The following is a 72089-nucleotide window of genomic DNA, read 5'->3' on the forward strand; positions in this document are numbered from 1 at the left end:
GAGTGCGCTAATGGGGCGAATTTAATCGTGCGCACAAACATATGGCCACGGATCGCGCTATGATGTATGGAGTGCCATTCTTTACGGCTCTGCGCACTGCCTACGATTATGTCCACATTTCGAGGGTGCTATGCTGTCAAGTTTATGGGTGCTTTTGTTGGTACCTGACTGTGTTATTTGATTGCTTGAACTTTCAAGCACATACTTCTATAAAAAATACGCATATTTTTGTCTAATGTTAAAGTACAGGAAATATATGCTAAATAAAAGTAGTTAATTGTTCATTTTTCACTAGTTACTATTGTCTTGGATCATAATAATTATATTTTGTCGATATACTACGTGTCGAGATTTCGTGAGTCGAAATCTTTCGAGAAAACATGCATCTAAATTACGTGTTTAGAAATTCAGTTACAAACTCATTATCAAGCATTTATTAGCTCATTACACGCTTAATACAATCAATAATAGTTCACGTTTATACGTCACTCACGTTAAAAGTAACTTTCGCAAAGGCTGGTCATAGGATGGGTGACCACAAAAAAAAAGTTTTTATCTCGAGCTCCTCCGTGCTTCGGAAGGCACGTTAAGCCATTGGTTCCGGCTGCATTAGCAGTCGTTAATAACCACCACCAATCCGCACTGGGCCCGCGTGGTGGTTTAAGGTCCGATCTCCCTATCCATCCATAGGGAAGGCCCGTGCCTGAGCAGTGGGGACGTTAATGGGCTGGTGATGATGATACTAATAATCAATTTTGTATTTACTGTCTTCCCTCTCTGTTGCCAGACGACTATCCTACCTGCTGACTGCTAAAATAGCTCTTTGATGTGATATCAATAACGGAGAATGTGCATTATACTTCCTTGTAATATTAATATAACGTTATTTCGAACGGTAAGTTACAAATAAAATGTGTGTTAAATTTAATAAAAAAAACGCTGGCACAAAGGCAACCATCTCGAAATCTGAACGAACGCGACAAACCATTATGTTTTATCTTTTAACGCCGTTTAAAACCAGCGTTGAAACCGTTACGCCAGTAAATTATATAGACAATTAGAGATTTGCGTGTAACGGAACGTTACGTAAGTAGGTTCACAGAAGAAACGCAAACGCCACGTACTTACCACAGCACAAAGGGTGAAAGAGTAAACTCGACAGCCTATACGCCGCAGCTGCGATTAGGCAATTTGGTGTTGTCAGCATGAAACCGAAACTGATTGCCTGCCACGTTCATATTATGAGTGTTTACTAACACCTACACGCAAAGAGGAAAGGAAAAATCCGGATCTAATCGGATTGCACTGGATAAGCTCGATAAGATTCTGTTTTTTTTTTCAATCTATAAACCAGCTATACATAGCTCGCGGATTAATGGATTCGAAGATTAATACGCTTTGAAAGATTAAATTCATGTTTTTTCAAGGTAAGCATAATGTAAATATTTTTATTTTTAGGTTTAAAATAATACCCAATTTATAGATAGTAAACGATTTTTAACTAGTCGATACGTCGTAATTGTGTGTTTTAGCTTATAACACTAAATTTATTTAAAGTGCGTGAATCTTTAAAAGTCACAACTATCCATTTTTCTCCTTTCCTGATGTTGCATGTGCTTGGTAACACAAACGTTTAACTGTCACCTAAACACTACTACTACTACTTACTGCTTACTACTTACTGCTTACTACTTACTGTAGTACTTTTACAACATTTTTTATTTTATTTTTTGCCATGACTTATTGTAGATTTGCCGCAGATGACATTAACTACTTGGCCCGAAATACGTTGAGCGCTAGAGCTCTCACGCGTTACAAAATTTAAGATTTACACTACTAAAAAAAACAGTAATACATAATATATTGTTTGAATTCCTTTTAAAGTCTTTTTCATTTTGTATGTGAAATTACCGGCAATTGTAACAGCAATGAAATATTTTATAAGCTGTTACAATTTTATTGTAATTTCAAGTTATTTGTCACCAAAAATGTAATGGGCCCTAATTGTCTGACGAGTATTTTAACACCCAGTTTATTGTCATAATCACACTTTCAAGAAACGAAGCTATTGATAATAATTGAATATTATATTTGTTCAACAGGGCTGTCAATTGCTAATATTAATCGACATTCAAATATTTGAAGTCGAATACCGATAACTCTATAGCTAGAGATATAGGTACATAAAAATATTGTAATACCTATAACTAATAACTAACAGCCTCCGTGGTCTAGTGGTTAGAGCGTTAGGCTCACGATCTGGAGGTCCGAGTCCGATTCCCGATGGGGACATTGTCGAAATCACTTTGTGAGACTGTCCTTTGTTTGGTAAGGACTTTTCAGGCTTGAATCACCTGATTGTCCGAAAAAGTAAGATGATTCCGTGCTTCGGAGGGCACGTTAAGCCGTTGGTCCCGGCTATTAGCCGTAAAAACACCTCCACCAACCCGCGTTGGAGCAGCGTGGTGGAGTATGCTCCGTACCCCCTCCGGTTGATTGAGAGGAGGCCTGTGCCCAGCAGTGGGACGTATATAGGCCGTTTATGTATGTTACCTATAACTAATGGCTTTTTTCTATTTCAACTACTTACATTCAAGATGCTGCAATTGGGTTTTTTGTAAACTGAACTTAGCTAAGAATATTAGAAAACAGAAAAAGGAATTAGCAGCCCTAAGTCCACAAATAAAGTATCAAATATTCACAGATATTTTTTTATATTCACTCACACTTGTTTAAAATTATTATTGTGTTATACATTCTAAAATTCAAGACATATTTTTCAGTTGATTCCTCAGCGCTTCAACGTTGGCCGTTTTTGTTTTTAACTCAACACCATTTTTTTCAGGAAAGTCAGGAAAAATGTATTTCCCTGAATTTGAAGACATTTTCAAACAAATAAAAAAGAATTTAAAAATGGCTGGGATTCCAGCCGATAATTCCATGCTCGGCTTAAAATTCTATATTCTGTTTGTTAATCTTATGCTTATGGCTGGAGAAGAGATTGCGTTTTTCACTTCAAAAATGTCTTCACAAGATAAGAGTTTTCTAGAGTTAACTGCTTTAGCGCCGTGTATTGGTATTGGAGTTTTGTCTTTAGTTAAAATTGTATGCATAGTTTTGAAGAGATGCCACATTACTGAGCTTATGAATCAGCTTGGGAAACTTTACCAGGAAATTGTGGACGATTCGAAACAGACCGAGTTACGGAAGACAATCAGTCGAAAGATTGTACATGTCAAGTCATTTACGACATATTATTTTGTCCTGAATTTGGTACTAATTTCAGTTTACAACTTTTCAACGTTGCTATTCATGTTGTATTCCTATATAAAAAAGGAGACAGTGAAACTTGTTCTGCCTTATGATGTAATTGTGCCCTTCTCTACCACTGTTTGGTACAACTGGCTTGTGGTTTACGTTCATTCAATTAGTTGCGGTAAGTGTGGAAAATTTTTAATAATAAATAGTTATGAGGAATCGGTGCAAGTAACGACAAACACAAAATAAGTTTCTTCCCAATTTTCTTTTTAGTCAGTAAAAAATTCAGAGTTTTATATTTTTGGTTTCAGGGTTTATCTGTGTGCTATATTATACGACAGTAGATGCTCTTTACTGCAATTTGACTTCTCTCATATGCAGTAACTATTCAGTTATAAGTAACGAAATAGAACAACTGACCCCAAATAATGCACACACTTTGAACAATATAGTCAAACGACATCAGTATATTTTGAAGTAAGAACAAACATTTTTTCCTAAGTTGAGCTTTAATTGACGTACAGTATATTGATTGAAATGGTACCTTTAATTTTTCAGACTATCGGATGTTCTAGAGGAAATCTTTGCCCTCCCAAACCTCTACAATGTACTTGTGGCATCGGTAGAAATATGCGTTCTTAGTTTCAATATCATGGTATGGACTTTTTTACCCGACTTGCGGCGAAACATAAAAGTTTAAAAACTCGACTACAGATAAATCACGCTCCAAAAAGTATGAAACAAGTAAATAGTTATATTTCTCTGAAATTATTAATGATCATATGCCAATCTGTCCTAAAAGTTTGCATACGACCACAATAATTATCTACTAAACATCATTCAGATACTTTTTAGAGCGTAATTTTTCCATAGTCGGGTTTTACTGTTTAAACTTTTATTTTTATTTAAATAGAAATAATGATGCAGTCATAACGTACTAACGGAAGCACTTTTTACGTGTAACATTCAAAGAACTTTAACAACCTAAAGTGTTTTGGATCTAGTTTTACTAAAATATTTATTTTGTAATTATACTAACTATAACTGAAAACGAGATTACAGCAACTTTAACTTTGTTAGCCCTATCTTTTTAATCTTCACACATATCTCAATGGGGTAGACAGAGGTGCATCCATCGTAAGATGAACTATGTATCCACACCTCACCGAGATATCTGTGAGCCGCCTGTGATAGTTGAGCCAACTGTGTTGGTGAAAATTGCACTGATTTTTACCTTCATTTTCATTAGTTGTTGTCATGGCTTAAATCTAATCTGTTTTTATTTCCAGACGGGTGACTGGACTAAAATTCCAGGCTTTATCCTCTTTCTCCTGTCACAAATCCTACAGATATTAGTAATGAGTGTTTTTGGCGAAAATCTAATTAGAGAGGTACACGTGACGAAGTTACGAATGTTATTAGCAGTGATCGGGATAAGTAGTGACATTTGCGAGATTTGTCTCAACATGGATATTCCTCCCAAATCTTGAATCTCGAAACGCAATATTCGAATTTTAATTAACATCTTCTTTAGATGCTATAGCATAAAGTGCATTTATTTTAGAAAAATATTTAAAAGTTAATATTCCATCTTCTTTATTTTGTGAATTATTTTAGTAATTTATATGTTACGTATTTGTATTGTTTTTCATAATTGTTATTTATTTATGTATTTTTATCATAACTGTTTGTCTAGATCAACAAACTTTCACATTTATAATATTAGTTGGACTGTACTTATGATATCTCAAACAGTTTACTTTTTAAATATTTTTTGTTTTTATAGGACTCACTCGTGCTTAAGGAAACTCACAAAAAGAAAATTTAAGTCGAAAAAATAATCTGACTCGGGCAGGACTTGAACCCGCAGCTCTTGTCAAACGGACCACCGTGTTAACCATTACACCACCGGGTCCTCCTCCGTCAGCAGAGGAGCTGCGAGTTCTAGTCTCGTCCGAGTTGGATTTTTTTATTACAATTTTCTCTCTATGAGTTTACTTTTGTTTAACACAAGAAGAAGAAAATATTATAACGTAACGTAATCACGCAATCTCAAAAATCCCGTGGTCATATCCACGTTAACCACAACATTCAAGGTTATTGACCCCAAAAGGCACTACCTATCCCAATCACTGGTTATTCATTGTTGTTAACATAGTATAATTAGTATTAGTAATGATTATCGCATTCTATCTTTTTATTTAGAATACTTTGGGAGGATCAAGTAAAGTACGTAATAATAACATTAGTCAAGTACATACCTACTTAAATATTTTACAGAGTAGCAGAGTCGGTGAAGCGGCATTTAAATGCGAATGGTACAATATGGAAGAAAAGTATAAAAAAATGATACTAACTATACTTATCAGGTATATCTTTTATTTAATTTTGACCAAGACAGTGATAAGGATAAGGGATTTTCTTTCAAAATCCAAACCCCATTATTTTTAACTCTTGTGTCTGGAAATCTTGGCTTTAGGAGGATAAACGTAAATACTTTCCTCGTTATTATGATAGCAAGTTTGTATACTGAGAAATCACCCTCCTGTTTACTGTACGGTTTAGAAAAGACGTGGTATATAAGAAAATCAATATTCTTGAGATCACGCACCGCTGCGGTTTTGATAGAGATTGGTATGAAACTAATTGTAGGTACAGATAGGGCACACCCTTTTATTTTGTTAATCAAATCTATACTTATAATAAATCTGTAGAGAGGTCAATTCTGTACATTAAATATTTTTTCAAAATAACTATCAGGGGGTGATAAGTGGTCGATACTGATGCTAAAAATGCAATCAGTAAAATTTTTGTCTGTCTGTCTGTCTGTCTGTCTGTCTGTCTGTCTGTATGTTCCTTATAGAAACAAAAACTACTGGACGGATTTTAATGAAACTTGGTACAATTATTCTTCACACTCCTGGACAGGTTATAGTATACTTTTCATCACGCTACAATCAATAGGAGCAGAGTAGTGAAGGGAAATCCTTTTGTATGAAAAATCTAAACCGCTCAAGTTAGACGTTTGAAATTTGGCATGCAGGTACCTTAGATACCGTAGAGGTGCACTAAGAAAGGAATTCCCGAAATTCCTACGGGAACGGGAATTAGCGGGAAAATCCTTTTGTATGAAAAATCTAAACCACTCAAGTTAGACGTTTGAAATTTGGCATGCAGGTACCTTAGATACCGTAGAGGTACACTAAGAAAGGAATTCCCGAAATTCCCACGGGAACGGGAATTAGCGGGAAAATCCTTTTGTATGAAAAATCTAAACCACTCAAGTTAGACGTTTGAAATTTGGCATGCAGATACCTTAGATACCGTAGAGGTGCACTAAGAAAGGAATTCCCGAAATTCCCACGAGAACGGGAATTAGCGGGAAAATCCTTTTGTATGAAAAATCTAAACCACTCAAGTTAGACGTTTGAAATTTGTCATGCAGGTACCTTAGATACCGTAGAGGTGTACTAAGAAAGGAATTCCCGAAATTCCCACGGGAACGGCAATTAGCGGGAAAATCCTTTTGTATGAAAAATCTAAACCACTCAAGTTAGACGTTTGAAATTTGGCATGCAGGTACCATAGGTACCGTAGAGGTGCACTAAGAAAGGAATTCCCAAAATTCTCACGGGAACGGGAATTAACGGGAAAATCCTTTTGTATGAAAAATCTAAACCATTCAAGTTAGATGTTTGAAATTTGGCTCGCAGGTACCTTAGATACCGTAAAGGTGCACTAAGAAAGGAATTCCCGAAATTCCCACGGGAACGGGAATTAGCGGGAAAATCCTTTTGTATGGAAAAATCTAAACCATTCAAGTTAGACGTTTGAAATTTGTCATGCAGGTACCTTAAATACCGAAGAGGTATAATACTAAGAAAGGAATTCCCGAAATTCCCACGGGAAGAGAATTAGCGGGAAAATCCTTTTGTATGAAAAATCTAAACCACTCAAGTTAGACGTTTGAAATTTGTCATGCAGGTACCTTAGATGCCGTAGAGGTGTACTAAGAAAGGAATTCCCGAAATTCCCACGGAAACGGGAATTAGCGGGAAAATCCTTTTGTATGAAAAATCTAAACCACTCAAGTTAGACGTTTGAAATTTGGCATGCAGGTACCATAGGTACCGTAGAGGTGCACTAAGAAAGGAATTCCCGAAATTCCCACGGGAACGGGAATTAGCGGGAAAATCCTTTTGTATGAAAAATCTAAACCACTCAAGTTAGACGTTTGAAATTTGTCATGCAGGTACCTTAGATGCCGTAGAGGTGTACTAAGAAAGGAATTCCCGAAATTCCCACGGAAACGGGAATTAGCGGGAAAATCCTTTTGTATGAAAAATCTAAACCACTCAAGTTAGACGTTTGAAATTTGGCATGCAGGTACCATAGGTACCGTAGAGGTGCACTAAGAAAGGAATTCCCGAAATTCCCACGGGAACGGGAATTAGCGGGAAAATCCTTTTGTATGAAAAATCTAAACCACTCAAGTTAGACGTTTGAAATTTGGCATGCAGGTACTTTAGTAAACTTAAAGCTTAGTTGCAACAAGATATTACAAAATTCCCACGGGAACGGTAGTTAGCGGGAAAAACATTTGTATGAAAAAATCAAATCTAAATAAAAGGAGAAACTGACTGACTCAGTGACTGACATATCAACGCATAGCCTGAACGGCTAAACGTAGGCATTTGAAATTTGGAAGGGACATAGCTTAGGTACCGTAGAGGTTTGCGGACGAATGCTCGCGCGCCCCCGCGTCCCGTCAAATGGTGCAGGCAGGAACACCGTTGGGTTTTAGTGGGTATACCGAGGTGGCAACACCCGGGGAGTCCCACATAACCACGTCGTCCCCCCGGGCGGCGTGGTATGCGTAACGCATTTCCCAACGTTAAAAAAAAAAAAAAAAAGGTACCGTAGAGGTGCACTAAGAAAGGAATTCCCGGAATTCCCACGGAAACGGAAATTTGCGGGAAAATCCTTTTGTATGAAAAATCTAAACCGCTTAAGTTAGACGCTTGAAATTTGGCATGCAGGTACCTTAGTTAACTTAAAGCTTAGTTGCAACAGGATATTGCAAAATTCCCACGGAAACGGGAGTAAGCGGGAAAAAAACATTTGTATGAAAAAATCGAAACCGCGTAAGATAGATGTTTTCAATTCAATTCAATTATTTATTGCATTCCATGTAGTACAATGGGGTGTTACATAGGCATAGGAACTAAAACATGGACCCTGTAGGGCACAGCAACGTTGAAGGGAAGAGAGGAAGTGTGTATTAAAATTAAAACTCAATGAACAATCAATTAAAAAAAAAATCAATTCAATCAATTGATTCAATCTAGCATGCATGCATACCTTAGTAAATATAAAGTTTATTTTTGGCTGTATTTTGAAAAATGGGAGTTATTGGGAAAAAAAAATTATGAAAAAATCTAAACTGCATAAGTATGCACTCCCACACACACAAAGATCTCTCTCTTATATAACACGCCACGCGGACGAAGTCGCGGGCAAAAGCTAGTAATTAATAAATTAAAAGTCATATTCATATAACCATTGACACAAAAATGACCGTTACCGTGCCCGGAATGACCGTGATAAAGATATTTTTTAATTTAAATTTCAGGTCACATAAGCCTAAGCAACTGACAGCTTACAACTTTTCTGTGATTTGTCATAGAAGTTTCACAAAAGTAAGTGAGAAAAATAGGCATATTTATATTTTGATTTAGTATTATAAAAAGGATATTCTGCGTAACAAGTTACAAAAATTATGCAAAATATCTTTAGTAAGGAAGTCTTTAATTTTGTAAGCGTTCCGTTGAGCTGCCAAATATAAAAAAAATGCATTTGAACTGCAAACCTAATGCAAAAATTTAAACTTGTATGTGATTTATGTGTGGTTAGCAATGTTGGCATGACTGATTCGGAATTGCAAACAGACTTTAATGCAACTGCAACCTAACCTAACCTTAAAGCTAGTGCTAATACCGCCGCCAACTGCAAGTCGATTGCGTGAATTGGTAGCGCACTCGACGGTTTGCAGTTTCCATGCAGTTGTGCCAACCTCAGAAAAACTCATCTAAATTGTAAGTTGTCAGCTGGCTTGCAGTTCAAATGCAGTCTGTTTCTAAACGTCATCAATTTAAGAGCCACGCAAAAAGTAGCATGGAGAGTATTTTTAAACTCTCTCTCTCTTTATTTGAGAGCTGCGCTCTTGTCGGTGGAGTGGTTTTTAAACAAGGAACTTTTATCCTCCTACGTACAAAAATGGTGTACTTACTTTAACAATAACTTTATTTCAGATCATAAGTACCGCGTGGTCATATTTTACTATATTAAAAACCGTTTATAATCCGGCAGAAGAACAGTAAAATCACCAAGAAAAATACATACTTATTGTAAAAGGACGTTTGGACGACTAACATTTACATATTATTATAATTACAATTACAATTGTAATACTTAGATGCATCATTAAAATAATTGACTTCAAAAAATTGTGTTCAATACCCTAATGACGAACTGAAATAATATTATAACATATTATTCATTGTTGTGTGGACCATGGATGAAATTAAAAGTTCGAATCAACCTGACTGTGGGTGTCCAGTGCGATTTGTTAAACTTGGCTACTACCGCACTCCAAAAGTTAATGCACCTTGTACCAAGTAAACCTTCTACATCGTTAGCGTGGAGTTCAGTTATCGCGAAAGCCTTATTACATTATGCAATTCATCGGGATTGACTCGCCGGGCTTTGGTATAAAACGTATGAAGAAAACGTGAAAATAGACTAAAATTTAAGTTCCATTTTAACGATGTATCTTTTTAATATGATTTAGTGAAAGGATTATAGTAAGTTAAACAGACATTCTCCGTTGTACAAGTAGGACTGCACGGCAATCCGCGCGCGGCGTGAATTATATCAAAGGTTTCGATAGACGCGCGAATGCTATCTACGTGCATACATGTCGTATGACAATTATTCAAACATAGATCTAGATAAAATTTGCGGCGTGGTTACAGTGCCGCGAGGGCAGGTATATACCTAACTTTGAGAGTATTCCCAAAGTAAAGTAATAATAGAAACACGTGCGTATCTTACAAATCCTTACAAAATACAGAAATAAAGCTAAAGTACTTATTGGTATTTTATTACAGTTTCAAGCAAAGTTTGTTCGAAAATTATTATTTTGCGGAAACAAATAACAATTAAACGATATTAGCCCCACCTGTTCGTGTTAAATATTACTTCAGTATAATAATAGCCTACGCAAATGTAATTTTATTCGTGTTTTTGGCCCGAATTATACTTCACTGACATACAAAAAGCTAGTAAATTCAAATCAAATCAAATCAAATATACTTTATTGCACAGAACTACATTAATAGTAATAATAATAAAAAAGAAAAATAAGAAAATAATAAGAAAAAGAATTAGAAGCAGCTGAACAATTTAAGGTTTACAGAGAAGTTTAAAAACTATTTACTGCAATTATTATTGACAACGAAACTGACTCGGGTGAGTTTTGAGTCGGCTAAGGGAATTTAGCGAATGCTATTAACGATCACTTATAGATTACACCAGAAGTTGTTTAAAAATTGACAAATAAAATACTTAAAATTATCGCTTGCGCTAAAAACTTAGCAGTAAGCTTTATGTATGAATTCCCTTTTACGTTATTTTTCATTTAGCATTTGAAATTGTCGGTATTAATCAATTGTAACAGCAAGATTTGAAGAGTTGTTTGTGAATACAAAAGGAATTTTAAATAGCCTGTAATTTGCGTGACGTGTATTTCAACACCCTGTAATTGTCACAATCACACTTTGAGGAAACTAAGCGATTTGATATTCTATTTGTATTCATTTTCCCCAACAGGGTTGTCGATTGCAAATACCGATAACTGATGATAGAAGTCGCTGGAATATAATTGTTCTTTTTTTCCATTTCAATTACACACAGTCACATTGACTTTCAAACATTGGAAAGTTTAATAGGTACTTAAGTATGTAAAAAAAGTGATTAAATAATAGAAAGCAGTCACAAGATTCAGCAGCCCTACGAATCCTCAAACTGAGAGTGACAGGTCTAATAAAATATACAAGAAGTAATAGTAATTTACTAAATAACGCTTATTTTCAATTTCTCCTCACTTTCTCAGTTGTTTCGCCACCGCTTCAACGTCGGTCATTTGTTAAGAAACCATCGCATTCCAGGAGAGTCAGGAAAAATGAATATTCCTAAATTTGACGACATTTTCAAACAAATAAAAATAAATTTAAATCTGGCTGGGGTTCCTGCCGACAACTCGAGGCTTGGTTTCAAATTTTATATCCAGTTTCTAACTCTTGCACTTATAGTTGCAGAAGAGATCGCATTTTTCATATCAAAAATGTCTTCGGACGATAAGAGTTTTCTAGAATTAACTGCTTTAGCCCCGTGTATTGGTATTGGAGTGTCGAGTTTAGTTAAAATTGCGTGCATAGTTTTGAAGAGGCGTAAAATTTTTGACCTTATAAAGCGTCTTGGGATGCTTTATCAAAAAATGTTGGACAGTCCAGAGCAGAACGAGTTTCAAGATTCTGTCAGTAGTGAGATCGTGCTTGTAAAGTCTTTGACGAAGTATTACTTTATCCTGAATTTGATATTAATTTCAGTTTACAGTTTTTCAACGTTGCTTTTGATGTTATATTCCTATTTAATAACAGGGAAGGTGAATCTTATTCTGCCTTATGATGTAATTGTGCCATTTGCGACTGATGTTTGGCACAATTGGCTTGTAGTTTATGTTCACTCAGTTATTTGCGGTAAGTGTCAGGTGTGTTTAAATAGCAAGTAGGTGATTTTTATTTTATTTTATGGTACTTTTTTTATTACTTTATTTTCAATAATACTTTTTGCATTGTATTTTATTAATATTATTTGAACAAGTATATGATTATTATTACACCCGAATGTTATTTTAGATACTACATACTGAATTAGAAGGTGAATTCCTTCAGTTTAACTGTAAGAAAACAAAAAGGACACTTAAAAATATTTTGTTCTAGACTCTGTAAATATAATAATAAGAGACAATATTTTTTTTTGTATTTGCGACGAAGACCCCAAAAAGAAATCTGATTGAAAATTGGTTCCAGGGTTCATTTGTGTGCTATATTACACGACAGTAGATGCTCTTTACTGCAATTTGACTTCTCTTGTGTGCAGTAATTTCTCAATTATATGTAACGAAATGCAGCAACTGACCCCTAATAGTGCATATACTTTGAGCAGTATAGTCATAAAACATCAATATATTTTGAAGTAAGTATTTTTACTGCAAATAATCGGTTCATTTATTTTAAATAAGCTTAAAGTTATAATTGGGATTGGTCCCGATATCTTTTTAGGTACTTGGTAATTTATGTTTCATTACTGCTTTAATTGTTCGTGAGACACCAAAATCATCCTAAATACCGGGAATTTTCAATTTATATCTAGCTTAATTTAGGTATACTGTAATTTGAATTGACTTCATAATATATGTTTTCAGATTATCAGATATTTTGGAAGATATATTTACGCTGCCCAACTTCTACAATGTATTAATTGCATCGGTAGAAATATGCGCCCTTTGTTTTAATATCATGGTATTTACATAATTATTTTTCATCATCATCTCTCTAACGTTAGATTTGGCAAGGTTTCTTTAAGGACAAGTTCTTTACCGAAGCGCCTGTCTGACCTTCCAACACGGTAACGAAAACCTTTAGGTTTTCTTTCTTTAAGTTAGGTTATTATGTGTGGGAGGTATGCCTTCGAAACGATGTTTTCGGGAATGTGGGTTTATTCGCCATGTTTGCCTTCTCTTCTGGCATTGTATTTTTAATCACTCATTAATTTCATGGCTTAATTCTAATCGTTTTTGTATTTCCAGACGGGTGATTGGTCTAAAATACCTGGCTTCATTCTCTTTCTCCTGTCACAAATCCTGCAGATATTAGTTATGAGCGTTCTTGGCGAAAATATAATTAGACAGGTTTATTTAATTTTTCTTAATTGTTCTGTTTGCATATTTAACTCTTATTAATAAAATACTATTGTTAACACTTACTTTCACTTACTTTTTACAGAGCACTAGAGTGGGCGATGCTGCATATTTATGCGATTGGTACAATATGGAACAAAAGTATAAAAATATTATACTAACTGTACTTATCAGGTAAAAAAACAAATTGTTTTAACATTATGCAATTGTTACTAACATTTATATTTCTCATGTAGAAACCATAAATACCTACCAATTTTCCGTTACCTTTACTATCTCTATTGGTTTAAAAGGACGAATTTTGTACAATTTTTAGTACAAAATAAAATAGCTAAGGTGTCACATTTTTACGATAAGAAGAAATCTCCATGTAACTGTACTTATCGCTCTAAGTAAAAGTAATATTAGTATTCAGTAAGATTGAGAAAGGAATGTAAAGTTGGTTTAGACACGTAGAGCGGATGAAGGATAATAGAATTGCAAAAGAGGTATATAAAGCGAAAGTTGATGGTAGGGCTGACAGAGGAAGACCGAGAAGGAAAAGGTTTAATACGATGTATTCTGAACCGGCGTGCAAGTATGCAGCGATTGATGAATATGGAGGAAGCAAGAGAAGTGTGTCAGGATTGAAGCAAATGGAATTCTACAGTTTCTGCTTACCACGGTGGGAAATAGGCGTGAGTTTATGTATGTATGTATATATGTAGTATTTAATATAGCAGATGGTGCCGGCGTCAGCTTAATGACGATATATCGAAAGATTTCGCTTAAACAGGAGTCGTCCGACCAGGTGGTGTAATGGTTGATATGCTCGTCCCGGCTTGACAAGAGCTAGAAGTCCCGTTCGAGTCAGAAATTTTGTTCGATTTAATTTTCCCTCCTAAAACTTATCATATTCATCGACAATGAGGAAAATTACAAATATTTTCAAAATTGCCTCGCCTGTCTGTGTCTTCGTTTACTTAATATAAACAGCGTATATAATTTTCTTACAGTGGGCACAGGCCTACCCTCCATCAACCGGAGACGGTATGGAGCATTACTCCATCACACTGCTCCACTACTTTTCATTAGGTATTCTTATAAACATTAAGATATACGTAATTACAAGTAGTTGACATTTTCCAGATCACACAAGCCTAAACAACTGACAGCATACAAGTTTTCTGTGATATCCTACGGAAGTTTTACTAAAGTAAGTAAATGAATGCATCTCTAGTTGTTTTTTATAGATATTTATTTCTATGGTGGATTTGTTGAAAACCTGTCAGATGTATACTGAATAGACTGTGGATCGTGAAGGTTCTACGACATAAGTTGCATTCATATACAATACAGTTACTCATTAATGCATATATAAGAAACACATTATACATAAACAATACACTACACTACTGTACAATACAGTACAGTACAGTACAATACAATAGAATACAGTAACCCATAATAAAGAGAAAGACATTACATAAACAATTACCATATAAAAAATTGGTACAAAAGAAGACCTTATCGCCAATGTAGCTATATTAGGCCAATTACCGACAGCTTTTGAACTGCAAGCCAACTGCCAAGTTTCAAACTAGAAGTTAACTGTTTTGAAACTGCAAACCAACTTTAATCCAACTGTTCTGCAAGCGGACTGGGCAGCTATTTGCAGTTGATGCTAGCTGGCAATTCAACTGCAATCCATCTGTATCTTTAAATATCGAAATAAAAAAAAATGATTCATCACTTTAGTAAACTTGTTAGTGCGAAAATGTCAAAATGCACTTTGTTGCAGATAATAAGTACGGCGTGGTCATATTTTACTATATTAAAAACCATTTATAAACCAGCTGAAGAATAATAAAATAATCAGGAAAGATACCTTAGTTTCGTATAATATACTCATTGTAACATGATAAAGTATCTACTAGTAAATCAGTTACGTAACGAGAGCACAGTCATCGTATTAGATGCAAATACGTTTTAGTGTTTAATCATTTTGCACTTTTAATAGATATTTTACTAATCATTATAGTAAGTACTTATTTCTTTTTAATTTCAATCGTCAACATACCTAACTATGCTAATAGATGTAATTCTAAATGGGCTAGTCAGATAGATGTACGTCCATCGCAATAAGAACTGGTGATGATGGTGAGGTTCATCGCCTTCTATGATGATCGAGACTACTATGTTAGTGGTAATGATATGATAAGAGTGATACAATCCATCGTCGACTAAAAGAAACACTTAGGCGTCGTGCAAAAAGTTTTATTTGTTGTAAATATTTTCGCAATGTTATGTAGATCAGTTGGACAAAGGCCTTTAGCATGCCTGTAGGAGTGTAGGTATTAGGTATACATAGAGTCTGATACATCATGACTATATGCTAGTGCATGTGGGTGCAAATCAAAGCTCATCTAACCATGAAGACAACCCATCCTGTACAAAAAAGTTTGGTGAAAATAAATAAAGCTTGCTTTTGAACAATTTTTTTCTTGAACCTATTTATCTTTTTTTTGTTGTAGTATTGCCTGGCTGTAACTTTTCATACCTTTTGTTATTCCGTTATTTTTTTTAAAACAAATTCTACATACATGTTAATTGCATAAGTTGTGCACGTCTGTAATTGGTTCAAACACAAGTACTAGCCTTAAGAAAGTTATATTAATTGTTGTGTGTTTGTACTGTTGATGTGCCTAATAAATAAATAAATAAACAATAACTCGAATTGATGTTAGACTTTTTTTGAAGTGACTTATTGTGGATTTGCCGCAGATGGCATTAATTATTATTACTTGGCCAGACATAAGTGGAGCACTATGGACTCTCATCCGGCACAAAATTTAAGAGGCCTGCGGGTGGCCAGTTAGGCGCGAATCTGGGCTCAGGGCATTGTCTGACAGGATTATATTTGAATAATTTAATTTACTCTAGCGAGTCGATAGCTGTAAGCGCTGAATGAGAGTTCTACTTGATCTTCCCTTCCTCTTTTTCTATGTAGCTTCCCTTCTATGCAATAATATTTTATTTAGCAATAAGGCCGCCTATTGTACTTATGTTTTTATTCGTATGTTTATGTCCTTTGTATATGTCGTTGTGCAATAAAGTATTATTGATTGATTGATTGATTGGTTCTATGATGTGACGTCATGTCTGTGTTATGGCAGTAATTGACCACACATAACAAATTATCTAAAATTTGATCACTTTTTGACGATCTCATGACACGTTGACTGGCTACGATGATTCTAATTTTGTCCTAAAATCGTCACTTGCTTTGATATTGCACGAAATGCACCGCGGCTTGAGGACGCGCGCTATGTTACGATCGCCTAAGAACTTTTCGAAAACAACAGTCTTTCCTTTCCTTTACACGTATAAAGTACCACATAATGAATGAAGTCGCGAGCAAAAGTCAATAATTAATTATTAATTATGTCGTTAAATCTATCCATTACCGTGAATTTTAATTATGTCGAATTATTTGTCTGATAATATTTAAGTATCGTAATAAGAGGGAATTATCAAATAATAATTTGCCAAAAAAATTCGTAGTAAACAGTGTGGTCATTTATATTCGATATCTTTAGGACTTCCTGAGATAATCGGCTCTAAGGGACCAAGATATGAGATGTAAATTACCATTCCTTATCACAAATGCAATTAAAACGTATCTTGATGAATTATTAGATAATCGAAACTTAATTTGTTATTTGCTTACGTGACTAACTTTCGCTCGCGACTTTACACATCTTCTGCATGCCCAAACGTTTTAGAAAAAACTGGAGAATTCTACAAGTTGGACAAAAATCGTTAGACCACAGACTTTATATTTCCCGATTTTAAATTTTCATAGGAGTCATGCATCAAGCCGATTTATGGTTCACCCTATTATGACATACACTTTTAAGCAGATTTTTTGGCACACACATGCCTGGCAAATGTAATTTTTAGCATAAACTCATTTGACTTAAGTACATCAATTCCGCATAATAATACCAGAAAAATCTTCTAATAAATAAGTGGCGAAATAGATGAAAAAAATAATTCTGCATTAAAAAATTGATGAAATATGATGAAAAACAATTTTATGCGAAAAGTACTTATGTTCGGGATTAAAAGAAGAGATTACATTACATTAGAAGGGATAACAGTAATATGCCAGGTGTGTTCCGGGCATTCCAAATTATGCCAATTAGAGGTAACCCATTACCTACCAATTAGTAATAAGCTTTGAAAGTAGGATCAATGCCGTAGAAATGAGGTCTTTGCGTAGCATCTGCGGTGTGAAGTTGAGTGATAGAGTGAGAAACAGTGTGATAAGACAGAGATGTGGTGTAAAAGACGATATAGTGACTAGGATTGAGAAGGGAATGTTAGGTTGGTTTGGACACGTAGAGCGGATGAAGGATAATAGGATTGCAAAAGCGGTATATAAAGCGAAAGTTGATGGTAGGGCTGGCAGAGGAAGACCGAGAAGGACTTATGATGACCAAATTGGAGATGTCCTTAGAAAAGGTTCAATACGATCTACTCTGAACCGGCGTGCGTGTATGAAGCGATTGATGAATGTGGAGGAAGCAAGAGAAGTGTGTCAGGATCGAAGCAAATGGAATTCTATAGTCTCTGCTTACCCCGACGTGAGTTTATGTATGTATGTATGTGTAGTAATAAGCTCGTACAAACATACAAATCACTAGTGTTTAATATGTAAGTACGTATTTGTTATCTCTACTAAGAATGTAATATAAGGAATCAGCGTTACTATTGACGAAAGTGATCGAGTTCGTTTGCAAAATGAAGTTGACTGTCCTACTACTCTTTGTTGCTTCAGGTATGAATCCACCTGTTACCTAATCACCAATACCAACCACTTACGAGTACTTACCTAATTACCAATATCTTGTTTTGTTTAAAGTACATTAATTTTGATTTTTCTTTACGTTGTCATTATGTAACTTAATGTTTATTTAACGATATGATTCTTTTAATATCTAGTATCTAATTAATTGAAATATTTTTTTGCCACTTTTCTGTTTTATACCAAGTCTATTTGTCTAGTAGTGGATTCAATTTGACATAAATATTTTACTATTTTGTAATGTAGCTGTTAATAAAATATTTTTTTATTCCGGGACAGTCTATGGGTCGCCCATAGAAGAAGGGCTTGAAGTTCAAGTACAAAGTGAGGTAGACCTTGGACAAGATGAAGTGGCAAAGCCTTTTGGCGAACTACCGACTGAGGAAAAGACATACCCGCGTTTCATCGAATTCCCTGATGGGGAAGGAAATATGCATACAGTCGATTTAGAGGCAGAGCCAAATATGGAAGCTATTGAAGACTATACAAGGAATCCTAATAACAATGAATATCTTTTGTGGACTAGGTAAAACAATAAATTACATTATTTATATACTTTGGTATAATTATCTATATTCTCTGTATTCTTCATATATATGATCACAGTCAAAGAAGAATGGACTTCTTAATCATTACTAGATTGCTATTTTACTTTTATGATTTTGCTTTTCAGGCGTACCCAAATATTCTCTGAGACGTTAGAGATGAATAACGCGAACTCGATCACGAGGTCTAGTTTCAACCCCAATGTACCAACTGTTGTTATTGTTCACGGCTGGCTAAGTTCTCGGTACACAGATCCCAACCCTACTGTTAGACGAGGTATGTATTTTGACTTACAATAGTTTAGTTTATATCACTCAATTTAACATCTGCGGGGTTAAATTGAGTGATAAAGTGAGAAAAAGCGTGACTAGATGTGGTGTAAAAGAAAATATAGTGACTAAGATTGAGAGAGGAATGTTAAGTTGGTTTGTACACGTAGAGCGGATGAAGGATTATAGGATTACGAAAGCAGTATATAAAGCGAAAGTTGGTGTTAGGGCTGTCAGAGGAAGCCAATTATACAATGATCAAATTGGAGATGTCCTTACAAAGTTCAGTGCGATCTACTCTAAACCGGCGCGCGTGCATGAAACGTTTGATGAATGAAGAGGAAGCAAGGGAAGCGTGTCAGGTTCGAAGCAAATGGAATTTCATAGCCTCTGCTTATCTCGGTGGGCAATAGGCGTAAGTTTATTTATAATATAATTTGAAAAGATAAATGAAATATCAGTTTAAACGGAAATGAACTTAAGCATGTACTGATTAGTAGTCGTCAGAAAAAGGCGATGAACATGAAGCTATTGAGGACTTCAACTGCAATTTATTTATTTATTTATTTATTTATTTATAGCAATGTATTATAATTATACAATTCAATAAAATTACAATCTTTATTATATCTTTTTCTGATTTTTTTTTATTTTCATAATATTTTTAGGATTCTATAACTATTAACTTTCATTTTGCAGCCTACCTTAACAAAGGCAATTTCAACGTAATCACTGTCTGCTGGAGGCGTTTGGCTGCCATGGACTATGCCACTGCTGCTCGTGGGGTCCCCGCTATTGGTAGAGGAGTTGGACAATTCCTCATTTTCCTGAACCGTGTGACTGGCGCTCCATTCGACCAGATGCATCTGGTCGGGTTCAGTTTGGGTGCTCACGTAGTCGGTAACGCTGGAAGGGAGACTGGAGGCCGCGTTGCTCGTGTCACTGGTAAGATTTGTGTATACGCAGAACTATACGCAGAAGTATCAAGGTGTAACTAACGTAAAGAAAGTAATGAGTTCAAAGATTATAATATTTGTTAGGCACTAGTTTATATTGTGTATATAAACTGTATAGTTTATCATCATGCAAGATCTTAAAACCACCCCGAATACCCAAAGTGGATGCTTATCATCTTCGCTTGAATGTACATATTACTTGTTGCCTACAGGTTTGGATCCGGCTGGTCCTCTATGGAACTACAACAGGGAACGACTATCCGCCAGCGATGGTATCTACACCGAGTCCATCCACACTGACGGTGGATTAGGTGGTCTTGGCATTGGATCTGCTATCACTCAGGTTGACTTCTTCCCTAACGGAGGGAACTCTCAACCTGGTTGTCTATTGAACATGTGCAACCACAACCGAGCCTGGGAGCTTTTTGCTGCCTCAGTCACCCACAACCACTTGATTGGCAGAGAATGCACGAGCACCACTCAGATTACGTGGAATACCTGCCGTGGTCAGCAACTGCATCTAGGCAACGACAACTTGAGAAAGACTGGGTAAGACCTTGCCTCTTTTTTGTACGATTATTGTACTAGTCATTTTTTGCAGATCTGAAACATGAAAATTACTATTTTTTAATTAGATTATAGAGATATAGTAATTTTTACACACTTTTTAACTCATGGTGATACGGTTGTTCCTTAATATTTCTTACATTTCTTCATTTCTTACTTTCAGACGCGGCATGTACAGACTGGACACTGGAAGAAATTATCCATATTAAATTATTTTAGACCTGACGATAATATTGACAAATTATGTTTGGCTTCTCGACAAATAAATTGCTAATAAATACTCATCTTGTCTGTTATTAAGCAGTGTTTTTTCATGTATATTCTTAGTAACATTGTTTTGGACTTATGGTTAAAAATTAAAAGAAAACACCTACATTACCTAAATGTGAGATGAAACGATTATATTTGTAACAAGTACAGTTGTTTTTAGAGAATTTTCACTTTTAATAAAAAAATATACTTACGACGAACGAAATGATAACAAATGATAAGGATATCAATCATCACCCATAAATTATAATAAGAAATCGTCTATCATGTTACAAAAGATCTCACAATTCCTCTATCAAATTTTAGGACATGCCTGAGGACACGATAATAGCAGAGCTCTCTAGAAATTTCTGGAAATTTCTAGTTCAGCATCGAAGCTAAAATATAAAAGTATGTTAATGGAAATTCTGAAATTCATCTTTCATATTGTGATGATTTTACAAATGGCCTATAAGAAACTAAACATCACTATTCGGAAGAATTTTATAGAGAAATATACCTACTTTCTTGTTTCATACTTTTAGAACGTGAGCGCAGTCAGGTTTTAGTTTTTAAACATTTATTTTTATTTATAGAAGTACATAGGTATTCTTCAAGGAATCGAGAAGGGGTCGTGTTGCTCTATGGTATTCTTCAATATTCTTTAAACGTAACCTTTAAACAAAGATTTTTGATTTCAAGGCTCCTCTAGATTCGCCAAGAATTCGTCTGCGACGTGTTTAACGCCCTTCGTAGTGTAATACGTAGGTTAATTTCTGATAGAAATATGTCACAAATCACTGTGTGAAGCTAAATCTAGTTGGTTATGGACATTGCAGACTAAATTATTTGATTGTTCAAAAGTAAGATGAATGATTTCGTGCTTTGGTCCCGGCTAATATGTACCCGTATAGTCTAAAAAACAATGAAGGACTTTCCAGGCTACGTTCCTTAAAAACAATATTATAGATGGCGCTGTAAAGATTTTCCTTCGTTTAACCTTCTAATCTTTGTTTTTGGATATAATTTATGACCCTTTTTTACAACCGGGCACAATTACATCTTCCACCCATTGTTATTTTGATCAAAAAAGAGAAGTAATAAAGTAGCAACATAATTCTATACATAATGTGATCCAAATATCAAACAACAATAAAATTATTTTTTTAACATTTAGACCGCCCACTTTTTTGTTATTTTTTTTTTAATATCGTTTAAACTAAAATTGACATAATACATCCCCGATGTGTTTAACGCTTTTTTAGAATAAACATATTTTGAGAATTAAAATTTAAATACTTGGACTTAAAATTATTTATTGATAATAAAAAAGACACGTGTACCCTTCGCGTACATTTTTTATATAAGCAATAAAATATAACAATGTCATTTTTTTCAATGTAGCTCAGATATATCGCATGATCATAATAATCATAAGATGAAAGAGGAGGGTAATAGAAACAATAAAACAATTATATTATATTACTAGGAAATATATACTTTTTATTTCATTTCACAAAATCGCAGTAGTCAGTTTAGTAGAAAGTTTCTTCAGTCAGTCATTACTTAAAACGGGTAGTTTCGGCGGGTGTTGAGACGATATTTGCCAACTCTGAAAAAGTTAATTAAAACATAGTTTTAATACGTTGATACCAATGAAAAAGATAGGTTCAAGTCATTAAAATATTTGATTTGTGAAAACAACCAAAAATATAACATAAAGCCAAAAGCGGAGGAATCGGGCTTATCTTTACATTCAATGGGTTTCAATTAATTATATACAAACTACCTTAACATACCCTTAAGAGGATAAGCACTTTATGTACTTAAATACATAATTCCTAATAATATTGACGGATTACGTTCTACCAAGATAGTACCCCGCTGTAGATTGGAAGACGCTTCAACACATTTGTCTGACAAAGTTCTTAAAACAACCATCAATTGAGTTCTACAATTCAGCTTACATTATGATATACTTAAATATACACTAAAGGCAAAAATCACTAAATAAAATAAATAAAGATCTTTACCCCCACTTCCTCAGGTCGCTGTTGCCCATTCTGTGTTCAGGTCCATTGCAGTTGTTCCAAGTGATCTGCCAGGCATTGTCGCACTGGCGACCGATGAGATGGTTGTGAGTAACGGTGGCAGCGAACAATTCCCAAGCACGGTTGTGATCGCAGATGCCAGTGAGGCACCCAGGCTGTGACTTTCCACCGTTGGGGAAGAAGTCAGCGTTGCCAATAGCATCGCCGATGCCAAGACCGAGGTAGCCACCGTCAGTGTGGATACCTTCGACGTATCTGGCATCGTTTTGGTTGATCTTGTTGCTGTTGTATACCCATAGAGGTCCAGCGGGGTCAAGACCTGACAAAAGATGATGGTTGGAATAGAAAAGAGTGATATAATTACTTTGAAAAGAAATATAGAATATTTTCTTGATTAAAGCTGATTTATAATAAGTTTAAGTTGTGACATGCATGGTCATTGGTTAGGGATAAAAAACTTTATATTTTTTTAACGAATACCAGTTGATGAGACTTCTTCAATATTCCCGAAACTATGTACGGAATATTTTATGGTATCATAGTTAAGTAGCTAATGCTATCTGAGATAAGTCCGTTCAAAATATTACACTTACCAGTAACTCTGGAAACTCTTCCGCCAAGTTCTCTACCAGCATTTCCAACCAAATGAGAGCCCAAACTGAATCCAACAAGGTGCATGGAATCGAAAGGAGCTCCAGTGGTTCGGTGGAGGAAGTTGAGGAACTGGCCCAAGCCTCTGCCGACTGCAGGGACACCGAGAACAGCTGTTACGTAGTCAGACATGGCAAGTCGTCTCCATTCAATGATGATGACGTTGGCATCGGCTATTCCCAGGTAAGCTGGAAGAAAAAATAACATTATCATAAATTATCCTCGTAAGCTTTTTCCCCTTCGATAGACTGAGAGGAGTCTTATGCCCATCATTTAGTTTCATAGGATTGTTGTTTAGGTTATGTATGTATATTCTAATTGACCTTTGACAGGTATCTATTTTCAAATATTTTTCATTTATGTCTTTAAATATGTGTCGTATTAATATGGCTTTACTGATAGTCTACGAAATCACATAATAATTTACATAATTTTCATAATTATGTATTTTTTTTAATAGACACTTCATATGAACAACCGCGTTTTACACAAACACTACACATTAACGTTATCGTACGCGCGGAACTTTGTGAGTGACATCTGAGGGCTGTCATTACTTACGTAGGTAGTACTGTTAAAAAAACTTTTATAATCATCTGTTAATGCTTATTTATTTATTAACTACACAAATCATAATCATTTTTTGTTATTTTTTCATTAGAATATAAATAAATATTGACGTAAAGAATCATGGAACTAATTATTTGCCTAGGTTCAATTTTATTTTTATTACCATATTTTGACGAACAATTACCATGAAAAATAATTTCTGTGAGACCAAATTTTAATATTTGAATCGGACGAAAGAATGTTGGCGTCCAATTTAAGAAATTGAATATTATAAACTAAAGTGATAAAAAAATAAGACCCACGGTCCGCGCGCAGCCTTCACGACTCAAGACTGATGTATGTCCGAGGCAAGCTAAGGTAAACCTAGCTCAAACGCTCTGGGGCCTGTTTAATAAAACTTACAATTGTAAATTACAATGACAATTTGATTTACATTGCGGAGTATGTGATCACGAATATTTTGCAGTTTCATATTAGCTACGCAATGAACATCAAATTGTCGTTGTAATTTACAAGTTTTATTAAACAGGCCCCTGGTATGTAGCGGAGAGTTGCCGTTCTACACGTAGTATTATTCCTTATTCTATGCTTTTAGGCAACTGTACCTACATACCACCCTGCTGGACTTTACCAGATTTAGGGGTTCAAAAAAGATATTTACCGTCTCTGATGACAGGGTTCAAAGAGCTTTTCTGGTTGCTCAACCACCCGTGAGCGACGACCATGGTAGGCAAATTGCGGTTGAAGTTGGAGCTGGTGATAGAGTTGGCATTGTTCATCACCAGGGTCTGGGGGTTTCGAGGGTTTCGTCTGTAATTGTAACGATGAAACAGTTAAACGATCATAATAATATTAAGTACTGACAATCGGATTCAATCAACTACCGATAGCGATGAATGAAGGCAAAGACGATAAACTTAGCCAAACTGACATCTAATACATATAAACTACGGTGTTTAATAATTCACTCAACAAAGGTTTGCGGAAATCCTTCTAATACAAACAAGGTTTCATGATGGATGAAATAATACTTGTCTTTGATCTCTCAAAATAGGATGGTAAGATACATCCCCAGTGTTTCATTAAGTAAAATTTTTGAATATTCCAATTGAATGTTTCCAAATCTAATAAAGGTCACATATTGCGTAAGTAACTGAATTGGGATTTTGCTTTGGTAACTGATAGACTAATGATCAAAGTATCTGGAGCACCTTTTTTTTTGACGTGACTTATTGTAGATTTGCCGCAGATGGCATTAACTAGTTGGCCGGACAAATGGGGAGCGCTGAAGGCTCTCACCCGGTACAACGTTTAAGGCAACAGGCCTGAGGGTGCCCAGTTGGGCGCGAACCTCGGCTCAGGGCGTCGTCTGAGAGGAAAAATATTTGAAAGAATTAATCGACCCTAGTGGGTCGATAGCGATAAGCGCTGAATGAGGGAACTGGAGCACCGAAATTGATAAATCCCATTTCAAATGCTGGAAAATGAAATGTTCTATGTGCATGATGTAGAAGGATAATAATAAAAAAGTTGTTTGTTTCACTGGAAGCGTACATAATTTTGTGCGTTCATAAATAAGTGTTGAGACGAGATGTAAAATCATATTTTAGCGTTAGAAAGTGCTGGCAGGTAATTTTAAATTTAGAATTCGGAATATTAAAAAATATCTAAGCACGTTCATGCATTTTGAAATGGCGCCAACGAAACATTTGTGGTCGACAGTATATTTTTTCTTGCACCACGAACACTTCGGTTCAACATTTTAAAAACATCAACACCGCAACTTTGATTTAGAGGTATAAGGCGACCTATATCGTCTAAAATCGTGTAAGAAACGACTTTAGCGAACGTTTAGACCAAATATGTCATATAAATATAATCTATTATTTTAAATATAAACCTAATATAATAATCCTTCTAATACTTACTTAAATAATATTTGAGATTGCATTTGTCTCAAAAACTCACGAGATATATAAAATTGGTTGGGTGTGAAATAAAAAGAAAATTTTATTTTAACTTTGTAAATGGGCGTCTTTCTTATCAGAAGTCTGTTTATAAGATCTGACAAAACTCGTATTTAATCGAATTTTAAGACCTTATTATAAGTAAAACACGTCAATAAATATAAGTTTAAAAACTAAAAACGGGCTACGGCAAAATCAAAATCATGACAAAGTATGAAACAAGAAAATATTTCTATGAAAATCTTCCGAAAATTGAAGTTTTAAAGTTAACCGTGGTCAAATGCCAATCTTTCATAAGATTTTGCTTACCACGTCGAACGACCACACATCATCATAAGCCGTACGACGCCCACTGCTGGGCATAGGCCTCCCCAAACGTCCTTTTATTAGTCTTTAAAGTCAAATCTTCTTTTATTTAACGTGTGTCTGGTATCGGGGTTATAAATGAGCCGCCAAAGGTCCCTAACATGTACAAACCACGTATGATGTCAAATAAGTTAATGCGACATGGTTCTAAAGAACTGGACGCTTGGAACTTAGACTTACCTTGTGTACAATAGATACAAATTGTTGGCAGGGTTTCTCGTGATTTCATTGAGGAGTTCGTAGTCAGGTTCGGCCTCCAGGTCTACATCCTGCATGTTTCCGTCGCCATCTGGGAACTGGATGTATCGAGGATATGGGCTATGATCCAAAGTCCTTAAATCGTCCGCCGGTGCAGCGGCGGCTAAACCTGAAAGTGGTTTGCGGGTCAAATAAACATGCTTGAACAAAAAATGACAAGTTTGAAATAAACAATAACAATCTTCTTCTATCGTGTGGGTTGTGAGGTGGAGTACCAACCTCATCAACCCTGGTGTCAGGGTTACTATTGAGCCGCCAGAGGCATGGCTCATGTTACGACTACTTACTTACATCAGTAAGTAGTAACCGGGACCATCGGCTTAACGTGCCTTCCGAAGCACGGATCATCTTACTTTTTGGACAATCAGGTGATCAGCCTGTAATGTCCTAACCAAACTAGGGATCACAAAGTGATTTTTGTGATATGTCCCCACCGGGATTCGAACCCGGGACCTCCGGATCGTGAGCCCAACGCTCAACCACTAGACCACGGAGGCCGTTAATAACAATAATGGCCTAAGAATAAAACATCTTTGAACGGCACACTCTATATTCCATTCATTATTCAACTTTTTTTTTGTTTTGTTCTTTTTATGTTTCTTTTGTATCTTTTTTATTTGTGTAACTTTCATTTTATTTTCGTCCTCTAATAATAAATACTTTATTTCTTTTCATTCGAAGGACTCTACTACTAAAGACTACATCTGTAATTTAGGGATATGAATAAGTAGATATTGTTATTTTTGGTATCTTAGGTTTGTTTATTAACAAAGAGTAGCGAATCATAACTAATAATTCCTGTTAATTCGGTGTTCCTTGACATCTATTATTTATTTTTATATGCACAAGTATTCCCATGCTGCACTATCCCGCTATATTACTTAATATTCAATATCTCCTATAATTAAAGGTTGCCTGGAAGAGATTGCTACTTAGCAATAAGGCCGCCTATTGTACTAATTCTATTTCTCTTTTGTTTTATATTTTGTTTTTTCCTGTTTGTGCAATAAAGTATTTGTTATGTTGTTATGTTATGTTACTATACCAACGCGCACTGGAGCAGCGTGCGCCACACCCCCTCCAGTATAATGATAAATACGTCCCATTTATGCATTTATGCGTTGGGCTCACAATCTGGAGGTCTAGGTTCGATTTCCAATGGGGACATTGGCGAAATCACTTTGTGAGACTGTCCTTTGTTTGATATGGACATTCCAGGCTTGAATCACCTGATTGCCCGTAAAAGTAAGATGATTCCGTACTTTGGAAGGTACGCTAGGCCGTTGGTCCCGGGATACTAGCCCAAACACCTCCACTAACCCGCAGTGGAGCAGCGTGGTGGAGTATGCTCCGTACCCAGTCCGGTTGATTGAGAGGAGGCCTGTGCCCAGCAGTGGGACGTGTATAGGTTGTTTATGTATGTATGTTTTTGGTAGCAAGCAATATCCGAATCATGGCACTTTCGGTACAAAAAAAAATGTTTAGAATAAAATAACATACCCAATACGGCAACGGATAACAGCAGGAGTAACTTCATTTTGGAAAGCGTCTGACACAAAATACCGTCGATGCATTGTCTTTATATTCTAATTAGCTACTATCGCAATTCACAGGGTTTGCCTGCACAATATTTTAATTACACGTATTTCACACCAGTTACATATTTTTTATATCTTTTTTTTTCACAGAGAGATTGTGTTATTTTAAGGTTTTTTGTTTCTAATTGATCGATTCTATTAATTTATTGGGTCGATTGTTTTGGGAGATACGCTGCTCCTTTGCCACCATATGGTTCATCAAATCTATCGAAGGACTTCATATCAACAGTGGTTGCAAGTTGTTATTGATTATTTGTGGATCTGCCTACCCATTTAGGGATTGCGGGCTTGAGTTTATATGTGTTTTCTTTAACTAGAGTGTAAGTAAGAAGTACGCTCCAGTGACGTACCCAGGTACAGTCATGAGCAATATAATGTACCCACTTTAGGACTGTCGCACTACCATATTTGACATTTAGTGAGACTTACAGTTCATTTGTCATAAAAGTTAATGTGACATGGTACCAAAGTGTATCATATTAATGCTCGTGACCGTACTATTATGTGTAACATTGTGTTCTCCACCCTCGACGCTGGCATAATTATTATCATTATTATTTATTTCTTTAAAAAATATATTATTCTGTTCTTATTAAATTTCTGGATCCAATCATCTACAGAAATTTTTGGCGACTCAATAACTCTAACATTAGATAACTGTATTGACCCCGAGTTCTGGGAATGGAACCAAAGACATAACTTCAAACCATTTGCAATTAACTATTTGACAGAGATGTAACAATACAATATGAAATATGTATTATATGGTAGTTAATCATTTAAAGATAATTATCCCATATTTTTTTAATTATAAACATTTTTATTTTATTTCTACAAAATAACAATGCGATTTTTATCTGAAATACGGGCGGCCATGATTTAGCTTCGTGTAACGTCAAAATAAAATAAAAAACTATCTGTCAGGTTTCAAGTTATAATGTTTGACAGTTCCTTTGTTTATTGAGATGTGACGTCACTGGGCAAAATGTCACGTGACCAAGCGTTTTCGCGCGGAATTTGAAATTAATGAATAAATATGTTTTTTTTTTCTTATTATATAAAGTTTGTTAGAGAAAATAAAATATTTAAAGAGGTGTAAAATAAGCGTTTGTAATTTTTAAAATACTCATCCGAAAACTGTCAAGTACTCAATTGTATGACAGAAGTAACAACAAACAAAATTACTAGATGTATTTTTTTTCGTTATAATGCTATCAAAATACTAATTCCCAGTGAGGCTAAATCTTATCTTGTAGGATTTAAAATCGAAGCGGATATCTATCAATCAAAGTGTTTGTACACATTCACCTGCATTACCCCCTATCAATTTTAAAGGATATTAAACTGCAATCATAAGTCCAAATTTTAAATTGATTTAAGATATCACTTAGTGGATTAGTGTTTATTTAATACGCTACTGATTAAAAATATTACGTACTTACACAAATAAAATGCACACGGAAGCAGCGGTCGATTGGACGATGGACGATATTTCTAGAAGAGCAGTGGGTCTAAAAAGGCCACATCGTTGCAATGAATCATAAAAAGCAATATTGCATTTGGTGACATAAATTTGCGCATATAAAAGTAAGTGCATCATGTCAATTAATATCATAAAGCAATATTGGAGAGGAGTTAAAAAGGCCACATTTACTCAGTTAATTTAAACAAGCATTAATGCTGAATACGTCAAATAGCAATTTTTGCTTTCATATATGAATTGGATCTGTGGTATATCTATGTTTTTCTGTCATGTCAGATGTTAACCGAATGATCGAAGACGTCAAACCTCAGTGGAGAGGTCCTAGCCTCTGTTCGGGAGGGAGGTTCGGACCTCTCTGCACGTGAGGTTCAGATGTCCTGTGGCGAACACCGAACACAAAATGCGATAAGACCCGCCGAGGATGTTCTGCTTAATAATGAACTTTTTAGACCCCAGTTGTGAACGTGGGATACGCAAAGGCCTCGCTTTAATGAAACAATATTGCAATTTGATATTTGCGCATATATAAAAGTTGCGCAATGTCAACAAGCGTCAAATCATCATCACTAATTTAAGAGCCACGCTCTTATCGGTGTAGCATTCTCCATTCTTGTCTATCAAAAACCAATTCCTTCACTCCCTTATAAGACACGACGTTCGCCTTCTCCTTAATCTGTTCCATGTAAGCTCTTCTTGGTCTTCCCCTTCCTCTCACTCTCACTCACACTCACCCTCCCACCCACTCACCCTCTCACTCTTTCTTTTTGAGAGGAAGGGGAAGATCAAGAAGACTTCTATGATGTTTTTAAATACCTAGCAATATTGCTTTTTGATCCCCTAACGTCATTCGGTTGACCAAATTACAGGCTCTTGGCATATCGTGGGAGCAAGTTACAGAGGTAGCAGATTACTAAGCTAAGCTAAACCAAGACCGAGAGGGGGTGAGATAAATCTAGCTCGGTGCCGGATAAGAATTGGTGCAGGGCGGCGAGTTTTTTTTTTATTTAAATGAAAAATTTAAACGGTAGATTTACAAATCATCCCCGCCAAACTTAGGAAGTTTGATGGTTTGGTTTTATCGTTCTATATGCAGTATTATTCTTTATTCTAAGGCGATGGTGTATTCGTAATCACCTCCCACCATTCGGTTCATCGTACCCGTTAGAATATAATAATATGAGAGGCTACGAGTAGTCTTGTTCATTATTTTTCCCAAACCTGGTAACCGTTAAGGGCACAAATATTACAAATACAAATACAGGTGTTAGTGACATCGTAACAAAAACTTTGAGGGATGAGTCAGACCATGATTCTGAGTTGATATTAAGTGGAATTTTCCGTCGCAAAAGTATGGAACGGAAAATAATTTAAAAAATAAAAATAAAGAAAAACCATGAATTTTCCAACAGGAAATTCCACTTGATATCAACTCAGAATCATGGTCTGATCCATCCCCCTTAGTATTCGTTAAGGTGTCACTAATACCCATACCTACTTGTATGGCTACCTGTATGTACTCGTACGGGATGTAAGTGATATCGTACCGAATACTGAGAGGGATGATTCAGCTCATTATTCTGAGTTAACATCAAGTGGAATTTTCCATCGCAATAGTATAGAATTGGAAATCATTTAAAAAAACTTAAAATAAAAAACAAATTTTGCGACGGTCCACTTGATATAAACTCAGAATCATGGTCTGAATCATCACCCTCAGTATTCGTTGCGGTGTCACTAACACCCTGTATACTTTATTGCACATAACATACAGAATAATTTAAAATTCCACTGTATATCAACTCAGAATCATGGCTTTAACCATCCCTCAAAGTTTTTGTTACGATAATTAAAACACATAATAACGGGTTCTTACCGCGTTTAAATGGGGATATGAGACTCCCGATATTTCGACACTGTTGCAAGTGCCACGATCACGGGATGACTGATGAGATTGGAGTGGAGTAGGTAGATCCATAATATTCTACGGGCAGACATATCTGTCTACCCTCTTTCTTTGCCGCTCGTTTATGTTTTTGATATCGGAATGTTCGGAACCATCTGAACTTTTGTTACGATGTCATATATAAAATACATTCAGCTGCTTCATAGTGCTTAGAAAGTGTCTGTTCCCTAGGATTGTGGTAGATCTAAACATTGGTGTATAGTGGCCCTGATTCCTGCAGACACATCCTTATAATATTTTAAGTTATACCTGTCACTTTCTTGTGAGGAGCTCGGTGGCGCAGCGGTAAACGCGCTCGGTCTGCGAATGTTGAAGTTAAGCCACTTTCGCAAAGGCCGGTCATAGGATGGGTGACCACAAAAAAAAAAGAATTCATCTCGAGATTCTCCGTGCTTCGGAAGGCACGTTAAGGCGTTGGTCCCGGCTGCATTAGCAGTCGTTAATAACCACCAATCCGCACTGGGCCCGCATGGTGGTTTAAGGCCCGATCTCCCTATCCATCCATAGGGAAGGCCCGTGCCCCAACAGTGGGGACGTTAATGGGCTGGTGATGATGATGATACCTGTCAATTTCTTATCCGCGGAAAAGGAAAGGGACGGATGATTGACAACTGTTAATTTTAAAATGAATGAATAACCCGGGCGTATAAAATAGGCATCTCGCTCGTATGCAACCCGTTTGACGTGAGCTGTTAACTTAATTCTGTCGGGTTATTGGCCAAAATAAAATATGGAAGGGATTTTTAAATTTCTCCCTACAATTGAGGTGCGTTCCATAAGTTTTATGCCTGTCATTTACTCGTCCCTATCTTTTTCAACGGATAAGAACATGACAGGTGACAAAATAAAATTAGATGGATATTTTTTATAATCTTGTCTTTTAATAAGACAGTGGTTTCTAATGATTCTACATACTTACGGTCTGTTCGAGAAATGGAATAATTAGGATTTTATTTAATTTGTTTTGTAATACATCGCGATAGATTATTATTGATTATTACTAGAAAATAAATATTTTTAGCTAGCAATGGATACTATAGAGTAGAAGCTATAATATAATAGGTATGAATCTACTTATGGTATAAGCCTATGCCTAGCTTGTTACTGACTGTACCATTTATACTAAAAACTTAAATGACTATCTTCACATTATAATTGGTTAGGATGACTGGAAGAGAATGCTACCTTAGCCATAAGGCCACTGTTGTACTACCTAACTGACTATAATTGTTTATTTTTAATTGCAATAAAGAGTTATTGTATTGTATAATTCTTCGCAAGGTTCCTTGAAATTGTGATATAAAGGTGCACATTATATATTTGAAAAACAACAAAACAAACACAATAATTTATTTTTTTTATTTATTTTTATTTTATTACTAATTTATTAATATACAAAATCCAGATTCATTTCCATGTCACATAGTCTTTCCAGACATTTAAAACGGGTATCTCCTTCCAGTATTCACGCGATACCTTCCAAATCTGAAATGAAAAACATAATTTAAAATAATTGAATTACTATTAAAAATTTGGTGTTTGATTTGATTAAGAGGATTTTAGGCCTAAGAACCATATAACAAAGTGTTGTATTTATATTACTTTAAACTATTATTAAAATGTACAAACTGTAGGTAGGTACGCTTTGGTATGTTTACGTAGGTAGATACGTAAATGTCATTAATTGTTAATAATAATCAGTGAAGATTCTTCTTTATGTGTGGGTTGAGTTCGATGAGCGACCATAGCCTTGGTCGAGGTTAATGAAAAAAATACACTCGAATAAAAACCTACCCTCGCTTATTCAGATCATCATTTCCCATGGGCAATATCCTAGAACCACGGCACGTATTCAAAGTGATTTGCGTTGAGCTGGTACATTCCGTGCCGATCAGGTGGTTGTGTGTGACTGACGAAGCGAAAAACTCCCAGGCACGGTTATGATCACAGATAGGGGTATAGCAACCAGGTTGTGTGACTCCTCCGTTGGGGAAGAAATCGGCGTGGCCAATAGCACTGCCCAGACCAAGACCAACCATTCCACCGTTGGTGTGTATGCCTTCGACGTAGATGGCATCATTGGCACTTACGCGGTTCGAGTTGTAGACCCACAGAGGACCAGCTGGGTCCAATGCTGTAACGAAAATTTTAGATATGAGAGCATTGCTACTACCTACGTCATCAGTATGTCATCAATGTCAAATCTCTACGAAATATTTGACTCTTTGTATGCTATGGGGCTTTTGAATATAAAGCGTATTCATTTGAACGGTACAAATACGTATCATGGGCCTAAAAAGTACAGATACGAATTAAAATTTGATTACTGCTAACCTGTAATACGTGCTAGTCTTCCACCGAGTTGCCGCCCAGCATTGCCAACGAGATGGCTACCCAAACTAAACCCGACTAGATGCATCGAGCCGTAAGATGCACCAGTCACTCTGCTAACGAACTCCAGGAACAGACCCAACCCTCGTCCAACAGCTGGTACTCCACTAGCTGCGGTGACATATCCTGATATAGCAAGACGTCTCCAATCCAAAACGATTACGTTCACATCGCTTTTATCGAGGTACGCTGAAAACAAAGAAACGTATGTTAAATATATATTTTTTTTACTTATTTCCATTTTTCCAGCCGGGAAATTATGTTATAACGACGTTATCAAAAGTTACAAGGATCTGGAATTCTGGAAAATAACAAAATAAGGTAAATTATAAAATAAACCCACAGCTTGTTGCAAACAACTCAAAATAGCCTGTGACAGAAGCCACGCGTTTAGCTTGACAATGTCATTTTAATGACGATGATGAAGTAGCTAAAGCCAAAAAATTACTTACCATCTCTGATGACAGGGTTAAGGTCGCTATTCTGGTTGCTCAGCCAACCGTGGGCTATGACGACGGTTGGCACGTAAGGATTGAAGTTGGAGGAAAGTATGGAGTCAATGTCGTTCATAACCAACGTCTGAGCAGATCTTGGATTGCGTCTAAAATGAAGGAATTCATTAATGATGTTATTACAACTAACATTATAGAATAAAAAATGCTTCTTGCGCCTTTAAAGGTTAAACCAGTGGAGTTCAGCACATTAGCTCTCACAATATCATATAATTTTATAATGTGTAATTAAAGAGATGCTAAGTAAACATAAGTCTTCCCATACTACTTACTAGATGAGTAAGTACCCAAGAAATGTCAAGGGTATCATGTTTATCTATTACATTATTGTAATGATCCTTGAAAAGAAGCGTACCTAGTAAACAGAAGATAGAGGTTGTTAGCAGGATTCCTGGTGATCTCTGATAGCAATTCAATATCAGGCTGCTCTTCTAAGTCCACCTTATGCAGTTGCCCATCGCCTCCAGGAATTTCTATAAACCTTGGGTACTGCTTCGATTCATCTACAGGTAGAGAACTGGTGATGGCAACTGCAAACGAAATACGTAACAATTAGATATATATCCTAATCAACATATTGGCAGTACTAGATACAGAATGGACACCTCATATAGCAATGGTATATACTTCAAGCTGATAGCGGACCAAAATTCTTCCGCATTGTACGCGCTATCAGAAATTTCAGTTATATATGGAGTCACTATGGCAAAACAGATAAGGCCGATTTTGGTTCTGTTAATTAGAAAAAAATGGATAATCTCATCATAATAATGTGGTGCTTTCACTAAATCCAAATTATCGATGTTCTCTGTTTTGTGACAGTGATTATGATTCTGATGATGATGATGATGATGATATCCGACCGATTTCGAACATGCCCCGAAGATGGCTTATGTAGCCTATTATGATTCTAGAGGTATATAAAACTGAATATTTTGACAGCGCGTACGATACGAAAAGAAATGATGAAGCTTCATAGGGATGACTTCGATGTTCTGAGATAAAGTAGAGACACAACAGACTAAGATGGAAGAGTAGGCGTTTATTCAACAGTACGACACTTTAGGCTAGAATTTAAAAAAATAATAATGAAAACGTCAAGCATCAACCGCAAGTAAACATACCTGCCATATAAACTAAAACCAGAAATCTGAACATTGTTACTAAAAGTAACTTCTTATGCCGTGTAGATAAATAGAATGCGAATTGCACTTCGCACTACAATATATATATTGAATTTTATCATACTAGTCGAAATGTCTTATCTGAAATCAAGTAATTATTATGAAGATTAGTAGTAATTAGAAGGAGATTAGTTAGGTATAAGTACCTACCCGAATCCGCTTGGTGTCGTTGTGCCGATCACCAATAGACCAAAACAGGATCCTATCAGTCAGACGGATTTAAGATAAGCATCTATAATACTTACCTATAGAATGTTTGATAGGTACTTAACACTTTATTTACACTCCCCTACGCTCTAGATTTACTGTGTATTATCGGATATGATTTGTGATATATTTTTCGCAAACGTTATTAAATTTTACCTATAGAAATCTGAAACCAAACCACCCGCAAATCATCGGGTGGCAACTGAAAATCATAGGGGAGTGTAAATAAAATATAAGAAAGTATTAATACTTATCAGTATTAAAGATATCTCAAATCCATATGACAGATTTGCCCCTGTTATGATATTTTTGTGATCGAGGCGACGACAGGTTTATGTTGATTCTGTGCCCCGTGTCTTCATTAAGCTCCTTGTGGCATTAATACGTAGAAGGTGATCTATAATCTACTTTGAATATATTATAATACATTTCAAGCAAGACCAGAAATAACATCACTTATGCATCCGACTATATTTCCAATTGTGGTAGTCAGTTGTACATTCCGTTTTATCGGTGTAGCCATGGTAGGGCTGTTTGAGGTCGCAGGTTTAAACCAATGATTGTCGAATTTGTTTTCGAATTCATGTTTGGATCATAAACGATTATCACGTGCTTAGCGGTGACGGAAAACTTCGTGAGGAAACCCAGGTATACGAGTACATTCATCGTATGATGAACTAAGTAGCCACGCTACACCGGGCTTTCTGTTAGACCAACGTAATGAACTATAATGGTCAAAGTGTCTTTATGAGATAAATGAATAACTCATTGGTGCAAGTCTGGTATCAGGAATCGAACCAGTGGTACCTGTTTGAGAATAAGCCGGTGAATCACGGGTAGGCAAGGATCGACTGCTTGCCAGCAAAGAAAATCAACAATTTTGTTACTTATTTTTATTTATTTAATTTTAAGATAACATAGATCCAATTGGTTAGTAACATGGAACAAAACTTAAAAGATAATGTTAGTAGCGTAGGTGGTAGAAAAAACATCATAAAATTTCGTTCCTTTTTACGAGTATTTTGGCCCAGTGCCTCATAATTCCCCAATTATACCTGGCCATACCTGGCCGCGATAGTTTTCAGAATGGAGTTGGAGCTGGCCCACACCCTACAGAGCAACGAGGCAGACTTTTTGCGTATTAACGCGAAAAATTTATCAAAATACGAAAATCCCAATAAACCAACCATAAACTAAGTCACGGACAGTAACACACGTCACAGTACTGTCTCATCACTATCCACTTTAGGTCCTAAACATTTATAACTGCTTATTAATATTATGAATAACGACCTCCGTGGTCCAGTGGTTAACCGTTGGGCTCACGATCCGGAGGTCCTGGGTTCGATTCCCGGTGGGGATATATCACAAAAATTTCTTTGTGGTCCCTAGTTTGGTTAGGACATTAGAGTCTGATCGCCTGATTGTCCGAAAGTAAGATAATCCGTGCTTCGGAAGGCACGTTAAGCGCTATTGCTGGTGTAAGTAAGTAGTCGCTACATGAGTCATGTCAGGGGCCATTGGCCGCTCAATAGTAACCCTGACACCAGGGTTGATGGGGTTCGTACTCCACCTCACAACCCACACGATAGAAGAAGAAGAATATTATGAAGTTACACAGTAAATTTTTTAAGAAAAGCCATAATAACGATTCTGAATCTTTGATTCTTGGGATCTTTACTGCAATTCAAGGCTAACTGGTGAGGATGTGGAAGCGAGACCAATTTTTGCCAAGTTGTTTTCTATTGAGCAGAGTGATTTAATCAACTAAAAAACTCGCTATGGAAATTATATCCCTATATCGCCCACTAATACTCGGACCTAGTCACCAAAGTCGTAATCGATTGTTCTACGGCTTTCGTGCCGCTGATTTTTTATCGTCCATTGTTCGAACCGACATCTATATACGCTTATAAGCATATCCGGTTGACTGAGGGCATACCCCTGACTCTTCATAGAAAACACCTCGTTTTACACAGCCTCCGTGGTCTAGTGGTTAGAGCGTTAGGCTTACGATCTGGGGGTCTGGGTTCGATTCCCGATGGAGACATTGTCGAAATCACTATGTGAGACTGTCCTTTGTTTGGTAAGGACTTTTCAGGCTTGAATCACCTAATTGTCAGAAAAAGTAAGATGATTTAGTGCTTCGGAGGGCACGTTAAGCCGTTGGTCCCGGTTATTAGCCGTAAAAACACCTCTACCAACCCGCATTGGAGCAGCGTGGTGGAGTATGCTCTATACCCCCTCCGGTTGATTGAGGGGAGGCCTGTGCCCAGCAGTGGGCCGTATATAAGCTGTTTATGTTATGTTTATGTTTACACAGACACTACATATCGATGTTATCAAACACGCACATTTGTATATATGACGCCTGACGCCCATACGATTGTGCCTTATTCTAGGGAAGTCATGTGCTTAGCAATGGGACCTATATCCTATTAGTAACTTTATGTTATTACCGAGACGGGGTTATTCATAATCATATTTTCGACATCCTATTCTTAGACTATAAATTATGAACCAAAATTATATTTCCTGTTTATATTTGTTTAACAAGCATATTCACTGGCGGTATATTTACGCTTTGTCGCTTTAAGCCACTTCTCAAAAATTTCACCAACATTTCTATGAATTTCACCGTTGTGATTTTAATAATATTGAAATGTCTCATTTGTGAATAAAATATGAGAAATGAGAACCTACAGCTTGTATAATAAAGCTGTTTGTGTATTCGAGAGCGATGTTGTTGATGTGTGTTTTTGTTTTAGGACTTAAATTTCAACAATTAGATCAGTCGAGACACGTTTTCGTGCTAATTAGACTCGTGAACACGTACGAATACTCGGAAACAATCCGGGTATCTCAAGTACTATGGGAGCGCGCATACTGGATGCAACTTTATCATATTGTAGACGGGTGTTCTCATATTTAAATGAGTTCAAACTGCGATCGGACTTAGGGCTATATCAGACGAACGACTTAGTGTCGACGTCTGCCAGTGATGACAACGGATGGTTAAGAGACATGAGCATCAGCCATATACAGAAGCAAATAAGTGGTCACCCAGCATAGGGGAAATGAAAATGCTTTCATTTCTCACAGATCACTGAGATGACCTACATGCTGCCAAGTATAATACATATGTTCGATTTTTTTATATATTTATGAGATAGGAGGATAATTGCGATGACAAATTATTAGGTGTAATAAAAAAAACCCACAGAGTTAATGCAAGAATCGTTTATAGAATGTCAGATCATAATCAAGTATTTCAATTAATATGGGTAACGCCATCTGGTGTTGACACGGTAGGTTCCGGATCTGGAAAAAAGATAAAAGTATTATACTTAATTCTCATTTGTTAAGGTTGCTGTTTTCATCCTCTTTGGTAAATGGGATCGGACAATTTGCAATGAGATTACGTTTTTTATATAACTTTCTTTCAATACTTCTTTCCCACCATTACTAAATATTACTTACACCGTCCTTAACACGTGTAGCGTTGAGTATCTACTTTTTTTTCATGTAAAGCAGTGAATCATAATTAAATGTAATCAAGTCTATATTTTTTTATTATTATCGAAATAAACAAGGCGATAACCTAATCTAATAAAATCCATCATTACATCTAGGGATTATAACTTATCTTAGTAGACGTATAAAAAAATTATTGCTAGGAAGTTTAATATAGACTGGTTATTATCAGTGAAGTTGAGAATGGTATTATCCAGTATCTATTTTTATTACTAGATGTATATGATCTCCCATTTATTGCCGCTATCGGAATTACGCGTTACATTACTTCCTACATAATTATTAATTTCTAAGAAGTGGGCTTCTGTTAACGCGCGGAGTCGCCCCCACGCCCGGCGGCTGGCCCGCGGGAGCAGGGTGCGAGGTACTGAGGCGACTCCGCGCGTTAACAGATTCTAAATTGCAAGTAATAAGAAAAGTATAATACGAGTTTTTTTATATCCAGACTAGAATTTATATGGCAAAATCTAAATTCTATACAATATACACACCCAGATTTATTCAAATCAGAGTTGCCCATGTTAAGCCGGTCTCCTCTGCAAGTGTTAAGGTTGAGCTGGATGAAGTTGGAGCACCGTCTTCCTACCAGATGGTCATGAGTGACGGTGGAAGCGAAGAACTTCCAGGCACGTTCGTGGTCGCAAATGGGAGTGATACAGCCGGGCTGGGAACTGCCACCATTGGGGTGGAAGTCCACGTCACCGACAGAAATGCCGATGCCGAGACCGTCTAGACCACCGTTGGTGTGGATGGCTTCAACGTAGCGGGCGTCAGATGGGGAGATACGGTTGGAGCTGGTGCGCCATAGAGGGCCAGCAGGGTCCAGACCTGAGAAAAGAAAGTAGGTAGTTATGTTTCACTACATATTATATTTCACTTAGGTCAGAGTTACACTGATACCATTAGGGGAGTCGTCGAAGAACTTGACGTAATGAAAAATTTCAAAGAAATAAGTAAACTTATCTGTCTCAGGGCTATTATTGAGCCACCAAAGTCTCCACACCTCTACCTCACAATCCTCGTCTGACTACCGTCGTCCGATACATTAATGGTTTATTTATATGTAAAGAAGTGATCCGCCTTTTCAACAGATTGACATTCGTTCGAGCTCTACGATGACTCATATGCATTCTTAATTCGAGTGGAAATTGTGTAGGTAGCTACCAAGTAGCATAGCAATCTTATTTTATTGATTATATTTTGCTTGTTCGCAATGATAGTGCAGTAAACGATGAATTGGGTCTGATATCATGTCCGCTAAGGTGTTTAAACGTCAATCCAGAGACATGATAAGATTAGATTTTGTGCTAAATATTGAATATTGATTACGTTAATTACAAATTAAATGCTATAATCAGTACCACCAAGCAAAAAACATGGCTACCAGTCAAGTTATTGATGGAACAGATAGCATACAAATCACCCTCGATATCATTTATAGGGCGGAAAGACCCATAAGTAATCAGATGACAAGTGCAGCTACTCTTGATATGAAATCTCAGATACGATTAAACCGCGCGTATTTTAGGCAATGTCGCCATAGAACAAAAATATCAACTTACTAAGATGCTTTGAATTACATATGTCGAAAATCTTAAATCAAAAATTATAAAATCTTCTGAAGACTCACCACTGCCGTAATGTGTGTCTATATAATGTCTATATAATGTCACCAGTGTCTATATAATTATAATTTAATTTGAATATAAAAAAGGTCTCCTGACATAACATGGGCAATAACGGACTTGATGCAATCTGCCTAATATGTGCAACTTCTGGGCATAGACCTTCGTATGAGGTCCATTACGGGTTAGTGGAGGTATTTGGGCTAGCATCTTATCGATTCCTCAGAGGCCTCGAATTGGCTTAACGACTACTACAATACAAAATACAAAAACCCTTTATTGCACTACTACCTTATAGCTAATAGTGGTTAATAAATAAAAAGTCAAAATTACCAGTAACACGAGCAACTTGACCGTCGAGGAATCTGCCAGCGTTGCCGACGAGATGAGCTCCAAGACTGAATCCGACCAAATGCATCTTGTCGTAAGGAGCGCCAGTGAGCCTGTTCAGGAACTCCAGGAACAATCCCAAACCGCGACCGACACGCGGGACGCCACTTGCTGCAGTTATGTAGCCGCCCAGTGCAAGGTATCTCCAGTCCAGGACGATGACGTTCACGTCATCCCTGTTGAGGTAAGCTGTGAAACAATAAGTAGATAATCATAATCAAATGTTAAAGATAAAAAAGTTTTAGCTGTAGGCGGCAGAACTCCGAAAGAAGCATCACCACGCTCTTTAGATCTGCAGCCTCCAAATAGCTCTGATGCTGTGTAAGCTCCGATAAAAATGGACTACTCTCATGATTATTATTTCATAATGTTGATTCAGCTTTTTATCAATCTAGTTGTAATAGAATGATATCAATAAAATAATTTGAATATATTTCGAAAATTTATCGAAATATATTTCGAATTCCATTATGCAAATCGAAACTAAAATAATAATGGAATCTGTATAAATTAATAGAAAATATTATGACCGTCAGAATGATCGGTCACTCATATTTTGTCGGTGTATTATTTGTTTAGTTTAAGTTGAAATGGTGCTGAACAAATCCCACCTAGTGCCTAAAATACGCCATCAAAATACAAGTGAACTCCCATTCTGACGGTCATGAAATATTGTACTTACCGTCTCTGATAGTAGGGTTGATATTGTTGTTCTGGCCACCCAGCCATCCATGAGAGATGACAACGACCTCCTTAGAGGCGTCAAAGTTGGAGTTGAACACAGACTCTTCATCATTGTAGGCCAATTGCTGGGCGACATCAGGATTCCGTCTGAAATGTAAAAAAATCTGTAAAAGTCTCCCACGTCATTCATTACTAAGCCGAAAAAGAAAAAAATATAGCTAAAGAAGTAGTCAAATTATGTACGAATAAACAGAGCTGCAGCTTTGCTCTTTATCTATGTAAGTACTTTAATTCCCAGACGTCTTAGATATCAGACAAGAGCACGGCTAAATCAGCTGATCAGTTTTAAAATTCAGCAAACAAACTAGATATCATGTACAACTGGTTTGTTTGAAAAATACTATTACTAAAAATACTACGTATATAATAAAGCATTTTCCTACTAAACGTACCAAAACTACTAAATAAAATTTTAACTAGTATTATTATATCATCTGGGGGCTAAAAAGTAGAAATTCATATTAGAAAGTAATATTACAATTTGACATTTGCGCATGTAAAAGTAAGTGCGCAATGCAAACAAATGTCAAGTAGCAATATTGTTTTTTGGATGAATTGCTTTGATGGGGCCATTTTAACCCCCCTGGTCTTCTTGTTCTTCATTCAGCAAAATCTCATCAAGGGTCAGAGTTACTATTGCACTGCCAAAGATCTCTTACCTGGTAAACAGCCAGTATCGGTTGTTGGTAGGATCGTTGGCGGCTTCGATTAGATCCAAGTCAGGTTCTTCTTCTAAATCCACGCTGTGCATTTGTCCATCGCCTCCAGGGAACTCGATGAACCGGGGATATTCCTGGACTTCCACTTCCGGGACTACTGGCACCGCTGTTACGGAAGCTGGGAGGTCGAATGTAATTAGTAAAAAAAACAATTTCGGTGCCCTGAATATGTTTGCAAATGAGTTTGTGGATTGTAAATGCCGTCACGTGAGCATCGCGTAAGGCAAAATCAACATGGAAATCTGCCAATCTGTATGAAACAAGCAGGTTGTAGGTTTAGCATACTCCATTATATAAGGAACTGTTGCATAAAAATAATCTAATCGCGGTCCTGTGCGCACTCCGGTCAGTCGCTCCGGCAAGCGTCCAAGTCGTCACGCTATCTCTTTCGAAGTCTAACACAACGTCTGTACCCATCTTGAGGCACCCAGTGGGTCACAATCCATGCCACTCACCAGTCAGGGTGCATGCCAAAAACACATCCGGCCCAATCCTATTTAAGTCTGGCGGCTTGACGTCTCACATCAGCGATTCCCGTTTTTAAACGCAGTGTTGTGTTTCGAACTCGATCAATTCGTTTGACACCTAACACACTACGCTCAATCGCTCTTTGGCAGAGCTTGAGCCTGGAATTTTGACGTTTAGTAAATGAGCAGATCTAGGCACCGTAGGTTAGGATGGGCAGAATACACATGTCGATGAGCTTTCGCATAATAGGATATTATATTTTTCGATCCTGCAACTTTTAACCATAAAAATCCTGAATGGCAACCAAGTACAGTATAAATTAATTTTGAATACATACCCGTCGCAAAAGCCAAGACCAACAACTCGAACAACATGTTGCTGAGTTTTGGTAGAATCTGGTACAGCTATACAGCAAATCTATTGAATATATATAGCCGGATGGGCCCTTGTTGATTTCCTCTGATAAATTATACCAAACAAGAAAGATCTCATTAAGTGATATATCAGATAATACCTACTAAATGGCTGAAAGGGCACGGGAGTGTACACAACCAAGCTCTACTCTTTCTAGGTAGCGTTTCGGCCCTAATAATATATACTTCACGATGAAAAAGATGAAAAAGTTGAAGGTGAGATTGCACTCTCGCAGGACCTCGACACCATGGGAAGCTACTACACCCAGTGGCGTCTAAGCCCTAATCCGTCGAAAACCGAAGTGACATCGTTCCACCTGACCAACAGCCTAGCTAACAGGAAGCTTAAAGTAACGTTCTGTGGAGAACTCGTGAAACATAATTTCACCCCCAATTATCTTGGCGTTACACTCGACCGGTCCCTGACGTATAAGCAACACCTAGACAACGTCAAGCAAAAGTTGAAAACCAGAGTGAACATCCTCCGACGTCTAACGGGTACAAGCTGGGGGGCTCCTTTTTCCTGTATTGTAAATAATGTTTGAATATGTCTTCAAAGATAGAGTTTGGTGGGACTTAGCCATAAAATAAATTTTAACACCAAATTATGTACCCAAATTCTTACCAAAACAGATTGGATTTTGATTTGATTTTTTTGGTCACCCATCGCGTATCTAGTTGTTACAAGACTTGGCATCTTTTTTAAGTACTTACATAATTTGTGAAGAAAATATTTTATTTTAATGATTTTATTAAGATAAGTGATAAATATTGACGCAAATCGGCGTAAATGTTTATGCGATTTTTTTTCATGATAAGATAAAGTTAAATCGATCAGTAGGTACCTTATTAGGTATTTATTATTTTATCTTGTTTGATTGTACTTTTGGTCACATTTTAATAGCAGATGTTATTTAGATATGTTTTCGTCACTCTGTTGACCCCAGTGCTTTATTTTAGTTTAACATTTTTTTAACATTTTAAGACTGTTAGCCTTGCTAAGAAAATATACCTAAAAGTAGCGTGTTGATGGTGTAGTTAAATCTCACGCCGTCATCTAGATAAGTTGCAAGTTGATTCTGTGTGAATGCAAGTTGTATTCTGGTGGTCTGTGACCATCTTCTCTTCTATCGTGTGGGCTGTGAGGTGGATGACCTACCTCATCAACCCTGGTGTCAGGGTTATTATTGAGCTGCCAAAGGCCCCTGATGTGACTCAAGTAACGACTACGTACTTACATCAGTAAGTAGTAACCGGGACCAACGGCTTAACGTAACTACTATCTTACTATGACCATTTCACCCCTATAATGAGCGTGCCCTACGTGACTGTATATTAATAGTCGTATTGTCTAGACAATAATGCATACATTTCAACTGCCAAACTGACTTCACATCAGTTTGTATCCAGTTGTTGGTACAATAAAGAATGATGTACAAACACAATACAATCCTGAATGGGAAATATCTCTTCGATATTTCTATTTCCGATATTCGTTTTTGTACATAAAAGTTACAGTGGAACAAGTGAAACATATTGGGGAATATTGCATTTTCGACACAGTAACCAATAAACATAGGGAGGAATACGGGGTGTTTCGGTTAGTTAGGCAGCATCGTTTACATTTGACGCATCGGAGAGCTGGTGTATTTTATTTTTTTTATCTAACGGGCAAATAAAATGCTGCGTTTAGAGTGCGTGCAAAGTCAACACTTAATTAACTTGTCGTCTGTCGTGATACTAGGCATGATGTATTTAGCATGGTTTTCGATTGAGATTTGCGTTTTGACAGTGACAGACAAAGAAGAATGTTAATCAAATCAAATCACATATACTTTCAAATTCGACAATCATTGGTTTAGGCCTGTGCTGGATTTGAACCTGCGACCTCAACGTAAGAGGCAAACGTTTTAGCAGCTGGGTTATAACGGCTTCGATTAAAAGATAAACAAGGTTAAAATGTAGTCCGTGTCATGAAAAAACCCGTCCGTCTGACGGCCGTTCCTGTCGTGTCGTGTGTTCCTTTCTTTCTTTCTTTCTTTTAAATAAGTCCCGCAGCTTCTGTACAGTCCGCTTACCTCACCTGAATATTTGACAGGTGCGGTTTTTTACAGACTGCCTGTCTGACCAACTTCCAACCCGCGAAGGAAAAGTGAGGGTTTCCTCAAGATGCATTTCCTTCACCACTGAGCACGTGATAATCATTTATGATCCAAACATGAATTAACAAATTCGACAATCATTGGTTTAGGCCTGTCTTGGATTCGAACCTGTGACCTCAAAATGAGAGGCAAGCGTTCTACGAACTGGGCTACCACGGCTCTAACAAGATAAGGATAAGGATCTTGCTTTGAATATTAAGCAAGATCTACTAAGTTGCATGTAGTGTTTGCTCTAGGTATCACAAAACTAAAATAAAAAGAATGTAATTGACGTATTGACTTATGTTGATTTGGTTTGCGTTAGAATTCATTCATTGATATTAACTTAAATTCAATTAGCTTTTTGAAAAAATATATATTAATATTGCACTGAAGTCTATTTAGTATTCTGTATAAGTAACAATACTCCGTGAACAGCCTCAGTGGTCTAGTGGTTAGAGCGTTGGGCGCACGATCCGGAGGTCCTGAGTTCGATTCCCGATGGGAACATTGTCGAAATTACTTTGTGAGACTGTCATTTGTTTGGTAAATACTTTTCAGGCTTGAATCACCTGATTGTCCGAAAGTAAGATGATCCGTGCTTCGGCATGTTAAGCCGTTGGTCCCTGTTACTACATATTGATGTAAGTAAGTAGTCGTTACATGAGCCATGGCAGGGGCCTTTGGCGGCCACCAGGGTTGATGAGGTTGGTACTCCACCTCACAACCCACACGATAGAAGAAGAATAACAATAATGCACCAATTTCATAAAATAAGGCCTCGTCTGTATTCAAGCAAACCCCAAGAGCCGGAAAGAAACCTGATTAAAAGTCAAAATGTCGAAGAGTTTATATTCGTAAATCAATAAAATGATATCAGAGTTATAAAATAAAATTGCTCAGTGTTGTGGCAGAGAAGAAAGTTGCGTGATTTAAATAAAATATTGGCTGAAGTTCAAAAGTACGCCATCCGCTACGAGGAAATTTGATTTTGAAAAGAAATTTGTCGTCGTATTGATTCCGACTCACGAATATATTCGGGATATGAAACGTGTGATACCAGAGCCTTATGCTACGTATATTAACATCTTTAACAATAAAACCGAATGAACTGCACCAAGGAATTTGGAGCGCTCTATACCAAGCATCAAGCTTATATTGTCTGCATACTAAATGTGAGATTACTATGTAGCACTGAAGTCAAAGATTAAGATATGCATAATTTTGACTTAACGTGGTGTTAGTTAGATTTAAAAATAAGGCAGGACAAAGGGAAGTAAGTAAACGATAGTAATATCTGTGATGGTCAGATAAATATTAGCAATATATAATATATTTTTTAATTTTATTACATCATAATATTAGCATCGCCTTTGTAAACTTCAAATATCAAGGACGTAAGGTAAATGATATTGTATTGAAACCACAATAGGATTATCTTCCAGGTCAGGTTATTGAGTATGCTCGAATTCGATGTGTGTCGAATCTCCCTAAAATGTTAGTACTTACCTACCTTCTCTACAACATGTGAATTTATTAACATAGGTACGAGTACTATTGTTATTATGGAATTATTTTTTTTAATTATTATTTCAGCAATATCTGTTTTGAGAATAAAAGCATGAAGAAAAGCGCTTTCTTGAAATAAAGCGCTGAATTTCTTGCAGTATTTATTAACATATATAACACGTAAGCAATTTCAACACAAGTGATGAATTGCTTAACTAAAAATAGAAAGCCCACAACACTCATCACTAAAACTAAAATGCTGAAGCAAGAAACCGCGCTTCTGTCATAGAATAATAATACTACGTATAGAACGGCAACTCTCCGCCCTACCCGCGTCTGAGCTAGGTTTACCTCACCCCCCTCGGACACAGTTTAGAATCGTAAAAGCTGCGCGCGGACCGTTGTTTTTATTTTTATCAGTTTAGTTTATATGTTCGAATTTTGAAATTGGACGCCGATGTTCTTTCGTTTGATTCGAATATTTGATCTCACAGTAATTGTCTGCGCTGCGTACGCCTGCGCGGCGTGAATTTGCAATAAAATTGAACCTAGGCTAAGTGCTTAAATGTAAAATAATGTGAATGCAATAAATTAATTAGTTCAATGATTTTTTAAGTCAAGCGTAAATCCTATTTATTTAATTGTGAACTTTAATTGTTCAAAATTTCTTGTTTGTGATTTGGGTGGTAAATAAATATTAACTGATTATTATAAAAGCATCTTTCGTACGTAGCACTACCTACCTAAATAAGTAATAACAGTTAATTTAGGTATTGTAATTCGCAGCCCTCAGACGTCACACACACAGTTGCGCGTGTTGAAAATGTCAATGTGTAGTGTCTGTGTAAAACGAGGTTGTTTGTATGAAGTGTCCGGGGTGTGCTTATGTCTATAAGGTAAGGATGTGATGAATCAGGAATCAGCCGTGAATAGCGCGTGTGCAGAGTTTGATAAATTTAATTTTGCAAATATCAAAATCGTGAGAACTCGAAATTCGTACTCGTAAAATTGTTATATCTGGAAATCATTGTGAATTTGTTGAGATAAATCGCCGGAACGTTTAGAATAGAGCGCGCTATTACTCAGCTGAAATGGTTCAATTGGCAACCGCTAACGGTTTAAACTTAGCTCGGATTTTTGGATTTGTTCACACCTGCCGTAAAAATGTAAGGGAATCCGTGAGGTATTCCGGTAAGCTCCGACGTAGATTCAGAAATTCGGGTGCTTTATTTAAGGACGTAAATTCTTGTGGTTCCGTAAACCTTGTTCATTGTAGACAAAATGTATAGATATTGAAGCTCTACCAAAAATAAAATATTTAGAACTAAGTCACGCAAAGTTTATTCCAATTATTTTTTTGGAATCACTTTTTCTTAGTTATCATTCTTATTAAAACGTTTTTAAGTCCTAAACTCGGTTCTGTGGAAAAGCATCAATACAACATAAACATATAATTCTGAAATCCTTTTTCTTTGAACTTCAATATCCGAGATCAACTCTGTGACAAAATCAATCGAGAAGTTGGAATCGTTCATTAATTTTACCTAAACTTGAATGATGAAACCCGAAACACAACTTTTGTTAAAAAATAACATACTTACCTAAGAGGATGGAAGTCATTTTGGTTTATACAGGTACTCGTAGTGTAGTCAATGCAATATAAATGAAACATGTAATGCAAAGAGAACTTGTTCACTGTAATTTATTTGTTTAAATAAAGTGACGAAAACGTACAAACTCTGGAAGTAAATAAAAAGGGAGAAATAAAACTAAACAAAATTTCAGTTAGCAGCGACCCGGCGAGCCAACGACGTCTCGTAGTTTCGTCCCCAATCACTTCTATTACAATACCTAACCACTTGGTAAAACAAGAAATGAAAAAAGTTTCGCTTTAATCAGAGACGCCTTTGTCCACTAGCTCGGAGATGGAGCTTCTTATCTCTAGCTCAAAATTGTGTAAGTAACTTTTGTTACGAAAAGGCCAAATCCCAGTTGCTCATTATGTCTGCAAATGAGAATGTGGAGAGGGTTCTTTCAAATATTATGCTCGGTTCAGATTCACTAAGAACTTTGGCAGACGTTGCACTGTGAATGGACTGCAAAAATGCAGTTCACGGGCACTTTGCATAAGTCAGCTTGATTGCACCTGAACTGACAAAGTACTGAATTTAAAAGTAAAAGCAGCTCAGTTGCATTTTTTCAGCAATTCGTATCTAATTTATCGCACCCTTATCGAATTAGTTTTTCAAGTACCTATGTGATTTATTTTGGTGGATTGGCTTTGATAAAGATCTCTTTATTGAAAGGTATAGGTACTACATGATATTATGTGGATGGATTATTTTCTGATAAAAAAATTTATCAATCTGACCTCAGATCTAATTTGAGACAATATAAAGTGTTAGAGACATCGTAACCAATACTGAGGCGGAAATGATTTTTTTTTAAATTCCATATTTTTGCAACAGAGAATTGCACTTGATATCAACTCAGGATCATGGTCTGAATCATTCCTCAAAGTTTTCGTTACGATGTCACTAACACGTATGACATGTATGATAAACCTAGGTAGGTATGGATACTTACTTCCTATAGTCATAATCAAATGCTTCGATTCGGCAATAGATTTCGCTACATTATAACTACATTCCCGTCATAAACGCCTTAAATTTTATATAAACCAACAGTTTAGGAATGTAAAAACATAATAAAGCCAGAAAAGTTTCTTCAATAATTGAATTTTTCCACATAATCGGATGGTAAAAATCAATATCGTTTACGAACTTCGTAAGCACGGTCGAATGCGATGTGTCAGAGGGGAGTTACCCTCCGACCTCTCAACACTGGTACCTCGTGCTGGCCTCGAATACGAATCGTCACATAATGAGACCGTGAAAAACACTCGCTCCTCACAACTCCTCACTCCAGGCGCCGCTTTTCGAATCAACCCAACGCCTTCTACTTCACACGAATATCACACTAAGCTACCGCTATTAAAGGCTATAACCCCCTGAGCTGTTTCACTTTATGAAAGCGATACTTTCCCGAATCGCTGTTTGATATTCTGATAACATTTGAGAAATAATAGGAATGGTTCTGTTCATGCGCGGAGACACCCATTTATCGTTCGCGGAGTTTGATGAAAATACTTAAGCCGCCGTTCTCGTCGTGGGTCTTATAATTTCCAAGTGCTCTTCATATTGACGACTCCCGATAACGTGCACTTTTATTGCTCCATTTAAGTTTAATTGATATGGGATTTTGCCAGGATACTGTTATGTGAAATTCACGAAATCATACCAGACATCGAAATCGTATTACCTACCCATTTGAAACGTGGTGCAAAAGGTAGGGTTATAAAGCCCGACCAAAATGTATATTGATGAAATTAATAAAATATCAGGCAACCTGACCCTTTGTCGGAAGCAAAATTACTGTCATCACTTTTATTAAATTTTGCGTAAAAGCGTTTGAAATTCGGTAATTTTTAATATTTAAAAATGTGATCTGGTTCTGTGGTAGCACAATATAATATGAAGAATTGTGTATAAGAATTAGGTGACTCAAGTAAGGCCAAAGTTGCATACTTACTTAGCCTAAAAAGGATCAGATGTTTCCACTTTAGTGAGGCAAACTAGGTAGAGGTGGAACGTGACGTTTCTCACTTTGGTTAGACGTGCACGACCCTCGCTTAATTAAATTTACCTAACCACTTACTTTCACATCGGAAAAAGCAACTAATTCCTCTGATAAGAAAGGACCCTCTGTTTATATTTCCACAAGAAATGCGCAGTGTGCGTGCGATTGACCTAGCTAAGACCCACCGATGAATATTCCACCATTTTCTTATTGTCATGATATAATTAACACAAAGGTTCCTTCAAGTTGTTGGACCAAGCTCCCAGAATACCACAAGAAAATCCTTATATTATATTATATGGAGAATCCAAAGGCTACTATCATAACATAACTACTTAGCGGACATAGTGCATTCTACATTGCATGAGAAGGTACCTAAATACTTAGTTAATATGGATTAGAAAATATTGTCCAGCAAGAATCTTTGACTCTCTCAATATTCAGTATTAAATCGCATGTATATTTGCAGGCACTACGGTGTTATCCATGCATGGTTTGTTAGTGGCAAAGTAAAATCGATGGCGGCTCCGGCACTCTTCGATTCAGCATGCACCGCCCTCCTTATTCTTATGCTACCGCTGTCCTATTCCCAAACTGCACGAATATTTCCATGAATATTTACTGCACTACCCCGACAGAATATGATTTTGAAGGAAACTTTTATTTTGTTCAGAATTTTATAAAGTGTCGGACGTAATATACGATCCCGACGACCCGATTACTTTAGCCATAGAGGCAGCCAATCAGCTCGCCACACCAAACACTTCAGGACCCCGATACCGACCCCGCCGGCATGGTCGACGATTTCCTTCAATCAGCGCTTATCGCTATCGACCCACCAGGGTCGATTAATACTTTCAATTATTTTTCCTCTCAGACGACGCCCTGAGCAGAGGTTCGCGCCCAACTGGGCACCCTCAGGTCTGTTGTCTTAAACGTTGTATCGGGTGAGAGCTTTCAGCGCTCCGCATTTGTCCGGCCAAGACATTTATGCCATCTGCGGCAAACTACAATATGTCACGTCAAAAAAAGTCAGAATTTTATATTATAACCCTTCAGTATTATAATACTCGTACTCGTTTCATAGTTGGCAAATAGTTCGAAAATTATGGTCGAATATTTCTGGTCCGATTAAAAGCGCCGTTTCTCATCGATGTCAAGAAAGAGCACTCACAAATTTTCAACAACTGTTTATTGAAGACAACCTATTCTATCAAAGGAATTTTGTTTTTATAGCAATTACTTACCGGTGCTTACGGAAACCTACAAAGAGAAAACAAAATCGAAACATTCTCCGTAGCTCTTGTTAACATCAACTGAGTAACGAAATATTATATAATATAAGTACGCCGGTTTACGCAGTACATTATGTTAAAAACTAGAATAGTATACAAATGTAATTTGCTCTTCTGAATTCAGAACACACCTCGATGGCATGCATCCCCCTGACAATATTGTCTATTTAATTTGCACGGTTTATTTTCTAGCAGCTCTAGCGGTCACTTAAGTAACTAAATTTTTCAAGCAGTCGCTATCAAATACGGTTGGTAATAATTGTCTAAGTACTTGACAGTTGTAACAATAAAATTTGAACTATGTCGGATTACGGTAGTTTATCATTTAGCGATAATTGATAAACTACCATATTTATCTTTTTTATTAAGATATTTTTTTTATATTTTACTTTTACAAAATAAGAATGCGATTTCTTATCTGTCTATAACAAGACCCGAAACACGGGCGGCCATGATTGAGCTTCGTGTGACGTCACATATCACAAAATAAACAAAAACAAAAGCTTTTTCGAGAAAATAAAATATTTTAAGAGATAATAAGCGTTTGTAATGATTAAAATACTTATCCGAAAATTGTCAAGTATCCAATTTGCATACTGAATTCGGAAAAGCAACTTAAGTTATTAACTGTAATTCAAATATTTAAATATTTTATTTTTACAGACTAAGAATGTGATTTTTTATCTGTGTATTACATGACCCGAAAACGGGCGGCCATGGTTGAGCTTCGTGTGACGTCACAAAACAAAAACTATCTGTCAGGGTTCAACGTATCGGCGTAAACCGCCTCTTGATTGTAATATAATCCATTCACAAAACAAAACATTAAACATTACTTTATTCATCCCCAACCAGTTGTAATTTAAAGCTAAACAAGAGAAACTTTGGAGCATCGTTACAGTTCCCTCTCTAAATACACATTATACAAATATCAATTTCTGACCTAAATGCGGCGCAAAAACGATAACGCGACGAAATTACAAGTGTCGAGAAATGTAGTGCTGTGTAGTACGCAGGAAACGTGTTTGTTTTTGCCGGGTTTTAGCGGCAGAAGTCCGAAATCTGTTGTATTAGTAAAGCAATTTGTTCAGGGACGGCTGGCGAGAACTTTTCTAATCTAAACTGTTGGCCGGTTGCGTTCAATCTTCGCGCGAACTCCTTCGCTGCTAACACAAAACTAAAAATGCTGTTGCATTGCTGTGGAAGAAACAGATACGACGATCCCCTATAAGTTATATAGAGATTTATTATTACTTACCTATAAATTCTATGTGTCGGTAATCTTTCTTGTCTTTGAAAGGATAGCGTTGTGTTGTACGACAGCATGGGTAAGGATTAATACTACGTATAGAACGGCAACTCTCCGCTCCTCACCAGCGTCTGAGATAGGTTTACTCCCCCCTCCCCCTCGAGCATAGTTTAGTCTTCAATCGTATCGCGTCAGACGTCACACACACAGATGCGCGTGTACGATAACGTCAATGTGTGGTGTCTGTGTAAAACGAGGTGTTTGTATGAAGTGTCCGGGGTGTGCTATTGTGTAAGTATTTCATTTTGCAATAAAATTTTAGAATTTCATATAAACTTTTTTCATTTCTTATCTCTACAGTAGACGAAAAATTTATTTTAAACGATTAATTAGATTTAGAGGCTTACGGAATAGGATGCTACCATGCTGGTTTAAATGATAATGATTGTTACCGTGTCGGTTGTGAGGTAGATAACCAACCTCATCAACCCTGGTGTCAGGGTTACTATTGAGCCGCCAAAGGCCCCTGACATGACGCATGTAACGACTACTTATTGTTTATTTATAAGCGTTCCTAGTACTTATACAAAAAGTGTCTTCGGTCCTGTTTGCCAAAGGCTTCGGACCTACCAACACCAGCAAAACACAACCAAAAAGAATGCCTAAGCAGTAAACCTTATTTTAAACAGTATAATATTTTAACACTCACATCTTTATTTATACATAATTGAAGTTTGCATTATGGTGAAAAAGAATCTGCGTTTATTCCCAAAATATTCCAGGCCACAATCTTGTTTACCGCTCCCCATAAGAACCATGGAAATGATAGGTTCTGGTCCATTTGCCATGGCAGTTAAAATTTACAATAGGATTCCAATGGTGCTACAGAAAGATTTAAATATACAAGAGTTTAAAATTAACTTAATAAAATACCTAATTAAGAAAAGTTTTTAACCACTCCAAGAGTTTTTCTTATATTGACAAATAGACCGTAAGTGTTGTAGATTTTGTTAATTAGTTTTTAAGATTTTCAAATTTATTTTTTTGATTTATTTTGTTTAATGTTAAGTACTTATTATTATTTTCTTTTTTTTGTATTTCTAGCTTAATTTAGTTTCTTGATACTTTTTCTTATTTTTGCTATACTCCCGGGTCTATATGTGGTACTATAAGAATATTTATAACTACTGTTTACCATATGGTGTGCAATAAATTGACTTTGACCTTAAGGAAAACCAGCCCAACACAGGTTAGGTCTATCCACCGAAACGCATTACTCGTCATGTTTTTCGTATTTGATTGTTTTTTTTTTATATATATATAATGACACATTTCAAGGCGTGTTGATGTCACTATCGCTTTCACAAGGTACAAATTGTATTGCCAGACACGGTCCACCTCACAAATCTACTAAAAGCTCGCTATTGTACCCAGCTTTCCTATCCTTTTCATATCTTGGTGACAAACCGTAAACTTCCAATGTATAGACACAGTGTATTACTGCACGTCATCGTATTGTAAACGACATTGTTTGTGGAATGGATGTTAGTTAATGTATTATGCTCTCAAGGTCTTTTTTATTAAATAGCATCATATTAAGGATTTTCGTGTAAAAAATAACTTAAAAATAAACGCCAGGGGGATTAAAAAATTATCGGATTATAGGATTATCGAAGCAATTCATCTAAAAAAAAAGCGATATTGAAATTTGACATTTACGTGTATAAAAGTAAGTGCGCAATGCAAACAAATGTCAAATAGTATTAAGTACTGCTTTTTAAGATGAATTGCTTCGATGTGGCTTTTTTAAGCCCCCTGATCACATCTAGAATACGAATGTGGCAACGATCATCATCACCAACAAATGTCTGGAGCACTGTTGGTTGCGCAACCAATCTACTTAATACGAGTCTAATTATTGTGAATTATATGATTGTTAACAAACTAAGTATTTTCCATATTTCAAATAAAAGCTTTGGAATTATATTAACATTATTTTTTCCGCACTGATTCGATGATTTATCAAGTAAATCGCTACGGCGCTGCCACCGTGCAGGCACGCGCTCTAACGGGCAGTGTCTGCCCTGCCGCGTCTCCCCTGCTACGGCTTTTGGCGTGATATACTACATAATTAGTTTCTTGTATTACAACTTACACGGACCCGCATACAAATTGCGCTGCTTCTGATTAGCATTAGGTGGGCCGAAGCCTTAAACACCTACCTGAATATTTGTCTTCGCAGCCCTACCTAGACATGTCTGCAAAAATAGAATTAGTTTTTATAAAAAGCTTTTCAACGCAAAAAAAAATATTTTTAAGCACTGTATATTTATAATACCAGACCTGTTTTGCTAAAAAAACGAATTATCATTTAAAATTAATAAATTAGATACGAGTTTTTATGTTTTGACGTGTAGGTAGGTATTGAATCCTGAAAAGATTTCTTTGATGCTTAATAATATTATGTTTAAAGTTTGAAAACGTATTTGCTAAGAAAATTTATGGAAAAGAGACTGAATTTCCAAGTAGAAATGTAATATCTAAGTACTAATAAGCTGAGACTTAGCGGCTAAGTAATTTAAGAAAATATTTACCACTTCAGTCCGAAACTTCATTTGAAGGTTACTTTTAAGTAAATTGAATGTCGAATTATATTAAAGCCAAATCTTTATCTAATCACGATTGTAGTAGGTAATAAAATACATAATTATACTCACATAAACTTCGTCATCACTTATTTAAGAGCCACGCTTTTGTTGGTGTAGCATTCTCCATGCTACTTTTTAGGAATAAATAGGGCAGTGGTTTCCCTCTTGCTTTCCGCCCCGCAGTACTCTGGGTGATGGCACCCAGAGCAGTTTATTTCAAAGCCGTACTAGGACTCCTACCCTTTGCCTCTGAATATTACTGACAGTTACTGCTACCCTCTGTCAGGTTCCAGGTTACAGTCCCTGTGACTTGACTTTTCCCGATGGCTCCCATCTCCGCTTCTGCAACAGTTGAGGTCTTCACCCGTATCTTTGGGAAAGGGTTCTACGTTATACCCCGTAGGTCTGGGTCCCTATTCGAACTCAGCCATCATCTCACTCCGGCCTACTGAAGTAAGAGGCTCCTACCCACGCGGCAAGGACGCGCTGAACAGGAAATGTCCCAGCGGAGGGCAGAGAAGATGACTCTGTCCCCCCTGGGGTGATTTTAATGGTCTTGCACATAAACTTAAGCCAGTTATATCGATATAAGCGCCTCTGTCTATATCGATAGAACCGTCGTGACATACTAGTTGCTTCTTCTTCTATCGCGTGGGTCGTGAAGTGGATTACCAATCCCATCAACCCTGGTGGCAGGGTTATTATTGAGCCGCCAAAGGCCCTTGACATAGCTCATGTAACGACTACTTACTTACATCGGTTAATAGTAGCTACTGGTACTGGTTGCTAGAGAGCGACTTAAAAACATTTTAATAAACCTTACGTAAAACGCGATCAACTCAATTAGTGATAGAAACTAAAGTAATAATAACCATAATACGTACGTTTCAAAAAGCAAGAAGCAGTTTTAAAAAGGCAAAATTAATCCGTATGTTTATATCGCGAAAACGCAAAATATCGCTCGTTTTAGATCGTTGAAAAGAATGCGCTTCTCGCATTTTTTCGCGTAGCCAAGCACAAATTTTACGATGGTGGCACCAAGCTTTATCTTTGTGTCGAAATACAGCAGCATCTGTTTTAGGTAAGTAGCTATCTTGAATATTTTTCTAAAATGTTCGGGAAGAAGAGGTGATTTTGAATTTTGTCATGCATTACTTGATGTAGGATGGGTGAGGTTAGTCTAGGGCGAAGCGTAAGGAGTGTGGTAACTTTATAATTTCAGCTCGCGATAGCAGCCTATAGATTAGCCTATCAGAGACCCTCCATCGGCTGCGAAAACGACCGCGACGCGACGTAAAAAAAAAAAACTTTCTTTCCATCCCTATCTGACCGTCTACAGAAATCTTGTCAAGTATAACAAAAATCGAAATTAAATATTAATTTAAATTACCTAAAAATCGAAGTACCAACAAACTTGTCAAAATTACGCATAATTATAATTATTCAATTCGATCCTATAATGATTTGGAGTTATTGAAATTCAATATATTACCAATAATATTCTAATGTATTCAAATTTCAGACAAATATTCAATCAGATTACAAGAAAACTTTTTCATTATAAAAGATTCGTAAAAATATTAGAGAGAGCGTCTCGTAGGATAGGTTGACCATTACGTCTATAATCGTAATTATTATTATAATATTGAGAGTTATTGAAGACAGAAGAAGCAAGATGATCAATAAGACACGACGAATTTATTAACAACATCATAGTGGAAGACCAAGAAGAGTTTACATCGAACATATTAAAGAGAAAGCGTCATCAAAACGTCGTGTTTTATAAGGAAGTGAAAGAATTGGCGTTTGATAGACAAGAGAGTGATGATGATGATGAAATAAATAAGTATGTAGCATATCTTTTAACTGGTGAGCACACTGGGTTTGTTAAAATTGTGATGATGGCAAATTATGCTTGTTTCCCGTGACGTAACAGCCCTTAATTCGACCGCCCGAAATGACGTCATAGGGTTGTACCAGATCATATCGAGAGTCTCAATATGATAGCAACCTCAGTACATAATTCATAAACTCAGTCCCGTAATCCCTGGTGAGAGAATAGCTACAAACAATTAGAAGACAAATTGCAGCCACTTTTGATACAAAGTCCTCAGATGATAAATGATGAGGAGCTCGGTGGCGCAGCGGTAAACGCGCTCGGCCTGCGATTGCTGAAGTTAAGCAACTTTCGCAAAAGCCGGTCATAGGATGGGTGACCACAAAAAAAAGTTTTCATCTCGAGCTCCTCCGTGCTTTGGAAGGGACGTTAAGCCATTGGTCCCGGCTGCATTAGCAGTCGTTAATAACCACCAATCCGCACTGGGCCCGCGTGGTGGTTTAAGGCCCGATCTCCCTATCCATCCATAGGGAAGGCCCGTGCCCCAGCAGTGGGGACGTTAATGGGCTGGTGATGATGATGTTGATAATGATGATGTACCAACCTTACGATGATAGGTGATCAGCCCTTATAGGGTATATCATGTAAGAAAAGATACAATCCCGCCTGTCACGTTTTTACGACGTGCCCGGGAAGATAAGCAGCCCAACGCATTTTTTGTTTATTGGTCCCAGTCAATAACAAACACGTTTCATTTGTAGGTATTTTATAAGATTCAAATCATTGTTTGCTACTACATAATCCCTATGATAACATCGCATATTTACGGATAATGATAAAATGTTTACTGGCAACAATATTAATGATTTTTGGATTAAGTATATCAAATTCAAAGTTTATTATCTCTTGTCGAACGTCACCGTACTACTACTCGTGTAGATTTGGAATTGCTGTCTGCGGAGCAAGGCGGACTTTATGCCTCTCTATCACTTCGTCACCTTTGTACTATCTGACGGATATCGAATATTATATTGTACACTGTTTGAGATTTACGCGGTTATTATCATAATTAAAACACATAATACCGGGTTCTTACCGCGTTATCAGGGATATGCACAATCAAATTCAAATTCAAAAATAACTTTATTCAGTAGATAACATAGTTACTCTTTGAATCGTCAATTTTTACATAACGAACGTCTCATCCGCCTAAAACTATTGCAGCTTCTCACAACCTGTATAGCCGGGGAAAAGAAGCTGCAAAAAAAACCTCGGAACAGGGCCCTAAACGTTCTTTAAAAAAATAAAAATAAACAAAATATTGGCATACAATTGTGTAATTTAGCTGCCTAATCATTAAATATCGGGGGTCTCATATCCCTGATAATGATGCGATTGGAACCCGGTTTTATTAAGTATTTTAATTATTTACATGTTCAGAACAGACAAATGTTGTTATAAATAACTAACTTTCATACACTATTAGCATCCGACTTTTATAATTAAGTACAAATATAAATATTGACAATAGATTACTGGTAATGGCTTATTAGAAGTACACGGCATGGCTTATTCTTCTATCGTGTGGGTTGTGAGGTGAATTACCAACATCATCAACCCTAGCAAATAAAATGATTCTATTCTATTCTAGTATCAAGGTTACTATTGAGCCCCCAAAGGCCCCTGACATGACTCATGTAACGACTACTTATTGTTAGTATATTATACTGAGACTAACAGCTTAACGTACCTTCCGAAGCTCGGGTCATCTTTCTTTCGGACAATCGGGTGATCAGCCTGTAATCTCCTAACTAAACTAGGGATCACAAAGTAATTTTTGTGGTATGTCCCCACCGAGATTCGAGATTAGTCCGCACATATATTATACTGTAATTAATTGATTTATTTATGGATAGTATATGTATATACATTTTTATATAATATTAAATTCACTGTTTAATTGAATTACTTTTGTATTGCTCTCCTACAAATAAAATACAATTTAATATACTTTATTGCACCAAAATAAAATTAAATAGTTACAAAAAAATTAAATAAAAAAATAAAAATAAAATTATTCTATTCTATTCAAAAGAGACTTAACTAGGTACATCGCAAATGGCGGTCTTATCGCTCATAATGAGTAGGTATCATATTGATTGAACGAACTGATACCGGTCCGCGGAGGTCCGTGTTGCCATATGAGTGATAAAGACTGCTGCTGTGTATTAAGACACACAAACACACCCACACTCAAACACACATACACAGAACTATGAAATTTTGCTTTATTTGTCTTTTTTTCTTTGGTAACCTCCGACTGCACGAGTTTACGATATATTTTTTCTTGTTAAGCTTACCATGTAATATTGTCGATAGCTATCATTGGTCTTACATATTGTAAATGAAAACTAAACGTTGTCCGAGTAGATATAGTGTTGCTGTCCCAAAAAACAAAAACAAGTACTTATCTAAAATGATGAGCTTTTCACTATCGTTCTAAAATAGATATAAATGAACTGTCAAATATGAAGCCAGAGTCGAAATTCATTGAAAAACGTAACAATTACAGCCATCTGAAATCAGGGAGTAGGAAAGAAATGTCAATAGTTTAGTCGTAGGTAACTCGTGACGTCACATGTCGCTAGTGCTATACAAGCTACATAGACAAAAGCGGTTTGCTAGAACGGGACGGACCATTTCCCCACCATTGACTTATCTGCGGGCCTAGCACTGTAAGCACGCGACTCTTTCTCGCGGCGACAGAGATCGTCTGTCTCTTTCTGTGCAGACTGTGAGAGAGTGACGGGTGACGTATTTCGAGGCGAGAAAGAGTCGCGCGTTTACGGTGCTAAGCCCCCTAGTATTAGATGAGATATTGAAAACCGGATCTTAGATATCTCGTCAGTATGTGCACGTAAGTAGATTGATACAATAATAAAAAAAAAACGTTTATTTCCCGTATTTATTTTTTGACTTCTTTTTATGACACCCATGTAAGCTCTTCTTGGTCTTCCCCTTTCTCTATTTGTGTCCAATCATCTTGTCTCGTCTTTCCTCGATAACTTTCAATATTTGTCTATTTCCTTTAGTCTTTCTAGCACTTCCTCATTATCCTCCCATTCATTTATTCTTTCCATCCTGGTCTAGCACGATACTTCAAACGCTTCGAGGCTCTCTCTGTCCCACCGTGTCAGTGTCACAGAATAGGGTAGTTTCCGACTAGTCAAATCAGTTACTTTTCACCAAACGTCAAAACACGAAATCACTATGGAATTAGTATGAAAAAGCAACCTGTGACGTCATAGAAAAACGTGACAAAATGTCGCACTTATTATTACATTTTTCTTTATTAAAATTCATAAAAATAATAGATAGAAAAAATAAAGCGTTTTTTTTGTCATCTTTAGATCTGTCTTTATTTCATAATTTATCTTTGACCTACGAAACTACCCAATTGGCTTTTGATAGGCAATAATGGATTTGCTACATCGAACAGACCAAGGCAGAGTTTAAATTAGGGATGGTGATGAATTACCCCATATAGCGCGGTATTCTATCCCACCCCTAAATTCCGTACACGCCGCTAAATTACGTCACAGGTGCGTGCGATGCCCCATATGACTCCAACGCTAATTGTCTGTTGTTTATGCAAATAAATTGATGTTGAGTAAGTTTCGTCATTTCACCAACTATAGGTACTGTACGGTAAAATAACACTTTAAGCCGACGAGCCCAAAGTGTTATGGCAGGGATCTGGAGATGATTTAGCGCTGTAATTTAGGAATAGTTGTCGGTTATACTTGTTGCTGGAAGCTATGAGTTATTGGATATATTTACAACATATTTATGGTCTGTCTCTACTCAAAATACCCAGAGTAATTTATAGAATAGAATAGCAATTGTTTTTTCTAAAAGGACGACACATATAAAACAAGACAATAACATCACTTAAAATTTGCAATTGTTCTTTTAAAAAAAGCTTAGAGGATGTTCGTTGGAATGATCATAAGGTGGTGATGGATGTCCTCCTCACATAGCAGCACAAGTCGCGGCGTGAACCACGACTCTGGTACTATGTGGACCCTGCTAGATGAGGCAAGAATGTCGTGTTCCATAAATATGCGTCAATAGTGTACATAAACAAATATTATTACAAAAATAGGAAAATAAGAATTAATGTAGGTATAAACACTATGTAAATATAGTAATATAAAGAAATACGAATTCATAAAATATCATCATCATCACCAGCCCATTAACGTCCCCACTGCAGGGGCACGGGCCTTCCCTATGGATGGATAGGGAGATCGGGCCTTAAACCACCACGCGGGCCCAGCGGATTGGTGGTTATTAACGACTTCTAATGCAGCCGGGACCAACGGCTTAACGTGCCTTCCGAAACACGGAGGAGCTCGAGATGAAAACTTTCTTTTTTTGTGGTCACCCATCCTATGGCCGGCCTTTGCGAAAGTTGCTTAACTTCAACAATCGCAGACCGAGCGCGTTTACCGCTGCGCCACCGAGCTCCTCCATAAAATAAAAATATGAAAAAAGTAATTTATATTTTTAAGGTTGTCAATAACCGTCCGTCCGCATATTATCTGAGTCATTATACGATTAGGATATAAATCAACAAATAATTGTTTAATATCTATAAGCGGTCTGTACTTAGGTGTTACTTATCTAAATAGATATTGATAACATAATATATGCTTACAGTTGGGCTAGGTTGATAGATAATTCGCGGAAGAATGCTTCGGCGATTCCCGGGTCCTGGCACCACAGTGGAAAAGTAGGAACACCGTTGGGTTTTAGTGGGTATACCGGGTGGCAACACCCGGGGAGTCCCACATAACCACGTCGCCCCCCCGGGCGGCGTGGTATGCGTAAAGCATTTCCCAACGCTAAAAAAAAAAAAAAAAAAAAGGTTGATAGATAATAAATTTATAACATTTTATAGTGCAGAAATCTGAACCATTTTGATAAAAAGTTAAGTAAAGTATCTATATCTAATAATAAAACAATGGTAAAATACCACATGAAAACTTGTGTTAACGAATGTTCAGGTTTTACTTATACTTTCTTAGAACTGATATTCTGATTCAATTTCGCTCAAGAATAATACAGGCAAGCGGCTTACCACCCAACTTTTTCTATTTATCCCAGCCCTTACATAGACCGAAGAAGTTTATTGAATAAGGCTGTAAATATCTAGCCGTTTAAGGAGACCTAACTCAATCGGGTCTAGTCAGAACTCGTTACTGAGTCTTTATCGCAAAACTCTCTGAATGCGGGCAAATGCTAGATAGCGTTGCCTAACATAGGGACGTGACCTTTTCATGTTGTAGTTTACTTTTCACTCACCGCTTTTATTCGGTTTTTCTTAGGCCTGGTAGTGTTGAGCATTGCGTCACTACGTACTAGGGAATACAATCCCGATTTCGCGACATCTCGTTTTTTTTTTCGGGATGAATCCCGAAGCATAATATGACGAGATCCCATTCGAGGTTGACGGGATTGGGTGAATCTCCTTGAGTTATACTTTAAGTTTTGGTTATGCTGATTTCCAAAGAAAACTTAATTGTTTAGTTAGTAATATTGAAGAATAAAGTTTTTTTTTTTAATATTTTGTTTTAATTAACCTCACTGTCACAAACAAGCAGTCTTCATCGTTTTCAATCATTCTTACTTTACATTTTTTTATGAATTAGATCCAGAAAATTTCGGGATCTCGCGGGATTGATATTTCCAATCATTTGAGTGCATTTTCATCACATTATAGTACATTTTAAGTGGATTGTTTATGAATACGTGTAATGTATCCTGATATTATCGGGTAATCACAACTCATTAACGAGTTATTATCGGAAACTTTCTCAACCAGTTCGAATGTTCATAATACTCTGAGGTTCATTGCCTTTGCAGTTTGAAAATGCTTTGAATAACTAGTGCAGTTAGTTCACCTGCCAGCTACTCTAGAGCTTAGGGCTTAAAAAATAAAATTATTTGTTGCGTCTCTTTGACGATAAACAAAACTATAGTTTTTATTATTACTCTACTTAGTTTTTTTTTTACTCTACTTTTATTATTATTTTCACTTTTATTCGCTTGAAGGCACTGAAGGCACACACTTTTGTTGGCTGGAAGAGATCTCTTTAAGAGATAAACACACCTTTGGTACCTATTTTTTTGTCATTAATTGTATATTCATGTGTACAACAAAGAGTTTAATAAGGAAGAAAAATAAAAACAGATTTGCCTACATCAATCTGGGTAGCATTTAAAAATAGAACGCACATATTTTTCAGAAAACAAATCTCTCAGAAAAAAACATGGCTAATGAATTCAACCGTAACTTAGCGAAGTGATTGACAAAGTCTTTACTTTTTTAACCTGTTCATCAATCAGCAAGAAAGTAAAACAACATTTGTTTTGTTTCTTTGATCAGCGTGGAACTTTGCATAAGCCCGGAAAAACAATCCCGGAAAAGTAACGTAAGGAAAAATATCCCCCACAATATATCTTATTTCATATACATACAACCAACCACTATATACATATATGTGTATATACATACACACATACATAAATATACACAAACTCACGTCTATTTCCCACCGAGGTAAGCAGACTACGGAATTCCATTTGCTTCGATCCTGAGACACTTCTCTTGCTTCCTCCACATTCATCAATAGTTTCATACACGCACGCCGGTTCGGAGTAAATCGTCCTGAACCTTTTCTTTACTATATAATATCACACCTACTTTCCGTCAGGGTAGGCAGAGACCACGGAATTCCAAATACACACACACACACACACACACACACACACACACACACACCACTTTTGCTTCTTCCACTCTCATGGAAGAAAATAAAAAGAAGATTTCAGTATTTCTTCCGCTTAAAATATTGAAACGTCAACCTATATATTATTTTCTTATTTCAAACAAAAGGACGTCCCGGAAATATGCTAAAAACTGAATGAAAATAATGCATTTCCTTGTAAATAAAATGCATGCGGAGTATTTTGACATCAATCTCATCAACCTATACTCCTACCTCGTTAAAACTCATAAAGAATATTGAATTGTCGGGGACCTTGTTTGAAAACATTTTGTATTCATTACATCACGATCAGGAACTGTCTTTCATAAATAAATGTGTTTATTTTTTTATAACACTAATCAGTCCTTAGGGAAAAGTTTACAAAACGAACTGCTCTACCCGTCTTATTAAAAGCTTCATCCAAGTTTTCTATCGCGTGTTTGCGTATACAGGGTGTTAGTGACATCGTAACGCATGTTAAGGGGGATGATTTAGACTATGATTCTGAGTTTATATCAAGTAGAATTTTCCGTCAATTTTTTTCTCTAAGTTTTCGTTACGATGTCACTAACACTAACATCCTGTTACTTACGACAGTGTCCAAATTACTTATCTGGACTTATCATATTCAATTCATTATACCTTTGCGACTATGTATACTTAATTATCAATCAAGAATTAGCAGTCGTTAATAACCACCAATCCGCACTGGGCCCGCGTGATGGTTTAAGGCCCGATCTCCCTATCCATCCATAGGGAAGGCCCGTGCCCCAGCAGTGGGGACGTTAATGGTTGGTGATGATGATGATACTTAATTATCTACGGGATGTTAGTGCTATCGCAAGGAAAACTTTGAGAGTTAATTCAAGCCATAATTCTGAGTTAATATCAAGTGGAATTTTCCGTCGCAAAAGTATGAAACTGAAAATAATTAAAGAAAACACTGACATTTTCACGAATTTTCCAACAGGAAATTTCACTTGATATCGACTCAAAATCATGGCCTGAATCATCGCTCTAAAAATTCGTTACGGTGTCACTAACACCCACACTGTACGTGCTTGTACGGGGTGTAAGTGACTTCGTAACGAATACTGAGGGGGATGATTCAGCTTATTATTCTGAGTTAATATCAAGAGGATTATTCCGTCGCTAACATTCTGTATTTGCAACTTAGCAGACTTAGATCCCTGATATTTATTACATGTCTAATATTCATATCGTTGGTACTCACTGAACCGATATTATAAAATAAATAAATACCTGCCTATGTCTAACTTACACGTGTATTCCCTCGTGTGTATGAAATAAATTATTTTATGCCTATTATGAAGTGGTAAATGTTTATTTTAAGATGACACTTTTTATCATTAATGCGAATGTATGATGTGGAGCAGCGTGGAGAGTATGCTCCTAACCCGCTCCGGTTGATCGAGGGGAGGCCTGTGCCCAGCAGTGGAATGTAAATAGGCTGTTTATGTTCGATTACAATGCTCCTCATTACCATAATTTACATGGATATGTCTCTGTACTCTGTAAAAAAAACACATTGAAGCATAATGCTATTTGACATTTGCGCATATAAAAGTCCACAACAAATGTCCAATTGTAATGTTGGTTTTTATGTGAACCGTTTTAATGTGGCCTTTTTTAACCCCCGACGCAAAAACGCCGGGTGTATGTGTCTGTCTGTGGCATCATAGCTCCCAAACGGATGATCCGATTTTAATGCGATTTTTTTTTGTTTGAAAGGTATATCAGTCGAGAGTGTTCTTAGCTATGTTTGGTGGAAATCGGTTCAGTTCTTCAAGGTCATCAGGTCGTTTGTTAAGTGTGATAGGAATGTTACACGCTCAGTTTGCTTGCAAGTATATGTAAGATAAGTTATTTTATGCTTTTTATAGAGTTTGACATTTTTTACATTTTGTCATAATAATTGAGTACTGTTTATAGGTCGGGGATTTTTTTTTATTTTTTTTTAGCCTCTCTGATAAAAAAAATGTCATCTTAATTTATTATTTTGTTTACTTTTGAGAGTGAGAGAGCATAAATATTTTTCATCAACTTGTGACTCATTACAAATTGAAGGATAAATGAATCGGACGACATTTTTTGGTTAATACAGATATATGACCATAATAAAATTATGAATTATGTTTTATAGACCTGTCGCTCTACCCACCACAATACTGAGCGTTTCTGTGAACAATAGTATTCATGTAAGGAAGAAGGAAAAGGTTAACGTTGGAGTCAAAAGGAGTTCTTAATCTTCTTAATTCAAACAGATATTATGAAAACATTCGAATTAAATTTTATATTTAGAACACAACATACAAGATGACATGTACAAAATCTAAATTTAATTCGTTTAACAAATTGTATAAGTACGTTTTTTTAACAATTATTTTATTTTCGCGACACTTCCCATACTGGCTTCATTAGAGATCCTTTATCTGGATACTCCACACTACAATCCGTATAATTAAATATTGCCTTAATAATAATGTACTAAGTACTTACTGAAATAAATCACACTTTACAAATAATTATAAAAGTGCACTGTTTTGAAAAATAAAAATAATTTTCAAGAAAAATATAACTCTTAACATAACATAACATAACAAATACTTTATTGCACAAACAGGAAAAAACAAAATACAAAACAAAAGAGAAATAGAATTAGTACAATAGGTGGCCTTATTGCTAAGTAGCAATCTCTTCCAGGCAACTCTTCATCAACTACTAAGCCTAGTTTTACAACATAGAACATGCAAGTAAAAAAATAAAACTATTTATATTTGAATTTATTTGAAACTATATTAATATTAACTTTCATTTGTCAATTTTATTGGATTTGGAAAATTATGTTGATGCTTTGAGTAAATACTTAGGTATTAATTAATTAATTATGAACACTGGTACCTTATGTCTACAAAAATATGTCATTAAAAACTTTTGATACATTGAGACTGTTTTGAGACTGATTGATACACACAACAATGCTTTTCAACATGTTTTGTGTACCTACGGTGTTCTGCAACCTTTCATGCTAAACAGTACATTAGTACATTATACTTAATGGCACTTACATATTCATAATCAATAGAACTCTTCAATGGATGGCATCACGTTTTCTGGTATTTGGAACTTTTCTATTTGTCGCTTTCTGAAGACAGGAACGGACTGCGGTGACCGTGGTGCACCTGTTGTCGTTGAAAATTGCTGTTTGTCCTTATCTTTTTTATTTTTCTTATTGTTTTTCCTTTTTGCAGCTGATAATATCGCCTCCCCGTCTGGAGAATTGCAGGCGTAGGATTTTGATACTTTATATACCTCGCACGATCCTACTTTAGTCTCGTCATTGGTCGGATTAGATTCTTTCACTTTTAAAGCGTGAACTTCTCCGGCGATATTGTATTTTGTAACAGTGATAGATCTATGTGCTTTAGCTCTTTTAGTCTTGTTTTTCTTATCTCCTTTGTCTTGACTTGAATCGTTAGCAGATCTTCTCTCTCTTATTACTCTCCCTTTCAGTATATCATTATGTAGTTCCATAGAATCCGGTCTGTCTTTTTGATATCCTGCTAGCTTGTGAGCTCTTATGGCTCTTTCCATGCATTCTGTGCAATGGCTGCAACTGTAGTCACTGAATACGTTTTGTAGTTCATTCACCTTGACCACTAATGGCTGCCCGTTCAGGTTCAATAGCAACTTATGTTTAGCTTTCTGTTGCTGTATTATAATCGTGTTGTTAAACCGTATGTCCGTTGTTGAGCTCCGCACTGATTGTTTTCCTGAAACTGGTCGGTAGTAATATATTAAATACAATAATTAGTTTACAATACAAATACTTTTAAAAACGAATTATGATTACAGGTATAATAATAAAAAATAATCTTCTAATTTATCAAATAAAATCACATGCTGTTAAAAATAGCGTTGAACGAATTGCTAAAATAATCCAATTTGCTGGGTGAAAATCAGACGTATTTACAAACGAGGTAGTTAAGGAAATAGCTGGTAAGATCTCACCTAGCGTTTGTGGCAATAGCGCAACAAGCGCACATAACAACAGGGAACTCATTACTTCCATTTGCCGAGAAGGTGTCTCTACAGACAATCTCCTCACAAAAGTACACTAACAAGCTTCGTTACGAGGCGCAGAGTTTTACAGAACGTGCACTGAGTCGCACGCGGCTCGCTGCCTCTCTGCCTCGATGCCTCTGCCTCTGCCTCGGCGCCTTGCCTCGCCTCCTATTAAATGTTTTCAAGTATTCCTGTAGCCAAATTAACGCTTTGCATAACTACTAGATTTAGGATGTTAGTTGTTGTTGTTAATATAAAAATCTGTAAAGGTCCGTAGACTCAGGTTTGGGGTTTATTATGCAAGTCATGAAAATCTATATTGTGATGTAAAATCCGTACCAAATATATGTGTATGTAACTGTGACTATACTTAGTCACAGTTTAGTTAAAGTAACTATAGTTACGCTGCATAGTAAGTTTTTAGTAGTTTGAAATAACAAATAAGTACTTTATTCAATTTAAGTACCAATAATGAGTCAATAATAAGTGAGAGCTTCATAATTATTTTTTTAATTCAATTTAACGAATGATTGTAAGTTAGTTCAAATTTCTTTACATGAATTATAAATATATTCACTTGTTTTAATATATTCACTCGCGTTTAATTTTTCACAGAAAATCTAAGACTTCTATTTTTCAGACAGTGGATATTATGTATGTATAAGAAAAAGTGGATGGTAAAAGATGCAAAGTTATATATTCAAAAACTAATTTCGCACGAAATTTTCCATAAACTTGAATATCCATCAAATATTCCGCTACCGAAAAAAATGTATGTTAAAATTTTCGTGGCATATATTATATTTATTATCACACTCACCAGTAAATTAATTATGGAAACACTAAGTTTATTAGTCGAACTTTTAATGAGAACATCGAGGATTCACAGCTACTAATAGACTGGAAACCGACCAGAGAATTCTGTCTTATATCACCGTTACCTAGGTATAAAATGACGTTATACTCATTGTTTACTACGGCTTTGTTTATAACTTTGGCTAGGCTGCATTCGACAATTGACAACTGGATAACAATTGTGTTATTAAACATTTTACCAGACAAACATACGTCGCTACGTTTTTGAGACATAAAGCCGTAGAAATATTTAAATTTTGATGGGTACGATTAACTTTACAATACCTATAAGATACCGTCTAGGTACATGAAAATAACAACAGCCTATATACGTCCCTCTGTTTTGTAGACCTCTCCTCAATCAACCGGAGGGTGTATGGAGCATACTTTTTACCACGCTGCTCCACTGCGGTTTGTTGGAGATGTTTTCTCAGCTAAACAGCCGGAACCAACGGCTTAACGTGTCCTCCGAAACACGAAATTATCTTACTTTTTCAGACAATCAGGTGATACAAGCCCGTAAATTCCTTACCAAATAAAGGACAGTCTCACAAAGTGATTTCGACAATGTCCCCATCGGGAATCGAACCTGGACCTCCAGCCTAACACTCTAACCACTAGACCAAGGAGGCTGTTTATTTATATGTAAATAAGAAATCAAATTGGCTTTTACTTATCTTTATTGATCAACAGCTTTATAAAAAATATTGTTTGCAAAAAAGAACCTAAAATTTTAAAAGACTATTCTGATTAAAATACAAATCAAAAGTTACCTATTTGGGGTCTAGGTGTTTTTCCACCCATATGCAATGGGACTTATTCAAACTACCTATTAATTGCATAAAAATCTGCCAATGCCTAACCTAAGATTTTTTTCAAATACCCCGACCCCACAGGACAGGCAGGGTCTTTACTAAACTATATACATATTTTACCTACATTTATTACTATTCTGCCCTTCTTTGGGTCTCAGCCATATCACTCAGCCTCTGTTACCATTTCAATTCTCGCTTTTATTCCTCTCGCACTTTTGTTAATCGTGTTTTATTCCTTTATACCTAAATCCCTACTCTACTGCTTATTTCTAGGAAATCCTTGTCGGCAACACTAACTTAAATATTGTTTAGGACTCGTTCAGTCCACACAGGGGTTTCTTGTTTTTTATTATCTTTTTAAACGGTATTATTAATACATATATATAAAAAAAAATAATGAAATATATTGTTAAAATTATTTTAATATACAGGGTGTTAGTGACATCGTAACGAAAACTTTGAGGGATGATTGAGACCATGATTCTGAGATGATATCAAGTGGAATTTTCCGTCGCAAAAGTATGGAACAGAAAATAACTTAAAAAAAAAAACAATTTTTTTTATGAATATTCCGACTGAAAATTCCACTTGATATCGACTCAGAATCATGGTCTGAATCATCCCCTTCAGTATTCGTTACGGTGTCACTAACACCCATACCTACTTGTATGGCTACAGTATGTACTTGTGCGGGGTGTAAGTGACATCGTAACGAATACTGAAGGGGATCATTCAGCTGATTATTCTGAGTTAATATCAAGTGGAATTTTTGATCGCAAAAGTATAGAATTGAAAATAATTAAAAAAAAAACTAAAAAAGAACATGAATTTTGCGACGGAAAATTCCACTTGACATCAACTCAGAATCATGATCTGAATCATCCCCCTCAGTATTCGTTACGATGTCACTAACACCCTGTATATAAAAATATCATTATTATTATACACTTTCCGTTCCATACTTTTGCGACGGAAAATTCCACTTGATATCAACTAAAAAACATGGCCTGAATCATCCCTCAAAGTTTTCGTTACGATGTCACTAACAACCTGTATTATATCTGTATATTTATTTAACTCTACCTACTAGTAAATTTAAATAGGTACCTAAAATACAGGCTATATAACAAGGGAAACTGATACAACTCAGCTATGTCACTTGTGGCCACATGGTCACAGCTGTAAAACCTTTGTCAAGTAATACCCAGAGGGGGTGAGGTAGGCGCATGAAGCGAATTGGTGTGGGGCGAAGAGTTGCAGTTCTCTAAGCAGTTTTATGTTTTATTCTATGACTATAATTTGGTAAAAAATACTCATCTGTGTGTCATACACAAGTTTGCTTTCCCTCAGTT

General features: G+C 36.3%; 6 protein-coding genes across 8 annotated transcripts; 2 read left to right on the forward strand and 4 right to left on the reverse strand.

Annotated features, from left to right (window-relative positions):
• Window positions 1-2857: 2857 nt before the first annotated feature.
• On the forward strand, window positions 2858-9672 carry LOC126371007 (putative odorant receptor 92a). The gene is made up of 7 exons (XM_050016205.1): window positions 2858-3436; window positions 3570-3735; window positions 3817-3913; window positions 4548-4649; window positions 5539-5627; window positions 8891-8957; window positions 9570-9672. The coding sequence occupies exons 1-7, from the start codon at window positions 2860-2862 to the stop codon at window positions 9636-9638; spliced, it is 1167 nt and encodes a 388-aa protein (XP_049872162.1). The 5' UTR covers window positions 2858-2859; the 3' UTR covers window positions 9639-9672.
• Window positions 9673-18069: 8397 nt separating this feature from the next.
• On the forward strand, window positions 18070-20771 carry LOC126370981 (pancreatic triacylglycerol lipase-like). Its single transcript, XM_050016165.1, has 6 exons — window positions 18070-18122; window positions 18429-18675; window positions 18823-18971; window positions 19664-19909; window positions 20133-20469; window positions 20651-20771. Exons 1-6 carry the CDS (start codon window positions 18086-18088, stop codon window positions 20694-20696), a joined length of 1062 nt encoding a protein of 353 aa, XP_049872122.1. The 5' UTR covers window positions 18070-18085; the 3' UTR covers window positions 20697-20771.
• A 1437-nt stretch (window positions 20772-22208) lies between these two features.
• Window positions 22209-28174, reverse strand: LOC126370984 (pancreatic lipase-related protein 2-like). The gene is made up of 6 exons (XM_050016169.1): window positions 28100-28174; window positions 26522-26708; window positions 24670-24818; window positions 23381-23626; window positions 22770-23106; window positions 22209-22348 (listed from the first exon to the last, which is right to left on the reverse strand). Exons 1-6 carry the CDS (start codon window positions 28134-28136, stop codon window positions 22303-22305), a joined length of 1002 nt encoding a protein of 333 aa, XP_049872126.1. The 5' UTR covers window positions 28137-28174; the 3' UTR covers window positions 22209-22302.
• Window positions 28175-32998: 4824 nt separating this feature from the next.
• LOC126370987 (pancreatic triacylglycerol lipase-like) lies at window positions 32999-35789 on the reverse strand. The gene is made up of 6 exons (XM_050016172.1): window positions 35671-35789; window positions 34902-35076; window positions 34487-34635; window positions 33978-34223; window positions 33438-33777; window positions 32999-33128 (listed from the first exon to the last, which is right to left on the reverse strand). The coding sequence occupies exons 1-6, from the start codon at window positions 35702-35704 to the stop codon at window positions 33083-33085; spliced, it is 990 nt and encodes a 329-aa protein (XP_049872129.1). The 5' UTR covers window positions 35705-35789; the 3' UTR covers window positions 32999-33082.
• Window positions 35790-39162: 3373 nt separating this feature from the next.
• LOC126370986 (pancreatic triacylglycerol lipase-like) lies at window positions 39163-43874 on the reverse strand. Its single transcript, XM_050016171.1, has 6 exons — window positions 43755-43874; window positions 42890-43067; window positions 42169-42317; window positions 41430-41675; window positions 39963-40299; window positions 39163-39258 (listed from the first exon to the last, which is right to left on the reverse strand). Exons 1-6 carry the CDS (start codon window positions 43789-43791, stop codon window positions 39213-39215), a joined length of 993 nt encoding a protein of 330 aa, XP_049872128.1. The 5' UTR covers window positions 43792-43874; the 3' UTR covers window positions 39163-39212.
• Window positions 43875-67269: 23395 nt separating this feature from the next.
• LOC126370996 (uncharacterized) lies at window positions 67270-70006 on the reverse strand. 3 transcript variants are annotated; one of them, XM_050016194.1, is made up of 3 exons: window positions 69888-70006; window positions 69014-69235; window positions 67270-68781 (listed from the first exon to the last, which is right to left on the reverse strand). In XM_050016194.1, exons 2-3 carry the CDS (start codon window positions 69072-69074, stop codon window positions 68081-68083), a joined length of 762 nt encoding a protein of 253 aa, XP_049872151.1. In that variant the 5' UTR covers window positions 69075-69235; window positions 69888-70006; the 3' UTR covers window positions 67270-68080. The 3 variants fall into 3 exon arrangements, with proteins under 3 accessions (XP_049872151.1, XP_049872150.1, XP_049872152.1); XM_050016193.1 differs by having other exon boundaries at window positions 69014-69258; window positions 69888-69998; XM_050016195.1 differs by having other exon boundaries at window positions 69014-69232; window positions 69888-69953.
• Window positions 70007-72089: the final 2083 nt, after the last annotated feature.

Source organism: Pectinophora gossypiella, chromosome 11 (genome assembly GCF_024362695.1).
Source record: "Pectinophora gossypiella chromosome 11, ilPecGoss1.1, whole genome shotgun sequence".
Classification (NCBI taxonomy): Eukaryota; Metazoa; Arthropoda; class Insecta; order Lepidoptera; family Gelechiidae; genus Pectinophora; species Pectinophora gossypiella.

Bases quoted from the DNA above. Each gene is read 5' to 3' on its own strand.
- LOC126370981 (XM_050016165.1), top strand. From the start codon at position 18,086: ATGAAGTTGACTGTCCTACTACTCTTTGTTGCTTCAG. The intron at 18,123-18,428 runs GTATGAATCCAC...ATTCCGGGACAG, and splicing joins ACTACTCTTTGTTGCTTCAG to TCTATGGGTCGCCCATAGAA. The intron at 18,676-18,822 runs GTAAAACAATAA...TTTGCTTTTCAG, and splicing joins GAATATCTTTTGTGGACTAG to GCGTACCCAAATATTCTCTG.
- LOC126370984 (XM_050016169.1), bottom strand. From the start codon at position 28,136: ATGAAGTTACTCCTGCTGTTATCCGTTGCCGTATTGG. The intron at 26,709-28,099 runs GTATGTTATTTT...AACCACTTTCAG, and splicing joins GTTATCCGTTGCCGTATTGG to GTTTAGCCGCCGCTGCACCG. The intron at 23,627-24,669 runs GTAAATATCTTT...TTTTTCTTCCAG, and splicing joins GAACCCTGTCATCAGAGACG to CTTACCTGGGAATAGCCGAT.
- LOC126370996 (XM_050016194.1), bottom strand. From the start codon at position 69,074: ATGGAAGTAATGAGTTCCCTGTTGTTATGTGCGCTTGTTGCGCTATTG. The intron at 68,782-69,013 runs GTGAGATCTTAC...ACTACCGACCAG, and splicing joins GCTATTGCCACAAACGCTAG to TTTCAGGAAAACAATCAGTG.
- LOC126370987 (XM_050016172.1), bottom strand. From the start codon at position 35,704: ATGTTCAGATTTCTGGTTTTAGTTTATATGGCAG. The intron at 34,636-34,901 runs GTACGCTTCTTT...CCTTCATTTTAG, and splicing joins CTCTATCTTCTGTTTACTAG to ACGCAATCCAAGATCTGCTC. The intron at 33,129-33,437 runs GTAGGTTTTTAT...TTTTCATTTCAG, and splicing joins GATGATCTGAATAAGCGAGG to ATTTGGAAGGTATCGCGTGA.
- LOC126370986 (XM_050016171.1), bottom strand. From the start codon at position 43,791: ATGTTGTTCGAGTTGTTGGTCTTGGCTTTTGCGACGG. The intron at 41,676-42,168 runs GTAAGTACAATA...ATTGTTTCACAG, and splicing joins CAACCCTACTATCAGAGACG to CTTACCTCAACAGGGATGAC. The intron at 39,259-39,962 runs GTGTGTATATTG...TCTTTTTTCCAG, and splicing joins TCTGATTTGAATAAATCTGG to ATCCGGAACCTACCGTGTCA.
- LOC126371007 (XM_050016205.1), top strand. From the start codon at position 2,860: ATGTATTTCCCTGAATTTGAAGACATTTTCAAACAAATAAAAAAGAAT. The intron at 3,736-3,816 runs GTAAGAACAAAC...TTAATTTTTCAG, and splicing joins CGACATCAGTATATTTTGAA to ACTATCGGATGTTCTAGAGG. The intron at 8,958-9,569 runs GTAAGTGAGAAA...ACTTTATTTCAG, and splicing joins GTCATAGAAGTTTCACAAAA to ATCATAAGTACCGCGTGGTC.